The 72,089-nt window shown below is 36.0% G+C and overlaps 4 protein-coding genes and 1 long non-coding RNA gene across 5 annotated transcripts; 2 read left to right on the top strand and 3 right to left on the bottom strand.

Annotated features, from left to right (window-relative positions):
- Window positions 1-6,705: 6,705 nt before the first annotated feature.
- On the bottom strand, window positions 6,706-10,462 carry LOC142530877 (pectinesterase-like). The gene is made up of 3 exons (XM_075636771.1): window positions 9,845-10,462; window positions 9,237-9,747; window positions 6,706-7,555 (listed from the first exon to the last, which is right to left on the bottom strand). The coding sequence occupies exons 1-3, from the start codon at window positions 10,400-10,402 to the stop codon at window positions 6,864-6,866; spliced, it is 1,761 nt and encodes a 586-aa protein (XP_075492886.1). The 5' UTR covers window positions 10,403-10,462; the 3' UTR covers window positions 6,706-6,863.
- A 33,130-nt stretch (window positions 10,463-43,592) lies between these two features.
- Window positions 43,593-47,988, bottom strand: LOC142530288 (uncharacterized). Its single transcript, XR_012816113.1, has 3 exons — window positions 47,691-47,988; window positions 45,884-47,552; window positions 43,593-43,687 (listed from the first exon to the last, which is right to left on the bottom strand). It is a non-coding gene; the product is annotated as an uncharacterized LOC142530288 (long non-coding RNA).
- Window positions 47,989-53,390: 5,402 nt separating this feature from the next.
- Window positions 53,391-56,790, top strand: LOC142531891 (uncharacterized protein C23H3.12c). The gene is made up of 8 exons (XM_075638162.1): window positions 53,391-53,848; window positions 54,216-54,280; window positions 54,447-54,545; window positions 55,037-55,084; window positions 55,672-55,741; window positions 55,865-55,936; window positions 56,218-56,331; window positions 56,554-56,790. Exons 1-8 carry the CDS (start codon window positions 53,627-53,629, stop codon window positions 56,698-56,700), a joined length of 837 nt encoding a protein of 278 aa, XP_075494277.1. The 5' UTR covers window positions 53,391-53,626; the 3' UTR covers window positions 56,701-56,790.
- Window positions 56,791-57,231: 441 nt separating this feature from the next.
- Window positions 57,232-61,685, top strand: LOC142530914 (26S proteasome regulatory subunit 7A). The gene is made up of 10 exons (XM_075636835.1): window positions 57,232-57,422; window positions 58,265-58,346; window positions 58,575-58,666; window positions 58,750-58,827; window positions 59,054-59,115; window positions 59,561-59,705; window positions 59,845-60,063; window positions 60,149-60,330; window positions 60,920-61,095; window positions 61,289-61,685. Exons 1-10 carry the CDS (start codon window positions 57,336-57,338, stop codon window positions 61,444-61,446), a joined length of 1,281 nt encoding a protein of 426 aa, XP_075492950.1. The 5' UTR covers window positions 57,232-57,335; the 3' UTR covers window positions 61,447-61,685.
- Window positions 61,686-61,896: 211 nt separating this feature from the next.
- On the bottom strand, window positions 61,897-66,845 carry LOC142531171 (protein STRUBBELIG-RECEPTOR FAMILY 6-like). Its single transcript, XM_075637236.1, has 16 exons — window positions 66,391-66,845; window positions 65,603-65,735; window positions 65,445-65,516; window positions 65,298-65,363; window positions 65,140-65,211; window positions 64,971-65,042; window positions 64,736-64,807; window positions 64,598-64,663; window positions 64,425-64,487; window positions 64,016-64,326; window positions 63,634-63,917; window positions 63,116-63,381; window positions 62,849-62,981; window positions 62,613-62,731; window positions 62,391-62,547; window positions 61,897-62,312 (listed from the first exon to the last, which is right to left on the bottom strand). The coding sequence occupies exons 1-16, from the start codon at window positions 66,464-66,466 to the stop codon at window positions 62,163-62,165; spliced, it is 2,112 nt and encodes a 703-aa protein (XP_075493351.1). The 5' UTR covers window positions 66,467-66,845; the 3' UTR covers window positions 61,897-62,162.
- Between the last annotated feature and the right edge of the window lie 5,244 nt (window positions 66,846-72,089).

Here is a 72,089-nt window from a genome sequence, read left to right as displayed (position 1 = left end):
ACATGTTAACATTAGAGATGTTTCTTGGGATTTGTCTTCATGTACTTGTATTTTTGTCATGTCACATTTATAAGGGAAATTCTATCCAAATTTTCTTAAAAACTAAAAAATGGCTAAAAAGCCTGTTTTTTTCAACATTATATACAAACATGTCAATCAACACAACTTGTTATAGATCACCTGATTTTTCTTATCAAACCAACAATTAAACAACTCGTGTTTAACAACAATCACCAATGTTTCAAGGTGTTCAACAACTGACTCCACCTTACCATTAACTTGGCCAATAAAACCAACAAACACTCCCCCAAGAATACAGTAAACTACATAAAGTTCATGAACAAGTATTTTTTTTATTCACAAGTGTTCTATCACTATTTATAAATATGTTTGGCAATCAATGACTTGTAAGCATATTCTCCACATCTTTACAGAATTTCTTCATAAACGTTATAAATAAAATAGAGCAAAACTAATAAAAGTGACCATACATCGTACTTTCCATCAAAACATTACATAGAATGGATGATAAAGATCAAGGAATATCGAAATTTCATAGATTATTATATGAATCAGAAAAATCAGAAATCATATGTCGTTCATTCCAAGTATCTACTGAGCGCATTTTCTTTTAGTGGTGCATAAACCTACTATATTTTATAGCATTTTTTTGTCATTCTCAGTGTTTTCTTTCTTTTTTGACAACATGGTCCCATTGGTGTGACAAATTTTTTATTACGGCGTACCAGACATGAAATCATGCAAAATGTGAAATCTGACTTTTAAACCAAATGATGTGAACCCTGGATAGGTCGTTAGTTGTGACTCCCTCGATAAAGCGTCAAGACTAGAAACTAATTTAGAAAACAAAAGAAATTGAAATAAATATCCATAAATAAAAACAAAAAAATTATGCTTTTATGAATGGACATTTTTAAAACTAGAAATTGAAAATAAAAGCTGAAGGAATATGATAAAATTAAGGAAAACTAAAATTATAGAAACTGAAAATGAGTAACGAAAATAAACTAGAACTAACGGAATTTGCAGATCATTTTTGATGTTGTCTGTTGATAAATTTGTTGTTAGTCTTTTCTGATGACTCGTATTTTTTTTTGTTCCATTCGTCCCTGCAGTTTAGCCATCTTCCACGGTCGTCTATCATGGATCATGGGTCAACTTTCTCACTCAGACGCCTTCTCGAAACAACTGCAGCTCTAGTAGACTTTGACTATATTTGAGTTTTCGCATCTGATGGGCTTTTGTTATCGATAGTCTTTTTTGCATAATTCGGGTCCAACAGTAACGATCCAATTAGATTCTGAATTTATTTATTGCAGGTTTGAGCTCAAACATACATAACTATAATCTCAAGGCTTCGTTTGGTACGTGTGATGTGATAAGTAAATGAATAGTAATTAGAGTGATTGAAAAATGAGAGATATGAGTTAATAGTATGGTGGGATAAATAACATGATCTTTGGTATGATTTTAAAATTATGGATTAATTTTGTAAATTTTATTGTAATGACCAAAATGCCCAAAGTGTTAATTAAATATATATTCTTAAAATAATTTGATAGATAATTAAATATTTATAATTATAATTTATATTTATAAAATACATTTATTAAAATTAATTTTAATATATTTATTAAAAATAAATTTGTAAATAAGCATTTATTGTAAAAAATTAAAATAGTAGTAATATTTTGAATATTAATTTTAATGTTAAATAAAGTTTAGTGATATTACAATATTATTGTTTTTTTAAATAATTATAAATATTTTTAAAATAATTGAATAGATAATTAAATATTTATAATTATAATTTATATTTATTAAAATTAATTCAAATATATTTATTATAAATATATTTGAAAATATTACGATAATTATTAATGGGTTGATTTGATTTTAAAATTTTCATTGTTTGGTTTTGTTTGAAATTTTATAAAATCGAAAATATGGTTTTGTTTGATTTTTAATATGGTTTTGTTTGATTTTTTTTTTAAAAATCGAACCATATCGTAGTTAAACACCAGTAATGTCACTCACCAATCAATACCTGAAAATAGTTATCCAAGTTATATTTTATGTTTTGCATTTAAGTAGTCAATAAATTTAACTTATTTTGAAATGTCAAAAAAAAAAAAATGACATGAATGCCAAGAATTTCAATATATGACGATGGTAATTAGCAAATCTGGATTATATATTCGTTTTTACATTACGCTTGCACGTTAGAAACTAGGTGTGAAACAGTGGCAAGTGGCAACAATAATCAAATAGCAATACATTTCGGTGGGATATTATATATATTGCATTGGGATCATATAAATTTTTAAGTTTTATATAATAAATATGTATATAATATGAATAGATGTTTTTAGACAAAATTAATTTTTCGTCCCGTAACTTGCACATTTTTCAGTTTTGGTCATCCTCTTATCAGACAATTTGAAGTTTTAATATTCGAACTCATATTTTTTTCGATTTCAATCATTTTTTTTAGACCCTAGCCGACCATGTCGTGAAAATGCTTATTTAGGAACCATGCGTTGACATGAGCTAATAAATTGGGTATTTTAGGTGTTAAGAGGAACAATTGCATATGTGGGATATTAACTTGCACCTAGAGATATAAAAAATCATCAATGAATAAATAAAACCTACGAACAATTTTTATTTTTTTTTGTTCACATGCAATATTAAATACTAATTTTATTAAATTTTAATGTGCAAAAATGAGGTAGCTTTTGTGGAATTAGGAATTTTTGTTTTTTAATTTATGTCTAGACGTAAATTAGTATAATGTCACATAAAATGTTCAATTTATTGTGTAGTTTCCAAATAAGAATTTTCCGATCATGGGCTCGAGTTCTAGTTAAAAAAAAAAAAAAGAAGATTGAAATCGGAAAAAAAATTGAGTTGGTATAGTAAAACTGTAAATTAATTTATAAAATTATCAAAAGTAGAAAATTTACCGGTAATTTTTATCCTTCTTTATACTTTTTCGACCTCCCAATAAAGTTTGTTTTTTGTTTTTAATTATTTTGTGGAGCGAGAAATTATTTAAGGGATATTTTGAAAATCTTTTAGAAGGGCAAATATGATTTCAATTCATTACTTTTTAATTTAATTATATCGATCGATAAAAAAAAAATAGTGTCGTTGAACCGATATAATTGTCTCTACTAGATAGATTAATTGAAATATTATGTATTTATTGTTGTACGATTTACAAATTTTGAATTACGCTGTTATCATCGGTTACAATTTTTTTTTCTATTCAATTGTTAAATTTAAGTATATTAAATGTAAAATTCGCTGTTATTTTATATAGGAAAGGACGATTCTTTCTACTAGACATAAACCGAATCCATGCCTATTGGACCTTGTCTTTATGTTCATGTTTTCACCTCCTTTATTTATTTTTAAAAATATTTTTTCTATTTATTTAAGTTATTTTTTAATTGATTGTTTCGTTCCGATGAATAGGTCTGCTAGTTCTCGGACATGGGGACCATGATAAGGACTTAAAAGTGGCAATATTTATTGACACTTGGTCAATAAATCTCTTTTTTTTTTCTTCAAATAAATAAATAAATTAGGGTTAAAGACTATAAATAACTGAGAAGTTCGTTCTTGAAGATGTTAGAAAAGTTAATGAAAAACAACGGCCAGTACCAAACAAGCTCAATCAGTTATTCAATAAGTTGTGATTTACTTTCAAATTTCTATTCAGTTTGAAAATCTCTCTAGCTCACACTTCATTGATTTATTCCTAGCATTCAGCCTACTTATTTGAGTTATTCGGTTATCAACTGATAAGTTAAAATAAATGCTAAGAGTTTCAGTTTGGCATTGTTTAAGTCCAACTGAAGTGAGTTAGTACATTCCATTGTAATTATTCAAAGTCTTTTAGTAATTCATATCCTTGAGATAGAAGGGCTGACGTAGGAGCGTTTGAAGTCTCTGAACATCCATAAAAAATCCCCGTGTCCATCATTTTTATTCATTCAGTTATCACGATATCCTAGTAAAAATATTCAATTTATCTTTCAGTTTATTTCCACAATATTGTTATTAGTTAACTGATCGATATAGACATGCAAGATTTCAAGATCATTTCCTCAAAGAACTTATTCATTTTTGAAAAAGACATCAAAAAACCGGACTATTTAATCAACCCCTTTTTAAACGCTTCACTTATATTAGCCGATCCTAAAACATATTATTACATGTATGCCAGCATTCTTAGTTTCGTTCTTCTCACACTTTTCGAGCCTTCATAGTGTTTTTGGAGAATTTTCCAAGCATCCTTAGCTGATACACAGTTTGTAATCAGGCTGAACATGTTCAGATCGGATGAGGTGAAAATGGCATTTAGTGCCTTCGAGTTGTGGTTTGAGATCTGTACTTTCTCAACAGTCCACTCATTTTCAGGCTTTATCAGGGTATCACCATCTTCTTCTATCATTTTTGGTGGACTACAACTTTTGACTCCAAACACTGACAACACGCTGCCAGGCTTGTTCATCTATCGATTTAATATATATTCTAATCTTCACCTTCCATAAAATGTAGTTAAATCCATCAAAAACAGGTGGTCGAAGTGCTGAGTTTACGAGTGACATGTCCATCAAAGAGACATGTTAAACAAAATAATCATGATCAGCACTTAGTATATCAAGATAGGCTCTGATACCACTTGTTGATATGGGGTAGATTTTGTTTAACATAAATTATGAAGAGTATATGAGAATTTGTGTGTTTCATATTTAAATGTTGTTCCAAATGTCATAACACTTGGCACAACACTCAGCGGAATAATATAACACAAATAAATGGCTTAACCTAAAATAACTCAGAAATAATTGTGCACAAATATAAATACTTGTTCGGTGTCTCAGGGCAAATTAATCACTAGAAAATAACTTTCAGTTTACAAAAAACCAATCAGTAGTGATTTTAACGAAAATCAATTTTCTCAACACTTTGGGAAAATAACATGCTTTCTAAAATAACTAACAATTCTAAAACGTATTCAAGAAAGCAAAAATGTGATGCCAAAAATTGGAGCAGCAAAACTTGATCTACAGCCAACACTAACACGCGTGTTGTCTGCAAATGTCTCCAACAATCACGGAAACACGTGCAACAACACTCTTCAAACCGACAGCGTCCTTGTGAATTGTTTTTCTCTGAAAGATCACGACGTTCAAAAGTGCACTAGTAAGCAGTCACAAAAACTTCCAAGCGAAGAGTCAAAAGTCACGAGAGCGATAAATCGAAGAAGACGTCTATTTCCTTGGCTTGTTTATCTTATTTATAATTCTTCTCATCTCACAAGAAAATCTACAAGATATGAAAATTAAGAGTTTTATTAGAAGCAACCTCTTTTTAAATCAATAATACCATATCATAAAAATCTTTATCATAAATATAATATCTAGAAAGGCAAAACCATTAATTCAATATCCCATGCAATCTTATCAATAAAGAAGTTAAAGTTAAAGAAGGATTATTTCAAGGAACAAAGTGTATCTTAGACTTCAAGATTATTTTTCCTTTCAGATGCAATGAATGTAATTGTGTCGTTCAGCTGTTTTTGTGATTACTCTCAGACACTTGTGGCATGCGTCATACCATGGGGTCGATTTGTTTTAAATTTTAGAAATAATCCCTTCAAGACAATATTAGTGATTATGCAGATGTAACAATACTACTAGTTAAGTTTTCTAAACTTGATAGAATTGGGCTTTCAAGATACAAAACGATGTCACACATGTTCATTTTCCATAGCCTCTAATAGATGACCATCGTATCACAAGGTTATTGTAATTGTATCCTAGATAAGCAGAAAACAGCAGTGAAAATTAATATTGGATTAAACTGCAAGTATTAACTTGTTAAGAACTTACATCGGATCGATCAATATGACCTCTCTTCTATATTCAATAGTATTTTTTTGGCGTTTGAAACTGACCAAGTGCTTAACTATCGTTATGATTCCTATGCCTTTCAAGACAGAAAATTCGAGCCACAAATATTACTTCGATAAGAATCTAAAAATGTATAAAAAAACAATTATCAAGAGAATGAACAAATTATACTGACAATGATCCATCCATAGCTTGTTTTACGACAAAATAAAGATCGAGTTCCATGTGCTTAGTTCTTGAGTGTAAAACTGGATTGGCACTAAGATAAATGACACTACTATTATCACACCATAACACTGGAGTAGCAGCATGATGTGATTTGATTTTCCGACTTCAAATCTTTTTTACAACGTGACGTACCGTTAAAGCTAATCTCTTATCTCATACATCCAACATTATTTACCAAAACTTTTGTTATTTGCATGTGGATCAATGGATTCATGCTCAAGAATTTCAAATTCATAAAACTCAATTTATTGAGTTTGTTTGTATAAATTCAATATATAATGAATTTTTATCATAAGTTATCGTTTTAAAGTTGTTTGTTTATGAGTCGTACGTAGTAGATTTCATACTCATTATACATCCAATTATTTGAAATCTGTACTTCGGTTTCTCTGTTCGAATGGAAATTTTATAATCCCATAAGGCAATTCAAATGATTCTATCCTAATCGACAAAAGTTTTACTGTATATGAAAATCGACAAATTAATTTTCCACAGGAAAATACAAAAATTCAAATTCATGAGTTCTTGCTTGGATAAAAAGAATTTATTTATTCATTATTTAATTATATAAATTTGAGATACAATCCGGACAATAAATTTTATTTGGCCATTAAATCAACACACCACTCGCTAGCCATAATTTTATAGTGGCAAAGATTAAAATCATCCATCGAGGAAAAAGCAGGCCTATAATCCAAGGGCAAACGGGAATCCAGTAGAATTCAACCAAGCCCCACCGGCGATGAAACTCTCCGCCGTGTAACTTTCGGCCTCAGTCGCACTGGTGATAACTTTAAACCCTTTCCATTTCACCCTCCCACTCGTCCCCGCCCCAGCTCCCGTATTCTTATACTCGCCGTAGAACAATGTATCAAGCCCGAAATCGCCATCCCACTCATGCCACCCGACCGCCTGGATCACATCAGATATCTGCGATTGCATGATCACAGTCCTCGAGTACAATTTCCATGGCCTCCCAAGAAATGTAGGGAACTTGTTTTGAACGGGCTGTAGGTCAGAGGTGGCACCAATCTTACAATTTTGAATGACGATCCCCGTGTTCTGGTTCGGGTCGGTTCGACCCTGAGCCGTGACCATGTTTTTTTGTCCGGAATCAGGGAGCCGCGAGCGGATGTCGGAGTTCTGGATCACGACAGCAGCGTTGCCGAAGATGAAATCTACTGTGCCTGTTATTAGACACTGGACGAAGAATTGACGGTTGGAGTGGACGTAAAGGGTGTCTTGATAGGCTAGAATATCACAGTTGTGAAAGGCTGAGAGATCTGAGCCCACTCGGAGAGCTACTGCCTGGTGCTTCGACGGCCCGGCGGTGTTCTGAAAGGTTATATCTCGTGCCAAAAACTTTTCCCCCACCGCAGCTGCAATCAGCATCGGAAAAAGGTCACAAATTTCGCTCAAGAAAATCAAATCGAAATCGAAGTTCGACATTCTTAAGAATATATATTAAAAGAAGTAAAAATTTATTAAAAAAAAAAAAAACTAAAGAAACACTATTTTAACCTCCTAAATAAAATAATCAGTGTAAAAAATCATTGGACTCCTTACAAAGAACTATTATTGTTCGATGGTTCGTCTACAATCAAAATAGTACAAGTATTTGTCCAAATCCGCTAATTTTACTTTAGGTGGTGAGATTGTCCCAAGAAAAAACATATTGTACTCCATCAAAAAGCCAATTTCCATCTAATTATTGAGTAGGTTGGTAAGACGATATCACGAATCTTTACATATTAGACGAATCAATCATGTCGATATTCACAATAAGAAGTAATACTCTTATAATAAAAAGTAATATTTTTTATGAATAATCCAAATAAGATATATGTGTCATAAAATATGACCCGTGAAACTATCTCAGGCAGATTTTTTTTTTCTAATTATTAGAGAAGAGCACATGGCCAACATACGAAAAGAAAATGGGATGACATGATAGATATCCTCATTTGGCACCAACCTAATATGATACAATTGAAAAGAATAAATAATGGCAGACATGAGTCGCACTGGACAGTTGGGTAATGAGCACGAATTACCGAGAACTGTGTCATTTCCATACTCTCTCCAATTTTGTGCTCAATCAACGCCGCAGGGCATAATCTGGTCAAATATTGATTTTTCCTTTTCTTATTTTTTTTAGCAAAAATTAATTTAAGTACACGGCCACACGGGTAATGTATGGCCACCGAACCTATACATGTGAAAATCTTTTTTTTTTTTTTTCCATTTTATATGTGACATTTATATACATACTTATTGGTGGAATAATTAAAGATCAAATGATCAAAATATATCATCGTCTCAATAATTAGATATTTGTTCAGTTCTCTCTTACTAGCCAAAAAGAAAGCTTCTGCGTTCACTAGGCTATCACGTTGGTTTTTTCGGATGAAATTTGATACAAAATATTGAAAATTAAAACAAATATATGATTTTTCATAACTAAATATTTTATATCTAATATTAATATATGATTTTTGAGTATTCAAAGATGTATAAAAAAATTTGATATCAAACACATCTTTTTCAAACAAAAATTTGATAGAAAACCTTGAAAATCGGTATTAATATACGATTTTTTTTAGTACTAATATTGTTTCAAATCTGACACTAAAATACCCGAACATGTAAAACAAATTTTAGAATTAGTGACACATATTTTTTGGATGAAAATTGGTAAGAAAAATTAAATATGCAGCAATAATATATGATATTTCAACATAACATCTTTCAGGTAGGATATTAATATATGATATTTGAGCACGTAAACATGTGTAGTTAGTTGATATTAATATAATTGTTCTAATTTTATTTTCAAAACATTATTTTTTGTATCAGATCTAAAATAAAAAATAATTTGTTTTGCACGTTCTATATTTTTTATGTTTTATATCTAATTTCATCTGAGCAATAATTTTAGGCTCAAGAAGTACATGAACAATTATTTTTTTTAAATTTCAGTCTCTCAAAAAACTAAACGTAAATTTAACTAGGTTGTAATTAACATAACATAAGACATTAAGATAAATAATAATTGCTTACCGACTGTAGCAGATTTGAAAGTGGTGCTTCCATCGACGACATTCCTGCTTCCGGTGATAATGGTGGAAGTCCTTCCATCTCCCATGAACATTATGTTTGTTTTCTTCTTCGTCACCTCCACATTTTCCCTGTACACTCCAGCTTTGATCCTAATCACGTACCTCTTGCTACTCTTCTCCGGCGCCGCGGCAACCGCCGCCGTAACGGTCTTGTAGTCTCCACTTCCATCCGCAGCCACCACCACGTTCGGCGTTACTGAAGAAGATTGCAGCAACCTCCTGTCACCGGCGGACAACCAACCCGGCCAAGAGTTGCTACGTCTCTCCGGTGCTGAAAGCTTCCTACCGCCGCTTAGTTTCCTCTCGTTCTGAATGTCCGTGTGGGTCATGTTTGTGATCATGGCGAGTAAATTGCTGCAGAGTTTCTCCACTCGCAGCACTTTACCACCGACCAGCACGTCCCTCTGGTGTCTCTCGTCCTTTCCGTGCGAGAAACCGTCCAGGCAGGTTTCCTAATGATCGGAAACCCAAGAGAAATTAGAAACAAGAACTACTCGAATTGAGCTTGGTTTCTGTAGCTTCACTACAGGTAATCGCATCAAAAGTTACCTGATTGGTCATGGCAGAAGAAAGCAGGGTTCGGAGATCATCCGCGTGTTTTTCAAGCGATTTCTTCCTAGGGTACTCCTCCAATGCCCTGAGGGCGGCCCGGAGCTCATCCACCGTTTCATCAATAGTAACCAAACAGTCATGCAACGCCGTCTTCTCCCGCTCCGTCAAGTTACTTGCCCCATGAGCAATAAATTTCTTTATAGCAGCGTAGTTTCGCCGCGCGTTATCGATGGTAATGTTCAATGACAAAAGAATGAAGTCTTTAGTGTTTCTAATCGATATCTCGTTGCCGTTTAGAGAATCTGCCATGGAAGAGTAACAAAGTTCAGGGTACAATGTGTTGCTGCAAGAAGATTTCGCTATGGCGTGAGCCGGAGAGATGTCCATGCTTAGAAAATTTTGACCGGTAGAATCTTCTCTTCTAGATTTTACTGTTCCGGCGACTTCTCCGATAACAAGGGAAACAATTAGGATTGAAGATAACAACAAAACGACGGATTTCTCACCGGAAAAAAATGGATTCCCGGTAAAGAATTGTTGGCTGCTCGAGGTCATTGTTTCGATTTAGTGAAAGCATAAAGGCAGCAAGTATGGATTTCTTCCACTACTAGACACACACACACATATATATATACATATACATTGTATATAGTAACATGTAGTTGCGTACGTGAAATTATGTATCCCATGTGAAATAATGGGGACCTTTTCTTTTTCTTTTTCCTCGACTTTGGCCTTTATTACCTTGTTATTTTTATCAAGCTTCTGAAAAACGTGAAGCTTCCCGAAACATGCCTATCGAGTTCCAAGCTTTTCAAGTTTAAACGAGATTAGCATAAGTTTAAGTGTGAAAAAGTTTTTTTTTTAATTTTTAGTGTAATTGTAATTATCTCAAACCAATAAATAGATAAAATAATACATAAATATGATAAATTTAAGTCTGATCATTAATTATCATATTTATAAAAACATAAAAATCTCAAAATTACATTTTTTTATTTTTTTTTACAACTATATCACATTAGAAAATGCTAAATATTTGTCAAATCATTATCAGACATGCTTAATCATAATTAAAATTTAAAAATAAACATCTAAATTATAAACATAATTTATTATTTTAAAATAAAAATACATAAGTTCAAAATAAAAAATTTAAAATTAAATAGGTGTGATTAATTTTGTTTAAGCACACTTAATTAAACAACTTAATTATGTTTAATTCGGTTAAATTACAGTTTAACCACTTTTTCTGTTTTTTCTTCGGGACATTTTTATCGAAATTCAAACTTAAACGGAACTTAAACGAATTTTTTAGAACAGTGATTTTTATACGAAATTAATGTGAAAGGAGTGAAATAAACATGAAGCAATTGTTAATAGATATTTTATGGAACTCGTTGAATATAGATTGCTTAAATTCAATGAAGTACAACGTTTGTCACCTTGTCCGCGGCACGCGGTGCGTAGGAGTATAATATTTTTTTAAATTACTTTTATTTATATTCAATGATAATATCATAATATAATATTTTTTTAAATACTTTTATTTATATTTAAATAAAAATAATATCATGATTATAAAAATGAATGAAAAATCATAAGATCAGTTGAATTGATTATATTTATTTGAGAATCATATCATGATCTTAAAATTTACCCAGTGATTGAAATGTAATTTTTTATTGTTTAGATAAAAAAAAAGGTGTAATATGCATGTCATATAAGGCCAATTTTGAAAAGAATTTATTTATATATATATCTCTTCTATTTTATTAAAGTTGAAGACACGATAATTACCACATAGAAAAAACACCAATTTTTTATTCCAGCTTACCTTTATATGATATTAATATTACACTTTTGTTTTTGTTTTTAAATTTCAACACACTTTTATTTTTATTTTTTTTATTTCAATGATTCAAATATCAATTTAGTCACTCCATAATTTGTCAGATTTCACTTTAGTCCATCGATAATGATAAAAAAAATTGTATACACACGCATCACCTGTGCAGAGTAACTTGTACAAATAAAATATGCACAAGTGTTGCATATATTATTATTAATTTTAAGTTGAATGATATTAAATAATTGACACAAAATTGTTTTCAATTTAAAAAAATTGTTCGGTTTAAAATAGAAATTTTGCTTATAAATGTTTTTGAGTTTTAACTGAATAATGGGTAATTAATATTATCAAATTAGGTCTCTTATGAGACGGTCTCACGAATCTTTATCTGTGAGACGGGTCAACCCTACCGATATTCACAATAGGAAGTAATACTCTTAACATAAAAAATAATATTTTTCATAGATGACCTAAATAAGATATCTGTCTTACAAAATACGACCCGTAAGATCGTCTCATACAAATTTTTACCATATTATAATGACTTTCTGTCATATGATTAATTTATATCTTCCTGTGTTGCGTTACTTCCATGATACATTCATTCGCAGTCGGTGCCTTCCTTCACATGGTTCTTAATTAATGAATATTCTAAAAATAGGATGCATTCTACTAGATATTATTTAATAATTGCGATAGTTGTATTTTGATTATATATATTTACTTTTTTACGAATTTGGATATTTATATTTCATATTTTAGTTTTAATTCGCTATTTTAATTTTTTTTTTCCAGTTTCAATCTTTTTTTCCACGTTCATAATGCGGCGATGACACATCAGTATCTCAAATAAAAAATGATTAAAATTATCAAAATAAAAAATACATGACTACTATAGAAATTTGATAGAGTAGATATGACTGAAAATGAAATTTTTTCTTAATAATTTGTGGTCTCCCACCTAGATTTGCTTAATTTAACCATTTATCCTATGCTTATATTTTTATGTTTACCTATATTTTGTCTGATAAAAGGTCCTCCTCAAGCCTTATCAAGGTTTTCTTTCAAACAGGAATTCAAATTAGCCCAAGGACGGATGAAATAGGAATTTTGAAATTATGAAACTTGAATTTAAGGGGAAACAAACTTTGATTAAAAATTTAACGTTTGTAAGATCGGGAGAGATTGATCGTAGGCCGGTGCATGTTTTTTTCACCAGAAATATAATTTCTCATATTTCTGTAACTCAAATATATTTTGAATAATACAGTAATTAAATTATCATGTTTCGATTATTCTATCAATATAAAGAATATGTAACTTGTGAGACGATTTTCACGAATCTGTATCTGTGAAACGTGCAATCTTACCGATATTCACAATAAAAAGTAATATTTTTTCATGGATGACCCAAATAAAAGGTCCGTCTTACAAAATATGACTCGTGAAACCGTCTCACACAAATTTTTGTCAAATATTAATAATTTGCAACAATTAAATCATTATGTTTATATTACTCTACCGACATAATTAATTAATTGATATCATACAAAATCTAACAACTCGAGTGAAAATTGATAACGTGACTCTGGTTATATAACAATTGTAAGATTATCATTTGCAGGTAATTCAAATCTATAGAATCCGACAAGGACAGAGGTTGTTCCCATATGGACACGTGAATAGATACAGATATTATTATCTTAAAAACATATAAATATTTATTTATTATTTAAAATATCTTTCAGATTTATTTTATTTTTGTTTAAAGTGTCTTTTCATTTCATCGATCGCGTTGCACACATTTTAATCCGTATTTTTTTCCCATTAAACAATTTAAAAATTTTGGGCCACACCAATTACTATTTTTTTTAAAATTAATTCAATTCTTGAAGGAAAACAAATTTGTTTTTGGAAATCAATCCAAAACGTGCACAGAAAGAGAGGAAAAAGTTCATATATAAAAGAAATAAAAGGGTGATAATTAAATTCTGAAAGCTTATTTCATCACCGACGAATTAATGCCTCGGCTTACATGTTCTAATTTAGCTATTGATGATGTTTAGATAAATTGGGTGACTGGTGTTGGTAATTTATCAGGTCGGATTATGTTATTTTCTAGCAAACACGGATGACCGAGCAAAAGATCTCCCGAGATGTGTAATTTGTACACCGGAAGAGCAAAGAATGTTAGTGGGGTGCCAGAAGGGTTTCCAGTGTAGTCACTACGACGCTCAAGTCAATCGATTATTCAGACAAAAGAAAATATTGTATAAAAAATATATAGTCAGTGTTTGTGAAAATGTTACGTGCATCTCCCCTTGTAATGATAGAGTAAACCTAAATATTTATACGAGGAAAGTAATGATGACAATGTTTTCAGTGTTCGGCCACCTCTCATGATCAGACAGCTGCCCACGCCACGGACACTATTACGACTAACAACCTATACTGCTCTTAATCTTGTCAAATCATTCCTATGTGCGTTGATTGATATACAAATGATTTCTCGGTATGATGATCCATACTTGTGGACCCAGAGTCGATATTTGTCTCGAGATGCTCGGGTAGTGGTCATGATGAAAGGGCACAGAAAGTGTCCCTGATCTATCATCTTGGCCCTAGCTTGTATGAGTATACGTTGGTCTAATCCTCTTCCCTAGTTGTTGCATACCCAAGGATGATCTATATAAGATTACTTTCTTTACCCAAGCTGGTTTTCCCCCGGTAGCCCCTAGCTCCCCATCTCTTACTCTGCTCGAGTCCGAGGATGATCGTGGCTCTTTCGGGACATCACCACTCCCTCCTTAAATAGTCGTGCCAAAGTCCTACTTGTTGTCCCGAATGGTCATATTGGATATGAGAGGGCGATCAATTATATTTTGAATTTAGGTGGGCTAGGGTCGATGGAAACATGACATAAGCCTTACCAGTTGAAAATACAGAAAATCTAAAAGACATCGCTTCTCCTATCCCACCCAACTTTTCGTCTTTTCAGGTGACCGGTTCAACTTCCAAGGTAAATCATGATCGTTCGCTCATTCTACGCTCAACGTCCGCGATTAACCCTGATGACCCTTTAAGTATTTGACCTCCCTCATCATTTCTCACTTTAGCAAACTGTTATCTTCCGTGCATACCGATATCCATCTCAGCTTCTCAGACGCACTACTCTTGTCCGGCGAGCTCTTTCTGTTTTTCCGACTACCCCCACCACATTTTCTCTACTCCTTGTAATTTTTTTGGTCCTTGTTTTTTTCAAAATTTCTGACTCTACATGTTCTACTTCCAGAGCAAATATGTGTGGCTCATCTGGGTATGAGTCTGTGACGGTGCTCTCTAACTCTGCCTAGTTTCTCCTCTTCTCTGTTCTACTGCCACCTCCAAAAAACCCTCCTTGTCCCTTCTGTCACAATCTTAAGCCAAAACCCCAAAAAATCCGAACAATATAAAATCCCCCACCCGCCTACCGGACCTTCAAGTGCCCGGGGAAAGGGCAAGTGAAAACTCGAAATGGCTCCTGAAATTGGGGCTGAGAATCTGGGTGCTTCCTAGTTTTCTACCATAGCCAGCACCTTGAGACTCGGGTCTCATGATGATATCCGAGTTCTTGGATCCATCGCTTCAACCTTCACTCTTATTGTTCTCGGTCCCTTGGATCGTGTTGATCAGCCCCCTGATGGCTTCTACACTTTATTTCGAGACCAAGTTAAAAGTGATCTCCGATTCCCCATCCCCCATTTCTATAACGAAGTGACCCGTTTTCTCGTGGTCCCCTTAAACAAAATCCATCACAATTTCTTCCGCATAATGTCCTTCCCCTTTGTGCTAATCAAGATGAACAACCTCTTGATCAAATCTCTTATCCTTCATTACTACTTTGCTTGTCTGTTAGGATCGCGAAAGAGTTTAGAGGGGGTGAATGAACTCTTTCAAACTTTTGCTTTTAAAATTGGTTTTCAACCATTTTGAGGCGGTTTAAAATTCTTCTCAAACTTGTTGGAAAGGTGAACCACTGTAAAATGCGGAAAACGGTTCAATATTTCTAATGATAGCTTAAGACCGTTGGCGAATTATCAACAAAATGTAGCATGAAAAGTAAGTGTTTGCAAGAAGTAAAGACAGAGTTTTTTATGGATGTTAGGAGATGAAAACTCCTACGTCACCCTTTCTTCCACTTCAGGAAAGATTCCATCAAAAGACTTTGGCTTTACAAAAACTCTTTGCAACAACCCACTCCAATCAGGACTTATCACACTGCCTGTTTTAGAACTCTTAGTGATCACTTTACAATTCTGGATTTTAAGAACACTTAGTTCACCAGACACCACAACTTAATCAAATAACCAAAATGTTACTGACGTAAATAAACAATTTGATTTTGGTAGCATGAAGATGATCATTGGATGATCAGGTATCTTTCTGTTCAGTGTGTACTGATGAGCGATGAAGTATGCAATCTTTTGAGTGCTCTCCGAATCTTTAAGGTATGCAAGCTTGTGATGATTTCACTGCTGTGAATTTGATAATGTATCGCGTTGTGTCACTGTTTAGCTTGCATACTACCTTCTCTGTTAATATAGGTGATCATTCCTACGGTCGGAAGGAATAAGTAACGTTCACTTGTAACAGAGGGATGTTGCGTCACTATCAGCTGCAACCGCATTAAATGTTCTCCAGATATGCATTAAATGTTCTCTTTGCTGGCACGGCCTTGAGTCCCGTTCTTTGAAGAGTTGCTTCAGAGTTACCATTTATGGCAACTGCTTTTATCCTCATACCCTTGTAAGATATAAATGAACTTTCCTTTCTGGGATAGTGATATAAATGCAGATCATTCTCGGGACTGATGTAGAAACTAGTTGAATTTGAAGTGGTGTAAACCATCGAATGTCCTGAACTGATCAGAGAATGTCTTTCATTAAGTAAGCAATAAATAGCCCTTTTTAATGACATCTTCGAATCAGCCGATTTGGGAAGTTCGTCAAAGTTCGAGCTTCTTTTACTTCAAACGGTTGAATTATCAGCGATCTGTAATTCAAGCGGTCATGCTTCTTTAGTATTACATGGTTGATCCTTTGTTTAAGCGGTTGAACTCTTTTTGCTTTAACCGGTTGAGAAGCAGTCTGGTTGCTAAGCTGAGCGGTTGAGCTGATACCCGTTACACAGAAAATATGCAGCTGTTTCCTGAAACAGTGAAGTGCTGTCTTGGTTTTGTCGATCACAAAAACTCTTGGATAATAATAATTTATTAACATTTCCGTTTCAACAAGAACGATTTCTCTTACTGCCCGGACCCGCCACAAACTTCTTGATATTCGTTTTTCTTTAAATGGATGAAAAAGTCGATATTTCTTCATCAATCTTCCTTTCACCAAAAATGCTCGACCAAGTCCTTATTTGTCCTTCCCTCTTAGCCCGAACTTCCACGGATATACAAGTTCGAAGAACCCTATATCCAGAGCCAAGAACTCGTGTATGGGAAAATGTTTAAATCTCATGCTCTTATTTTAGAGGAGAATTTGATTGCTTACGGGTTGAGTGTCCGGGCGGAGGATCCCCTGGACCGAGTAATTGATGATTTTTTTGCCTTGGTTGTTGTTCAAAATATATGGAAAAACAGGACAGATATGCAGTAAACCAAACAAGCGTGCTATTCACAGTAGAGTATGACTAATGTATAAAATCAGCAAATCAGTATCTTGAAGAAAACAATAGAATAATGCTTAATTAAATCAAACCGAGGCATGTAGCTTGTACAGTTTCCTTCAAACAGATTCGCCCCCTCCGGTATGTGCTCCGAGGATTCAGCGGACGTCTGTTTCCCAGGATACAACGGGCAAACCAGCAGAGTTGCAGCACAAAGCACTATGCTAGCGAACTAAAGCAGTACCTGAACTTTATCAGTGAACGGAGCAGAAGCAGAAAACGCAGAAGTAGTACTGTAGCATCAGAAGCACCAGAACAGAAGCACTGTAGCAGAGCAGAAGCACTGTAGCAGAATTTCTACTGTAGCAGAGCAGAAGCACTGTAGAAGAATTTCTACTGTAGCAGAATAAGCAGAGGAACTGTAGTAGTAGGAAAAAGTGGATTTTTCGGTCTCTCTTTCTAGGCTAGGCACATCCCCTATTTATACATGTCAATACCATCCATATGAAAGGTCACAGGTTGCCTTAAATATGCCTTAAAGATGGTAGATGAAACACCAACAGTTGGGGAGATGAAGCCCCAACAGTTATGCCATGCGAAAGATCTCAAGGGCATGTGAAGGTCTCAACTGAAAAAAATAACAAAAGATGGCATAGACTGCTAGGCAAATTTTGCCTTGATCGGTCCGACATTTGACGCGCCCAGGTCGCGCTCGTACGCTTGCACACAAGTAAAGCCTTTTTTTCACTGCAAATCTGGCCCATGATTTGCACCCCCTGCGCCTGTGTGCGCGAGAGAGAGTCTCTTGACCAATCATAGTTACACCTCCATAAAGTATAACACAATATAACTTATCTATACCACTTCATTTTTCCAATGTGGGACAAACCCACCTTTCCAAATTTCCATTCACTCACATGGAAAGCCCATAAGCCTAAAAGCCCACCTTTAATCCCACAATCCCCCACATGAATGGGAATTTAACGTTATATGAAAGGATTCCACTGATAAAGTTCGACAGTTGAGTCTTGCATATGATAGGTAGGTGTTACCCTTTGAACCTTACTTTGTGAAAGCATATTAATTCACTGGTTGACAGTAGACGTGATGTCTTTGAACTGTACATCCGTTTGTGTGAATGGTGACATACTTCACACAAGACTCTCCCTGATACTATTAAGTTCTCATGATTGTGTTCTTTTTGGCCATGAACACACGCCTGGTTCTGCAAGAGGGTCTAGAATTGAGCCCTGCAATTCCTTCGAAGCGGCCCCACTTCTCTCTCACATAGGTGATTCTATATTGCTTCTTATCAGAATCATTAAAAGCCGTAAGCTTATCCTCAATATTCACTGTTTCATAATAGGAATGGACTAGGGATAACCCCCACAGTGATTTTCCAAATTAGTGCGATTAGGTTTTCCCATTGAACCTAGTTCTTGGGATCTCCAGTCAGCGTAGGTTGGATTTTCCTTTGCACCAATTTATTCTATAGGCTTGAGCCCCATTCCCCTTGACGATTTCGCAACTAACTCTCTGTTTAACCCCTTGGTCAGTGGATCCGCTATATTATCCTTTGACTTTACATAGTCAACATAGATAACTCAAGTTGAGAGTAGTTGTCTAATGGTATTATGTCTACGACGTATATGCCTAGACTTACCATTATACATTTTATTCTGTGCCCTTCTAATCGCAGATTGGCTATCACAATGTATGCAAATAGCCGGCACAGGTTTTTCCCATCCTGGAACATCTTCTAAAAAATGACGCAGCCATTCAGCCTCTTCACCACACTTGTCAAGAGCTATAAACTCAGATTCCATCGTGGATCTGGCTATTACAGTTTGTTTGGAAGATTTCCACGCAATTGCAGTACCTCCTAAAGTGAATACAAATCCACTTGTAAATTTTGAGTCTTTCATATCAGATATCCAATTTGCATCACTGTATCCTTCAATAACAGCAGGATATCTGGTATAGTGCAGCCCATGATCACGAGTGTACCTTAAGTATCTTAGCAATCTGAAAATTGCTTTCCAGTGTTCAACTCCTAGATTACTCGTGAATCTACTCAATTTGCTTACTGCATAGGCTATGTCTGGTCTTGTACAACTCATTAACTACATCAGACTTCCAATGACTCGAGAGTATTCTAATTGAGACATACTCTCACCTCGATTCTTTGATAGATGTTGACTGGTATCTATCGGGGCTCTAGCCGGGTTCTAGCCAATGCAGAGTCATCGTTATTGAATTTCTCAAGTATTTTTTCAACATAATGTGATTGACTTAGGACTAGCCCTTCTGATGTTTTATGGATTTTAATTCCAAGGATTACATCGGCTAAGCCCAAATCTTTCATGTCAAATCTTGAGTTAAATAACTTCTTGGTGGATTTGATCATCTTATCATTACTACCAATGATAAGTATGTCATCTACGTAAAGACATAAAATGACATATCCCATTTCAGTGTTCTTTATGTATACACATTTGTCACATTCACTGAATTTAAATCCACTTTCCATCATGGCCTTATCAAATTTTTCGTGTCATTGCTTTGGTGCTTGTTTTAAGCCATACAGAGACTTCACCAGTTTACATACCTTATTTTCTTGCCCAGTCGCAGAAAATCCCTCAGGTTGTTCCATGTAAATTTTCTCTTCTAAATCTCCATTTAGAAAAACTGTCTTTACGTCCATTTGGTGTACTTCAAGATTCCGCAAGGCGGCAATCGCAAGTATCACACGAATAGATGTTATTCTCGATACAGGAGAATATGTGTCAAAGTAATCAAGCCCTTCACGTTGATGGTAACCTTTAATTACCAATCTGGCTTTATACTTATCTATGGTTCCATCTGATTTCATTTTTCTTTTGAAAACCCATTTAAAGCCTAGTGGTTTGCTTCTCGGAGGAAGATTTACTAATTCCCACGTATGGTTTTGTAAAATGGATTCCATTTCGGAATTGATAGCCTCTTTCCATAGAGGTCCCTTCGATGAACTCATTGCTTCCTTGAAGCTTTGAGGTTCACTTTCCATCATGAAAGTGATGAAATCCGGACCAAAGGATTTCTCAGTCCTAGCTCTCTTGCTACGTCTAGGTTCTGTGTCTTGATCAAGCTCTTGTTCTTCATCATTTTTTTCATATAATCTTTTGGATGAACTTGGTTCTTCCTTAGATTTGCATGGAAACATGTGTTCAAAGAACGAAGCATTTCTTGATTCCATTATCGTATTCTTGTGAATATCAGGTATTTGAGATTCATGTACAAGAAAACGATATGCACTACTGTTTTGAGCATATCCAATGAAAATGCAATCCACAGTTTTTGGTCCTATCTTTACTTTCTTTGGAGTGGGTACTGCTACCTTGGCAAGACACCCCCACACTCGCAAGTATTGGTAAGAAGGACTTCTACCTTTCCATAACTCATATGGACTTTTATCTTGCTTCTTTTGGGGCACCTTATTTAAAAGGTAATTTGCTGTTAGAACAGCTTCCCCCCACATGTTCTGTGGTAAACCAGAACTTAATAACAACGGATTCATCATTTCTTTCAATGTGCGATTCTTTCTCTCTGCAATGCCATTTTGCTGAGGAGAATAAGGTGCAGTTCTTTCGTGTTTGATACCGTGTTGAGCACAAAACTCAGCAAATGGTGATTCATATTCACCTCCACGATCACTTCTAGCACCTTAATTTTCTTGCTAAGTCGGTTTTCAACTTCACTCTTATATTGGACAAATTTGTCAATAGCTTCATCCTTACTTTTGAGGAGATACACATAACAAAATTTTGTGCTATCGTCAACAAAAGTGATGAAGTATTTATTTCCACCACGAGTTTGTACACCTTTTAGATCACATATATCACTGTGAATTAGATCAAGTGGTTCACTATTTCTTTTAATAGTTCGAAAAGATGAGCTTGTTAGTTTTGCCTCAACACAAGTTTCACATTTGTGTTGTTTATCAATTTGGAATGCAGGAATGCTTTTCATGTTAATTAGTCTACGAATTGTATCGTAATTAACGTGTCCAAGTCTACCATGCCATAAACAAGAAGACTCAAGCAAGTAAGCAAAAGTATTAACTTTATTCATCACAGGCTTAACAGCCATAACATTGAGTTTGAATAACCCATTACAAACATAACCTTTGCCAACAAACATTCCACTTTTCGACAAAACCACCTTATCTGACTCGAATACAATGCGGAAACCATGCTTGTTCAGAAGCGACCCTGCCACCAAGTTCTTGCGGATGTCAGGCACATATAGCACATTGTTCAAAGTCAGTTCTTTTCCAGATGTCATCTTTAGGACAACTTTCGCTTGTCCCTTGATCTCGGAAGTGGCGGAATTTCCCATGAATAGTTTTTCACCATTCATAGATTCTTCAAGAGTAGCAAACATCTCCTTGTCGGAGCAAACATAGCGAGTGGCACCAGTGTCGATCCACCACTCCCTTGGGTTAGAACCCACCAGATTAACTTCTGATATTACAGCACAGAGATTCATGTTCGAAACCTCTTGAGATATGTTCTCCACCATATTCACCTCTCGGTTTCTCTTTGACTTCTTACATTCAGATCCCTTGTGATCCATGCTATCACAGTTATAGCATTTTCCAGAGAACTTCTTCTTTGAAACACCTCCTTTGGTTCTGAGGTTCAACTTCTTGTTGGAGGGAGAGAAGTTTCTCTTTTTCGAGCTTTGGCCATGCTCGACAACATTTGCCTTAGCGGCAACAGGAGAAAACAATCGTCTTTCCGAACTCTTGTTGTCTTCCTCGATGCGAAGTCTAACAATGAGCTCTTCAACGTTCATCTCCTTTCGCTTGTGTTTCAGGTAGTTTTTGAAATCCTTTCAAGCTGGTGGTAGTTTCTCAACTATAGCAGCCACTTGGAAAGATTCGCTCAACGTCATCCCCTCGGCGTGAATCTCGTGAAGAATCACTTGGATTTCTTGAACTTGACTGATAACCGGCTTAGAATCCACCATTTTAAAATCCAGAAAGCGGCCTACAAGAAACTTCTTGGCCCCGGCATCCTCGGTTTTGTACTTTCTGTCAAGGGATTCCCATAGCTCTTTGGCTGTCTTCTTTTCGCAGTACACATTGTACAGCGAGTCTGCCAATCCATTCAGCACATAATTTCGGCATAGGAAATCAGAACGATTCCAAGCCTCCAGTGCACTGACGGATTCAACATCTCCCTCATCCTCTTTCAGGTTAGGAGCATCCTCGAATAGGAATCTATCCATGTTCAGTGTTGTCAAGTAAAACAACATTTTCTGCTGCCACCTCTTGAAATCCACACCAGTGAACTTCTCAGGCTTTTCACCGTGGCTAGCTGGGACAGTAACCGCAGCAGCACATGGGACAACTTTAGTAGGCACAGTAGGGACAACATGACTAGTTTCCCTTTGCACGCTTGATTCAGTAGCCATATCTGAACTTTATCACGTAATGAGTAAAATCTGTTTTAAGTTTGTTGTTCAAAATATATGGAAAAACAGGACAGATATCCAGTAAACCAAACAAGCGTGCTGTTCACAGTAGAGTATGACTAATGTATAAAACCAGCAAATCAGTATCTTGAAGAAAACAATAGAATAATGCTTAATTAAATCAAACCGAGGCCTGTAGCTTGTACAGTTTTCTTAAAACAGATTCGCCCCCTCCGGTATGTGCTCCGAGGATTCAGCGGACGTCTGTTTCCCAGGATACAACGAGCAAACCAGCAGAGTTGCAGCACAAAGCACTATGCTAGCGAACTAAAGCAGTACCTGAACTTTATCAGTGAACGGAGCAGAAGCAGAAAACGCAGAAGCAGTACTGTAGCAGCAGAAGTAGCAGAACAGAAGCACTGTAGCAGAACAGAAGCACTGTAGCAGAAGTTCAACTGTAGCAGAGCAGAAGCACTGTGGCAGAATTTCTACTCTAGCAGAATAAGCAGAGGAACTGTAGTAGTAGGAGAAAGTGGATTTTCCGGTCTCTCTTTCTAGGCTAGGCACATCCCCTATTTATACATGTCAATACCATCCATATGAAAGGTCACAAGTTGCCTTAAATATGCCTTAAAGATGGTAGATGAAGCACCAACAGTTTGGGAGATGAAGCCCCAACAGTTATGCCATGCGAAAGGTCTCAAGGGCATGTGAAAGGTCTCAACTGAAAAAAATAACAAAAGATGGCATAGACTGCTAGGCAAATTTTGCCTTGATCGGTCCGACATTTGACGCGCCCAGGTCGCGCTCGTACGTTTGCACACAAGTAAAGCCTTTTTTTCACTGCAAATCTGGCCCATGATTTGCACCCCCTGCGCCTGTGTGCGCGAGAGAGAGCCTCTTGACCAATCATATTTACACCTCCATAAAGTGTAACACAATATAACTTATCTATACCACTTCATTTTTCCAATGTGGGACAAACCCACCTTTCCAAATTTTCATTCACTCACATGGAAAGCCCATAAACCTGAAAGCCCACCTTTAATCCAACATTGGCTACTCAACCCGATACATTCCATGATCATCTAACTTTATTTTATTAATATTTATGTCATCTGACCTTGGTTTGTTTGGCTATTGCAGAAGCTCTTGAAATAAACAAGCCTTTGCTAAGAAACGGGTCGCTGAGAAGGTAGCAGAGCTTGAGAAGGCAGCCACCTGGAAAGCTGCCCTCAAGAAGAAAGCTCGGGCCAAGCAACTAGCTCAGGAAGCTAAGAAAGCTGCCAAGGTCCAGGAGGCCAATGAGAGAGGAACTGTGGATGCCCGAGAGGCCGATAAGAGATTGGCTGCTGATGCCCAGGAGAGGGCGGTGTTAAGGAAATGGCAGGCGGAGTATTGACTAGTACTTGAGTCGAGGGACATGACCCCGAGCTTCAATATCTCCCTGATGAATTATAAGACGACGTCCCTCTTAATCACCGAAAAAAGAAGGCTAGTGTTGATCCCAACCTAGTCTATATAAGTGACACTAAAGAGGGTGCTCAAGATTATCTCCAGGCAACCGGTCCGAGTTCCTCCTCCTCCCCGTATATTATTGAACTGAACCCATCTAGCCGTCGTAGATAAAAGGAAATCTTTTCCTAAACGAGGTTTCCTCAGCCATAGTCTGATTGATAAAGAGTTCAATGTCCCCTGCCAAGAAGGCCCATCTTCATAGACTGGGCTCCAATCACAATCTCTTCAAAGGTGCTATCCGAAATCTTCCAGTAAGTGTCTCTGTCTTGCGTTTTGTCCATCTTTTTAATAATAATTTTTTAACTCCCTTCTTATTATGCAAGGTCTTCAAATGCTAGTAGCTTCTTACGAGAATGTTTCTGCCTTGGCCAAAAGGAAGGAAGGTCGGGCCCGAGTTGCTATCGGACTCCATGGCAGCCAAATTAAAGATTAACTAGATTGGGCCTAATAGGTGCATGTTGAAGAGGAGGCCGTGATGAGAACTGTTGTCAAGGTAGCCCACCAACAGATGGATAAGGCCCGAATGGAGCTAAGGTGGACTCAAGTGAAGGCTGAGGTCTCCTGAAATAGATTGGAGGAGGTAGGGGTGTTCAAACTTCGGATAAAACCGAAAAAACCGAAAATCCAAACCGAAAAATCCGAACACCAAACCGAACCGAAATCCGAATTTTGTAATTCGGATATAAATGTTAAAACCGAAGTTTATTAGGTTCGGTTTCGGATTATATATGTTAAAACCGAAAAAACCGAAATTTCATTAAATTTATAATTTTTTATATTTTTATTTATATTATATATTTTGTTATGATATTTAGTGAATGAAAAACCATTTTAAACAATTTTTAGTTGATTGTTGTTTGTTTAACTAATTTAGACCTTATGTTTAAATATTTTACTAAGGAAAAGTTAACATATTATATTTTATAATATATTTATATTATTAATTTAAATAATTATACCAAAACCGAATTAACCGACCGAAATAACCGAACCGTTTTGGTAGAAAACCGAACCGAACCGAAGAAAAATGGTTCGGATATCGGATTATATATTTCCAAAACCGAAAACCGAAATAAAAAACCGAAAACCGAACCGACCCGACCGATGAACACCCCTAGGAGGAGGAGCTTGATGCTTCGCTAGTTCCGGCTCGCATAGCGACAGAGGAAGCAAATGCTTCCTTAATCAAGGCCAATGAGGCAGAGGCTGCCCTGAGGACCTGACAGCTGTCCCTAGAGGAATGGTGGACTTAATTTATCCTGTCTAAGGAGTTCAAATTGGCAATTGAATATAAAGCTTATTCTTCCTTCTAGACCGGCTTCAACAAGTGCAAGGATCAGTTTGAGGAGGCTAGCCTTCTTTCGACTGCTAGGGAGGACTTTCTGCATTTCGACCAGGCCATCAACTCGTTCCCGAACAAAGATGATGGAAGGGAAGGAGGGAAGGACAATGATGCTGCTGCGTCTGAGAGCCCGAACCACATAGAATGGGTCTTGTAATTTCGTAATTTCCCGGCCTCAAGCCGTTTTGGTGTACTTAACTATTTTGATGAAAACATCTTTCTCTACAAACTATTTTCGTGTATTTTGATGCTTAATTCTTTTAAGTAGATCGGGTTGACCGATAGGTCTTTTAATAATATGGAAAAAAATATTTGAAGTCCCCGGAAGTAACCATGTCCTTCGTACTGACGAACCCGAGACACATGGTCCCTCACACGAAACTTACAGATCATAAAGCTTCCTAAGTTTTGCGGGGTGGTCAGAACTTTTAGGCTGGAGTGATACGGTTCGAAACATTCTGATTAAAAACTGTGTCTTCAAAATTTGTAAAAACTTTCTAAGTATTTTAGAAAATAATTGGGTTACTTCTGAACACTTGGCAAGTACACAAGGCAAACATTTGTGTGAGACGGTCTCACGGATCGTATTTTGTGAGACGGATCTCTTATTTTGGTCATCCTTGAAAAAGTATTACTTTTTATGCTAAGAGTATTACTTTTTATTTTTAATATCGGTAGGATTGATCCGTTTCACAGATAAATATTCGTGAGAACGTCTCACAAGAGACCTACTTTACTCACAAATCCTTACGAGATGTGTTATCTTCCGGATTTAGATAAGATAATAATTGTGTCTTCAAAATTTGTAAAAACTTTCCAAGTATTTTAGGGAAAAAAAAAATTATACGTGCCATCTTCATAAATTTAATTTAATTTTATTTTTGGGAGGCCATCATTTACTGCAGACCTCACATGGATGGGTAAAATTAACATATGTTGTTAGGCCTACATCATATTTTATTTTGTATATCATCTCCGGCCATCATTTTACTTACCTCACTTGTTTTTTTAATTCAATTTGTAGGCCCTTTCAAAATTCCACCAATCACGCCACATTGCCTTGCATATTCAACTTAACCACATGTTGTAAACTAATATCGTGCTGCCTCTAGCAAATATATATTATATATGAAATTTTGTTTCTTTTAAAAATATTTAAAAATAAATATTTTTGTTTTCTTGTAATCATATATAATTATTAAAAATATTAGGATTATGAGAGAATAATTGAACATTCGGAAAATATGTTTAATATCATCTTAATATAAGGAGAAATTATTTCAAAATTACACGATATTTTAATTAAATTTTGGTGACCTAATTAAAAAGTACAACATAAAGTTAAAAGCACATAGTTCTTACAATTTTTAGGCATGTAATGATAAAGACAACACAACGGAAAAAAACAAAAAAGAAAAAAGTGAATTATTTCAATTCCAGAATTCATTTGTCTATATTCTCTGCACTTGGAAGTCTTTCTTTATCTTTTTCTCAAGATTCTTTTTATGTGGTGAATGGGTGATTGCTGGTATTTACAGATCGGTACAAGCGTGATGTTACGTCTCACGTTTATTTGAATTATTATTATTTTATTTGTATATATAAACTTTAATAATATTTCGAGTTAGTTTTTGGTATTTTAGATTGTTCAAATTCATATACACAAATTTTAAAAATTTAATCCAACCGATGTGAAAACATAAATCGTCTCTAAAATACAACAATTTCGAATGGATAGAGTGCATCACAATAATCTATTGATATCAGCGAACAGTAATATACAGAAGCTTTCAAGTATTTATATGAACCAAAAAATGGAGAAAAATTAGCTAGTGCAGATGAATTCAGATAAAGGGATAATTTGTAGTGTACTCATTTGGTTGCGGAGAAGGAACACAACTTTTTGTGATAAGTAAGGGGACACAATGTTTGGTCCGAATGTTGGACGCAAAGTTTGGTTCGAATAGATGCAAAATTTCCGGGGAAAATTTGCATAATAACCTCGGTTAAATATTTAGTTAAGAAAATGACATTCTCGTGTGTATTTGAAAAACATATGAGGAGGTCATTTTCTTAATTATATAGTTGACCGAGGTTAAAAAATAAAATACCCCAAATTTCCGACATAATTTTCAAAAAATAATAAATATTATTTTTAAAAATAAATTTTGTTCAAAAAAGACAATACGGTCAATAGACCTAATGTAAGGACCGTGTATCGTATTATCGTAAATCCTGTGTGATTATCGATAATTCATGAATTTGATATGTGATTACACATTTGATATATATTATGACAATGAAATTGAGAAATGAATATTGAATATGAATTGACGTTGTAAGAGCTCGATTGGAGAGGCCGGACGCCAATATAATACCAAAACCAACATTTGGTACAGTACATGTGGCGCCCGGCGGTCAGTGTGGAATATGGTGTGTTCTCGGACAGAACATGCCGCGCCCGAGCGGTAATTTGTGACCGCTCGAGCGCGGTATATATTTGACTCGGGGGCAGAACCTCTCGCGCTCGGGCGCGATAATTCTACCGCCCGAGCGCCGAAGCGGTGATGATAAGATTAAGTTCTTTCCTTCTTCTTATCATTTTGTATTCGATAATCGAGAGAGAGAAACGAGAGATCTTCATTTTCTTTCGTCCAAATCGACTTCGAAACGCTGTCTAAACGCGAAACAAATTATATATTTGTGATCTTCACGTCGAGGGCTTCTGACTGAGGTAATTTTCTTCTAGTTCCAGCTGCTCTAAATATCAAAGTGCTGGAATAGCATGTATTTGAAGTTGAATTTTCTATATGTAGTAGAATAACCGACAATAAACTCATAATTGAAGTCGGAATCGAATTATGATCTGATTTGGATTTGATATGGATTTTCGAAGTTTCAAATGATATTTGAAACCCATATTAATGATTTGGAGTATGTTATTGATGTAGATAAAGTGTAATATCAATATCTTCAGGCTACATCAACTGGAAACGAAGAATTGAGGTATGTTGCGACCGGGTAACATACGACAGGTATCTGTATTATATGATATATGTCGGATTGATTTGATTGATTGGAATGAGATTATGTGTCTATATGCCTTATTTGTTGATTGATGTGGCATACATGACATTGAGATTGAGATATCGATGTATAAAATAAATGTTTTGTTAACACACATCATTTTATGCATACATTGATACATGACATGCACGTTGAGCTATGATCCTTGGATACCTTGATATGATTGGATTGGATTCCGGGGTTTGTGAACACAATCGCTATGCCGGTATTATATGACCCGTAAAACATAGACAATTGCGGCCCCATATGATTGGATATGAGATTTGGGATTTGATGGCGCTTTGCCGACGCTATCATACGAGTATCCCATATTGGCCGGTGTGCCAGCTCGAGCATTGATTTGATAGCGATTCGATTGATTCTGACATGTGCTCAGTGGATGGGCATTTGACCTGATACCTCCACGACATACATGCATTGCATACCATATATCATTGTTTAGATACTTGTGGTATATATGATTGGTTGTTCCATACGGAGCTTTGCTCACCCCAAGGGGGGCTGTTGTTGTCTTTGTGTGTGGACAATGGCAGGTACTCCAGGATATCAGGAGACCGGAGAGGGTACTTCTGGAGGGAGCCACAGCTTGGGCTGAGGTTTATGTTTATATCTTGTTCCCATTATATATGTATATGTATCTATATACCGGGGCATGTCCCGAGGATATGAGTTGTTTGTATATGATTAGTTTTAATTACGTGTGAGCATGTTTATGACGTGAGATGAAATACTATTTTTAGTATTCAAATAAAATGATTTGGGCTCATTGTAAAGAAAATTTAAACTCGTTTTTCGCTGTAATTAATTAACTCCTAATCAGATTGCATTGTAATAACGATTAGGAGCTAAGGGCCCCACAACAGATGGTATCAGAGCATAGCTGGGAATGCTCAATTGAGTTTTGTGTACACTTGAATAGACACAAATGAATTGTGCGCTTGTGTTTGATTTATTTGTATTACTTGCTCCTACTTGATTTGATTCGAGTAAGTATCTGATGAGATTGATGATATGAGATGATGAGATTATGAGATTGATATTGATTTGTGATATTCATCATTTGATTTGTAGATGGATCCCACAAATGAAACTGCGAGTAGCAGTACTGAGAGGATAGTTGGACAATTTGAAGGATTGTCCATGGATGTAGTGATGGCTCGATTCCAGGATCTAAAACCACCGAGGTTCTTTGGCACTGAGAGTGCTGAAACAGCTGAGGCCTGGCTAAAGGATATCGAGCACTTGTTTAATATTGTGGAATATTCTAAGGCTCGGAGACTGAAACTTGTTCTTTATCAGTTAAAAGACCGAGCTAAATCTTGGTAGGAAGCCGCTGAGATTGGATTGAAAGAAGCCGGGATTGAAGTCACCTGGGATGTCTTCAAGGCCCAGTTTTTGGAGCAGTATTCCCCTCCATCTTATTATACTGCTCAGGAGAATGAATTCAATAATCTGCAGCAGGGAACGATGTATGTTGCAGAGTATGCTTCGAAATTTTCTACTCTGTTGAAGTATGCACCTCATGTAGCTGGTAATGCGAGGGCAAAATATAACAGGTTTGTAAATGGATTACATCCTGCTTTATATACTTATGTTGTTTCTGGATTGCCTACCAGCTACGCAGAGGCAGTTGAACGAGCCAAGGCAGCCGAGGCTGGACTTAGGAGAGGAGGTCCACAGTATACTCCTCCACCCCCAGTGTCAGCTCAGCAGCCTACTTTGCGACCGAGAGGTAAGAAGTTCAAGAAGACTGGTTCTGTTTCTTCGTCTTCTTCGAGCTCTAGTGGATCACAGAGAGGGAGTCCTGTGATTGCTCTCTATTGTAGCCATTGTGGAGGCAAACATACTATCGAACAGTGTCGAGGTATGTTTGGTACTTGTTATCAATGTGGGCAGGAAGGTCATTTCTCTCGAGTATGTCCGAACAGGGGTACGACTTCTGCTCAACCCCAGCCAGGATTTAGAGGTGGCCCTGGTATGACGAGACCTACTGTTCCTGTTCCATCGTTTCAGCAGTCGAGTGTCCCACGATATCGAGGACCGGGTGGTCAGAGTGCCCAAGTTCCTCCTCAAGTGAGAGTGTGCCATGACTGAGGATCAGGCGAGAGAAGCTCCTGGAGGCGTGATTGCAGGTATTTGCACGCTTTGCGATTATCCTGCACGTGTTTTATTTGATACAGGAGCATCTCATTCATTCATATCTCATGCATTTGTTGCATCTCACGATATTGAGTGTACCCCGTTGTATGATACTTTGTCGATAGCCACGCCAGCGGGAAGATTATTTTGTCTGAAAGAGTTGTGCATAATTGTGTATTGATATATGAGGATAATGTGGTATTTCTGAATTTGATTGTCCTCCCAATGCACGACTTTAGTTGTATTGTTGGCATGGATATCTTGATGACAAATCGAGCTACTGTTGAAATCGAACGATTGATGGACCCAAGTGGAATTTTTATGGCAAGGGATCCCAAGCCGAAATTCCATTGGTATCTTCCTTGGAAATGTCCCGATTGTTGACTAGCGGAGATGAAGGTTATCTTATCTACGCTATTGATATCTCTAAAAAGGAATCTTCTTTATCTGAGATTCCTGTTGCAAAAGAATTCCCGTTTGTATTTCCCGATGAGATTCCTGATTTTCCTCCTCATCGAGAAGTTAAGTTTAGTATTGATCTTGTGCCGGGGACTGCGCCTATTTCTAAAGCTCCCTATCGCATGGCACCTCTGGAATTGAAAGAATTGAAAGAACAATTACAGGATCTTCTCGATAAGGGATATATTCGACTGAGTGTATCACCTTGGGGAGCTCCAGTTTTATTTGTTTGGAAGAAAGATGGTACTATGCGAATGTGTATTGACTATAGGCAACTGAATCGGACTACTGTGAAAAACAAGTACCCACTTCCTCGTAGTGATGATTTATTTGATCGGCTTCAGGGTACTTCTGTATACTCGAAGATTGATCTTCGTTCTGGGTATCATCAAATACGAGTTCGAGACGAAGATGTGCCCAAAACTGCTTTTCGTACGAGGTATGACCACTATGAATTCTTGGTTATGCCTTTTGATCTTACGAATGCTTCTGCTATCTTTATGGATTTAATGAATAGGGTCTTCCGAGATTATCTAGACCGATTCGTTATTGTTTTTATTGATGATATTCTTGTCTATTCGAAATCGAAAAAGGAGCATGCTGAACATCTGAGACTAGGTACTTCAAACTCTTCGTACTAGTCATTTATATGCCAAATTGTCCAAATGTGAATTCTGGATGGACAAAGTGGTATTTCTGGGCCACGTCATTTCGAGACATGACATATCTGTTGATCCTGCGAAGGTCGAAGCTGTATTGAATTGGCCGAGACCTACGAATGTTCCTGAGATCCGTAGTTTCATGGGTTTAGCGGGATATTATCGACGTTTTATCGAGGGATTTTCGAAAATAGCTAAACCTATTACTCAACTGACACAGAAGAATCAGCGATTCATTTGGTCAGATGAATGTGAAGCTAGTTTTCTTGAATTGAAGACGAGATTGACCACAGCACCTGTGCTTACTATTCCTTCAGGTACCGGAGGATTTGTGGTGTGTACAGATGCGTCTGGTAAAGGTTTGGGCTGTGTTCTGATGCAACATGGCAAAGTGGTCGCTTATGCATCTCGTCAATTGAAATCTCATGAAACACGTTATCCTATTCATGATCTCGAATTGGCTGCCATTGTGTTTGCTTTGAAGATTTGGCGCCATTACTTGTACGGAGAAAAGTTTGTTATCTATTCGGACCATAAGAGTCTGAAATATCTCTTTTCTCAATCTGATTTGAATATGAGGCAACGCAGGTGGATGGATCTCCTGAAGGATTTTGATTGTGAGATTCAATATCATCACCCTGGATCGGTGAATGTTACTGCGGATGCCCTGAGTCGTAAAGTTCATGATTCTGTGTTAGCTTCTGTCAATGTCACCAAAGTACACGAGGATATTTGTACTTCTGGTTGGACTTTTCACTCGAATTGGAATTCTGTCACTGTCTCAGCATTGTAAATTGAGCCGAACTTGATATCTAAAATACGAAAGGCCCAACGAAGCGATGCTCAGATCCAAAAGTCGAAAGAACTGGTATCTACTGGACATCAGTCTGGATTTCAGATTTCTTCTGATGGTTCTTTACGACTTAATGGTCGGCTGGTAGTTCCTGATGATTCTGATTTGAAATCTGCCCTTCTTCGTGAAGCACATTGTAGCAAATACAGTATTCACCCTGGAGGTCGAAAGATGTATTTGACATTGAGACCTCGATTCTGGTGGAAACGTATGAAGAAGGACATTGCTGAGTTTATTTCGAAATGTCTTGTCTGCCAGCAAGTGAAAGCCGAGAGAATGAAACCGGGAGGATTGCTTCATAGTCTCGAAATCCCAAAGTGGAATTGGGAACATATTGCTATGGACTTCGTGACTCATTTACCTCGTTCGCCCAAGGGCTGTGATGCTATTTGGGTTATTATCGATCGGCTTTCGTAATCTGCACATTTTATTCCGTATGAGCGGACTTATCCCTATAAGAAAATGGCCCGTTTATACATCGAGAATTTAGTGAGACTGCATGGTGTGCCAGTCTCAATTGTATCTGATCGTGATCCCAGATTTGCTTCTAAATTCTGGGGTAGTTTTCAGGAAGCAATGGGTACGCGTTTGGCTATGAGTACTGCTTATCATCCTCAAACTGATGGTCAGACTGAGCGTACGATTCAAACTTTAGAGGATATGTTGCGTGCGATTGTGATGGACTTCAGAATGGGATGGCAAGATGCCTTACCATTGGTTGAATTTTCTTATAATAATAGCTTTCAGACGAGTATCGGTATGGCACCGTTTGAAGCTCTATATGGGAGACGATGTAGATCACCGTTATTCTGGGATGAAATTGGTGAGAGACAATTGACTGGACCTGAAATGATACAGGAAATGAACGATAAGGTTCAGTTGATTCGGCAGCGTATGAAAGCTGCTCAGGATCATCAAACGAGTTATGCGAACAAACGAAGACGGCCCTTGGAATTCCAGAAAGGTGACAGAGTGTTTCTGAAAATATCTCCCTTTAGAGGCACTGTTCGATTTGGCATGCGAGGGAAATTATCTCCTAGTTATGTTGGTCCATACGAGATTCTTGATCGAGTTGGTGATCTTGCGTATCGATTGGCATTGCCACCAGCTCTATCTGCCATTCATGATGTGTTTCATGTTTCTATGCTGAGGAAATATGAACCAGATCCATCACATGTGCTTGCACCTGATGAGGTTGAACTGGATCCTTTTTTTTCCTATGTCGAACAACCTGTACGTATTATGGATCGAAAGGAAAAGATATTGCGTAATAAATCGATTCCTCTAGTACGAGTGCAATGGGCACGGCATGGTGTGGAAGAGTCGACGTGGGAATTGGAGAGCAAAATGCGAGACGTATCCGCATTTATTTGATGCTAGTCCATCTGTTCCATTGTATTCGATGTATTCTGATCCTTTTACTGATTTTAGCTTTGATATGTACTATAACATGTGACATATGTATGTTTGCCAATGTTATGTATATAGAAATGTTTGAGATTTCGAGGACGAAATCTTTTAAGAGGGGGAGAAATGTAAGGACCGTGTATCGTATTATCGTAAATCCTGTGTGATTATCGATAATTCATGAATTTGATATGTGATTATACATTTGATGTATATTATGACAATGAAATTGAGAAATGAATATTGAATATGAATTGACGTTGTAAGAGCTCGATTGGAGAGGCCGACGCTAATATAATACCAAAACCAACATTTGGTACAGTACATGTGGCGCCCGGGCGGTAGAAAATGACCGTCCGAGTGCCAGTGTGGAATATGATGTGTTCTAGGACAGAACATGTCGCGCCCGAGCGGTAATTTGTGACCGCTCGAGCGCGGTATATATTTGACTCGGGGGCAGAACCTCTCGCGCTCGGGCGCGAGAATTCTACCGCCCGAGCGCCGAAGCGGTGATGATAAGATTAAGTTCTTTCCTTCTTCATATCATTTTGTATTCGATAATCGAGAGAGAGAAACGAGAGATCTTCATTTTCTTTCGTCCAAATCGACTTCGAAACGCTGTCTAAACGCGAAACAAATTATATATTTGTGATCTTTGCGTCGAGGGCTTCTGACTGAGGTAATTTTCCTCTAGTTCCAGCAGCTCTAAATATCAAAGCGCTGGAATAGCATGTATTTGAAGTTGAATTTCCTATATGTAGTAGAATAACCGACAATAAACTCATAATTGAAGTCGGAATTGAATTATGATCTGATTTGGATTTGATATGGATTTTCGAAGTTTCAAATGATATTTGAAACCCATATTAATGATTTGGAGTATGTTATTGATTGGAATGAGTATGTTATTGAAGTAGATAAAGTGTAATATCAATATCTTCAGGCTACATCAACTGGAAACGAAGAATTGAGGTATGTTGCGATCGGATAACATACGACAGGTATCTGTATTATATGATATATGTCGGATTGATTTGATTGATTGGAATGAGATTATGTGTCTATATGCCTTATTTGTTGATTGATGTGGCATACATGACATTGAGATTGAGATATCGATGTATAAAATAAATTTTTTGTTAACACACATCATTTTATGCATACATCGATACATGACATGCACGTTGAGCTATGATCCTTGGATACCTTGATATGATTGGATTAGATTCCGGGGTTTGTGAACACAATCGCTATGCCGGTATTATATGACCCGTAAAGCATAGACAATTGTGGCCCCATATGATTGGATATGAGATTTGGGATTTGATGGCGCTTTGCCGACGCTATACAAAAGCATATAACAGTTATCATTAACATGTAGCAAATCAACAAACATGAATGATATAAAGCTGTAAATCAACTAGTCATCACAGACTCGACTCAAACAACGCGTCGTCTCAGACTCGACTTAACTCTAACCTAGGGATCCCAATGTCTGGATATTGATAATTATATCGAATCTCAGTCGATAGGAATGAATCAACCCTAAACGGCATCGATATAATTCATATATCCAGTGTCTGGGCGAAACAGCCGCAGAATTGACGAATCAGTCAAGAATTAAGCGAATCAGCCATTAACTAGAAGAATCAGCAAGTAATTAAACGAATCAGCCAAAGTTTAGACGAATCAGTCGATAACTAGACGAATCAGCCAATAACCAGACGAATCAGCCAAAGTTTAGACGAATCAGTCGATAACTAGACGAATCAGCCAATAACCAGACGAATCAGCCGGTGACTAGGCGAATCAGCCAATGACTAAACAATCAGTAGTCAATACATGCAGTGACTATAAATCAATAGACTACAAACATCAATCTCATCAATTACAAATATCAATGCAATAAACTAAGTATGTGATTTAGGGAAACTCGAGTCAAACCTTACTTGAGTTGTGCAATCCCAACTCAACATTAATTTATACCTTTCTTTCTGACACTCTGACTCTGTTGAAGTCTCAAACCCCAAGCCTGCCTATACTCAATCTGACAATAACGATATCGAGGGTACGGTATCAATACACCACTCAATCAATACTGGATATAATCAGAATTTAATCAAATTCTGTTTCAACAACATAACGTCATAATTTCAATATATCCAGCACTACCATATCAGTCAGATATCAATTCTAACATCTCATATTTGATAACAATTCAATTCTGATATCAAATCTCAATCAACTCAACTCTGAAAATCATAACAATTCCATATGGTATCTATTATTCAGTCCGGTTTCGATTATACGATGTCTAACATGTCCAGAACATCATATATGAATCATATCAGATTCTGACAATACCATAATTTCAAATCATATTTAAATGTAGCAAAACTTACGTCCAGTTGAAGCTTGCGTCGATAGGAACACAGTACCGAAGTCGGATTCAAAATCAGACGGGCGGATCAAAATATAAAGGCGTAAGGATTTTCAGAAGCCTTCCTCGTTCCTTTTCTTTGTTTTCCGTCTGATAATTCTGAAGGATTTGTATATATATATATTCACACGTGGCATGTCCAAGCAACGTGTTAGCTTTTCCTCAATTCTGGTTGGCGCTCGGGCGGTTATAAATTCCCGCCCGGGCGCTTGCTCGGCGCTCGGGCGGTTAATCTTTACCGCTTGGGCGCGGAAGTTTCTGTCGAGATACTCGGCTGAACATCTCCTGGCGCTCGGGCGGTAATATTCTACCGCTCGGGCGCCAAACATTCTGTCCAAACTCATGGTGCATTGGCGCTTGGGCGGTTCTTTTCTACCACTCAGGCGCGAGATGTTCGGTCCAACATCTTGGCTTATATGTAACGATGCCCTGCTTTTTCATTTGAGTTCCTATAACCTCAATTCTGTCAATTAATCAACGTCTGATTACAACAATTAAATCTCGGGCATTACATTTCTCCCCCCCTTATATATGATTTCGTCCTCGAAATCCCAGACAATCAGATCATATCATAGGGAGTCATATCAAACCAGGAAGAAATGTATACAAAGGCTAATAGAAAACTTACCTCAATAAAACAATTTTAGAATCTTTATCTCATCTCGGATTTTGTTTTACAAATAGTTTCTTCAGTATCATAACGATCCCATTGAAATTTCACAAACGGAATAGTCTTCATTCTGAGGTGTTTTTCCTTCCGATCAAGAATCTGAGTCGGCTTTTCGAAATAACTCAATGTCTCATCCAACTCAGCCTCATTTGGTTGGATGACATGTGAAGCATCAGACAGGTATTTTCGCAAGAACAAACATGAAAAACGTCATGTATCCCATATAATGAAGGCAATTAAAAGCGAGTCGATAGGCACGATCTCCTATCTTCTCAAAAATCTCGTACGGCCCAATATATCATGGAGATAGTTTCCCTTTTTTGCCAAATCTGACAACTCCTCTGAAAGGTGAACAACTCTTCTGAAAGGTGAAATTTTCAAAAATAATCAGTCACCAGCCTCAAATACCAACGGTCGTCGGCGGACATTGGCATAATTGGCTTGTCTGTCTTGGGCTGCCTTTATTCTCTTTTGAATTAGCTTCACTTTTTCAATCATATCTCTAGTCATGCCACGTCCGATCTCAGGAACCTCAGAGATATCATCCTAATAAAGAGGGGATCGACACCTCTTTCCGTACAACGCTTCGAAAGGAGCCATCTCAATACTCGTTTGATAGCTATTGTTGTACAAAACTCACCAAGTGGCAATATATCTTGCCAGCTAGTGCTAAAATCAAGCACTGCTGCTCTCAGTATATCTTCCAATGTTTGGATCGTCTGCTCAGACTATCTATCGGTCTATGGATGATATGCAGTACTAACATATAACTTCGTATCCAAAATCTGCTGTAAATTTTGCCAGAAGTGCGATGTAAACCGAGGATCATGGTCTGCTACAATCGACTTGGCACTCTATGCAGTTTGACTACCTCTCTGACATAAATTTCAGTCATCTAGTCATGTCTGTACGTCATCTTGTACGGAATAAAGCATGCGGATTTGGTCAATCTGTCAATCACAACCCAAATCGCATCGCAACCTCTGTAGGAACATGGTAACTGCGTCACAAAATCCATGGAAATGTGATCCCATTTCCATTCAGGAATGGACAAACTCTGTAACAATCCTCCGGGTTTCTTTCTCTCAGCCTTTACCTGTTGGCAATTCAGACATTTGGCTACAAATTTAGCAATATCAGCTTCCATTTGTTTCCACCAAAACTGTCCTTTTCAAATCATTATATATATATTTTCTTGCCACCAGGCTGAATACTGAATCGAATGTTGTGCGCTTCTGATAGTATCTAACGTTTCAACTCCGAAACATTTGGCACAACAATACAATTATTTACATACAGAACATTGTCACGAACCTGGTATTCGGATCAATGTCTTGCTCTAACCCTCGCTATCTAGTTCTGTACATTCTGATCAACTTTCTGAGCTGCTTATATTTCAAAATCAGCTCTGGGTCGGACTGTACAATATAAATTCCCCCACTGTCTACTATCTGATTCGAACACGGATTCAGAATAACATCAATATTCAATTAGATTCAAAACATCACTCATCGGTACTGATCTACTAACTCATAAAACCGCAAATATCTAACATTGATATCCACTAGAGCTCGAAGAAGACGAAGAAACAGAACCAGTCTTCTTGAACTTCTTACCTCTCGGTCGCAAAGTAGGCTGCTTAGCTGACACTGGGGGTGGAGGAGTATACTGTGGACCTCCTATCCTAAGTCCAGCCTCGGCTGCCTTGGCTCGTTCAACTGCCTCTGCGTAGCTGGTAGGCAATCCAGAAACAACATAAGTATATAAAGCAGGATGTAATCCATTTACAAACCTGTTATATTTTGCCCTCGCATTACCAGCTACGTGAGGTGCATACTTCAACAGAGTAGAAAATTTCGAAGCATACTCTGCAACATACATCGTTCCCTGCTGCAGATTATTGAATTCATTCTCCTGAGCAGTATAATAAGATGGAGGGGAATACTGCTCCAAAAACTGGGCCTTGAAGACATCCCAGGTGACTTCAATCCCGGCTTCTTTCAATCCAATCTCAGCGGCTTCCCACCAAGATTTAGCTCGGTCTTTTAACTGATAAAGAACAAGTTTCAGTCTCCGAGCCTTAGAATATTCCACAATATTAAACAAGTGCTCGATATCCTTTAGCCAGGCCTCAGCTGTTTCAGCACTCTCAGTGCCAAAGAACCTCGGTGGTTTTAGATCCTGGAATCGAGCCATCACTACATCCATGGACAATCCTTCAAATTGTCCAACTATCCTCTCAGTACTGCTACTCGCAGTTTCATTTGTGGGATCCATCTACAAATCAAATGATGAATATCACAAATCAATATCAATCTCATAATCTCATCATCTCATATCATCAATCTCATCAGATACTTACTCGAATCAAATCAAGTAGGAGCAAGTAATACAAATAAATCAAACACAAGCGCACAATTCATTTGTGCCTATTCAAGTGTACACAAAACTCAATCGAACATTCCCAGCTATGCTCTGATACCATCTGTTGTGGGGCCCTTAGCTCCTAATCGTTATTACAATGCAATCTGATTAGGGTTAATTAATTACAGCGAAAAACGAGTTTAAATTTTCTTTACAATGAGCCCAAATCATTTTATTTGAATACTAAAAATAGTATTTCATCTCACGTCATAAACATGCCCACACGTAATCAAAACTAATCATATACAAACAACTCATATCCTCGGGACATGCCCCGGTATATAGATACATATACATATATATACTGGGAACAAGATATAAACATAAACATCAGCCCAAGCTGTGGCTCCCTCCAGAAGTACCCTCTCCGGTCTCCTGATATCCTGGAGTACCTGCCATTGTCCACACACAAAGACAACAACAGCCCCCCTTGGGGGTGAGCAAAGCTCCGTATGGAACAACCAATCATATATACCACAAGTATCTAAACAATGATATATGGTATGCAATGCATGTATGTCGTGGAGGTATCAGGTCAAATGCCCATCCACTGAGCACATGTCAGAATCAATCGAATCGCTATCAAATCAATGCTCGAGCTGGCACACCGGCCAATATGGGATACTCGTATGATAGCATCGACAAAGCGCCATCAAATCCCAAATCTCATATCCAATCATATGGGGCCGCAATTGTCTATGCTTTACGGGTCATATAATACCGGCATAGCGATTGTGTTCACAAACCCCGGAATCCAATCCAATCATATCAAGGTATCCAAGGATCATAGCTCAACGTGCATGTCATGTATCAATGTATGCATAAAATGTTGTGTGTTAACAAAACATTTATTTTATACATCGATATCTCAATCTCAATGTCATGTATGCCACATCAATCAACAAATAAGGCATATAGACACATAATCTCATTCCAATCAATCAAATCAATCCGACATATATCATATAATACAGATACCTGTCGTATGTTACCCGATCGCAACATACCTCAATTCTTCGTTTCCAGTTGATGTAGCCTGAAGATATTGATATTACACTTTATCTAAATCAATAACATACTCATTCCAATCAATAACATACTCATTCCAATCAATAACATACTCCAAATCATTAATATGTGTTTCAAATATCATTTGAAACTTCGAAAATCCATATCAAATCCAAATCAGATCATAATTCAATTCCGACTTCAATTATGAGTTTATTGTCGGTTATTCTACTACATATAGGAAATTCAACTTCAAATACATGCTATTCCAGCACTTTGATATTTAGAGCTGCTGGAACTAGAAGAAAATTACCTCAGTCAGAAGCCCTCGACGCGAAGATCACAAATATATAATTTGTTTCGCGTTTAGACAGCGTTTCGAAGTTGATTTGGACGAAAGAAAATGAAGATCTCTCGTTTCTCTCTCTCGATTATCGAATACAAAATGATAAGAAGAAGGAAAGAATTTAATCTTATTATCACCGCTTCGGCGCTCGGGCGGTAGAATTCTCGCGCCCGAGCGCGAGAGGTTCTGTCCCCGAGTCAAATATATACCGCGCTCGAGCGGTCACAAATTACCTGCTCGGACGCGGCATGTTCTGTCCGAGAACACACCATTTTCCACACTGGTGCTCGGACGGTCATTTTCTACCGTCCGGGCGCCACATGTACTGTACCAAATGTTGGTTTTGGTATTATATTGGCGTCCGACCTCTCCAATCGAGCTCTTACAACGTCAATTCATATTCAATATTCATTTCTCAATTTCATTGTCATAATATACATCAAATGTATAATCACATATCAAATTCATGAATTATCGATAATCACACAGGATTTACGATAATACGATACACAGCCCTTACACCTAACCTCTCCTTACCACACATCACATCAAGCCAAGCCAACAGACCACGCACACGTGCATGTTTATTTAAATGAGACCCAGCCTATTAACATCTTCCCTCAGTCCAAAAACTTCTATTGCCCCTAAGAGTTCAATCACATTGTTCAAACTTGGAACTAATAAAGAAATTAAGCTTGGCTTGACTTCCAATGTGAGACAACTTCATATCACATTTCATTAAATATTCCAACAACCTCACACATGAATGAAATTAATGCATGTATGCAGACTCTCTTGAAAATATTTGTGAATTGTTATTGAATCAAGATAGGTAGTTTGAAACTTTGAACCTTCCTTAGTAATATACTATCGGATTTACTAGTTGCTTAATGACGTGATGTCTTGAACTAGTCAACCATTTACGTAAACCCAGCCAACATTATTTACACAACAATAATTCTAACATATTTTGTTCTTATGTTGTGTTCATTTCGGCCATGGACCATATTTTAGATTCATAAGTGTTCTTTTTGAAGCGGTCATTACTTCGAACTTACATAGGCAATCTCCTATCAAGAGTATCATATCATACTCTACCTCTTAAGTATAGAGATCATTAAAAGAAAACTTAACATCACCACAGGTCTTTTCTACTTAAATGCTTGTAGGCATGAGCCGGTGCATATTATAAGTTCTCAAATTAATACTTATAACTTAGTTTTTCATTGGACCAATGTCTTGGGACCTCCAACTCACAAAGTTAGATTACCGCTATAAACATTTTAATTTGTTGGTTTTAAGCTCATTCCTCTTATTAATTTGTACATTTGAGCTGGATTTATTCTTTTAATAAATGGATGCGTCAAATTTTCCTTTGACTTTCACATATTCATCATAAATAACATCATTTTAGATTAATTGTCTTATTGTATTATGTCTTCGTCGAATATGTTGAAACTTACCATTCTACATACTACTCTGTGTACTTCCTATTGATGATAGATTATCACAGTGAATAATAATCGAATGCACTGGTTTATTCCAACAAGGAATGCCTTTTAAGAAATTTCTTAGCCTACTCGGCTTCTTCTACAGCTTTATCCAAAGTAATGACTCGGATTCCATCTTGGATCGAGCCAACTATACATATTTACCTAGAAGATTTTCACAACACCGCACCTATACCTATCGTGAACACATATCCGCTAGTGAACTTAAGAGTCTTGTGTTAAATATCCAATTTACGTCACACTATTCTTCCAAAAATACTGGATATTTTGTATATATCAATCCATAATTCAGTTTGTATTTAAATATCAGAGCACTCTCGTTAAGGCTTTTAAATGAATCATACTTGGATTACTTGTGAACATACATAAACTTGTTTAATGTATATGCAATGTGTCGACTGGTTCAGTTAGTTAAGTACATTATACTATCTATTATCCTATCATATTCCAGTAGTGAAATAGGTTCTCCTTGATTTTTGGCCAAATGAACGTCTAAATCTATAGATTTTCTAGCTAAAGGAGTGTTTATAACATTAAATCTTTCAAGAACATTTTCAATATAATGAGTTTGTGATCATACAATTCCATCAGATGTTATGAAAATTTTAATCCCTAATATAATATTACATAACCCCAAATCTTTCATGCCAAAATTTTTTTTCAACATTTTCTTAGTATTCACGATCAACTCATGATTATTTACTATAATTAACATTTCATCTACATAAAGACATACGATTACAAAGGCATTTGTAGTACCTTTAATGCAGACGCACTTGTCACATTTGTTGATTTTAAAACCATTTGACATCATATAGTGTCAAAATTTTCTAGTAATTGCTCAAGTTCTTATTCGAGTCTATAAAATGGCTTGAAAAGTTCACACCTTTTTCTCTTGTCTGAGTATGACAAACCCCTCGAATTGTTTCATATATATTTCCTCTTCCAATTCTCCATTCAAGAAAGTTGTTTTTACATCCATTTGATGAATCTCAAGGTTATACAACGCAATGTGATGACTATGAAACATTAATAAATGTAATCCTAATAACTTGAGAATACGTGTCAAAGAAATCATATATTTCTTTTTGTTTAAACATTTATCTACCAATCGGGCTTTGTATTTATCTACAGATCGATCTTCTTTGTATTTTCTTTTAAGAATCCACTTGCATCCTAAAAGTTTACAACCCTAGAGGGAGATCAATCAACTCCCAAATATAATTAGGTCTGATGTAATCTATTTCATTTTTTATTGTTTTTTTTTCAAGAAAGAGGCTTCTGGATTGGATAAGTCTTCTTAAATAGTTCTTAGTTCATTATGTAACATATACATTAGAAATCAGGACCAAATGACTTATCAACTCTGACTAGTCTTACTACGCGTTGTTTCCTCTTTACTTTGAGTGGAAACAATTGTAGGTTCATGAGATCTTTTATTTGAACTTATTTCTTTCTTTTCTTTACAAGGAAAACTATTCTCAAATAATACATCATTCCTTGATTCAATGATTGTCCCTTCGTTTATATCAAAAAATGTTGACTTGTACATTAAGAAGCGATTTGCACTACTATTATATGCATAACTAATAAAAATACGGTCAACTGTTTTAAGACCAATTTTAATTAGTGACGTATCTTATTAAGATTGTGATTTACAAATAAAATCGCTTTTCCTCACAGGTTTTGAGGTAAGCCATAATTTATTAACAACATGTACTTCATTTCATTAAGAGTACGATATTTTGTGTTCTGCAACTCCATTGAATTGAGGTGACTATGAGACTGTATTTTTAGGAATTATGCCAAAATTTGAGTAAAATTCTTCAAATGGAGTGATGTACTCTACAGCTCGATCACTTCGAATCAATATGACTTTTGAACTAAGTTGATTCTCGACCTCATTCTTATACTATTCGAAAACTTCTAAGACTTATCTTTGCTTTCAATAAATATACATAACATAACCTTGTACAGTCATCAATAAACGTTGTGAAGTACGTTTTCCCACCTCCAGTTTGCACAATTTTTAAATTGCATACATCAGTCTGGATTAACTCAAGTGGCATAGTACTTCTTGTCACATAATGGAACGGAGCTTTCGCCATCTTTACTTCAACATAGATATCATAATTATCTTATGGATTTCTTTTAAATGTATGTATTATTTTTATATTTGCAAGTTTTTGTAAGATGTTGAAGTTAACAAGTATTAATATTTCATGTCATAAATTAGGACTTTCAATCAAGTAAGCAGAATTAATAATTTTATTCTTCACTTCTTGACGGATTACATTCATTATATTCATCTTAAAGAGACCACTATCTCAGTACCATTTGCCTATAAATACGTTATTTTTGGTTAGAACAAACTTGGCTTATTCAAACACAAGCCTAAATTCGACTTTACTCGATAGGAATCCAGATACTAAATTCTGTCGAATTTCTGGCACATGCAATACATTCTTGTGCCTTATTTCTTTGCCAAAGTCATCTTTAGCACCACTTTTCCAAGTTCTACGACATCGGAAGTGTAGAGTTTCCCGTAAATAGTTTCCTTTCACTGATGGAATTGTAGGATGAAACCGCGAGAAATTTTACCCATATCTTACCATTTCTTCGGAATTATCCACTCATAGCACGATGGAATTGTCCGATTATAGCCCGACGCGGCCTGAATTTGGCTAGTGGAGCCCGTATCTATCCACCATTCTCTTGGATTATCCATCAAGTTGGTTTCAAACACAATAACAGATAGATCAAGTTCCAAAAAGTCTTATCAGTACATAATTTTCTTCGACGATGTTGGATTGACTTTGTTTTTGTTTCTTATTTTCTCTCTTTGAAATACGACAATCCTTGGCCGTGTAGTTTGGTTTGCCACAATTGTAGCAATCTCCTTTGAATTTCTTGGTCTTCCCTGGTCTCTTATCATTGTAGGGGCACTTTCTCTTGTGACTAATGCTTAATTCCACTAGATTGACTTTGGATTCGGCCTCTACTACCTTTGTTGTTTTGGTTGTCTTCCTCAATTCGAAGTCTCACGATCAGGTCCTTGATTTTTAACTCCTTGCACTTGTTTTTCAGATAGTTCTTGAAGTCTTTCCACATATACGACAATTTTTCACTGATTGTTGCGACTTAAAAATGTTCATTCACTTCCATTCCTTCATCCAGTAAGTCATGAAGAGTGATGTGAATTTCTTACACCTAACTCATTATTGTTTTGGTGTCAACCATCTTGAAGTCCAAAAAATTTCCAACGAACTTTTAAATTACCGCGTCCTCTGTCTTGTATTTATTTTCCAAAAAGTCCCACAATTCCTTGGTAGTCTTGACAGAACAATAGACGATGTATTGTGTCATTGAGTCCATTCGGTATATAATTGATGAGGAAATCACTGTAGTTCCAAGCATCAACAGCAGTTTTTCGTTGGGTGTCAATCTCGTCTTATGTGACAACATGGGGATCCTCCTTCATGAATCAAGACAAGCTTAGTGTTGTGAGATAGAAGAGAATTTTATGCTGCCAACGCTTGAAGTGAGCACCAAAAAATTTGGACGTCTTTTCACCGTGAGCGTGTGAGCGAGAGTAGTAGCCAATCGAGTGAATGACACGGTCGACATATCCAGAATGTATACAAATTTCATCTTGCAATTGTTATTTGTCCTGATTTATGATTCTGGAACAAGACCACAATACAATACTGTAAAGTTGAGTCAAAAATGAATCATTTATCCGCAAAACGAAATTGTCTGTATAACAGTGTTTTACGATGATAACAATCATCCATATGATACAATGACTTGAAATCGAGAAAGTGCAGCACAACAATTTCTCAATATCAACGAATGATAATATGTAGAAGCTTTAGGTATATGTACGAACGAAAAAAAATGCAGCAAAATTAGCAAGTGCAGATTAATGCAGATAGCTATCATTTGTAGCGCATTCATTGGTTGCGGAAAAAGAACACAACTTCTGGATCAAAACGTAACCTTCTGTGATAGCCAGGGGACACAATGTTTGGTCCGAATGCAGACTGGTCCGAACGCAACCTTTTGTGATAAACCAAGGGACGCAAAGTTTGTTCGAATGTGTGCAAATTCCAGATAATTTTCGAAAAATAATAAATAATATTAAATATTATTTTTCAAATAAATTTTGTCCAAAAAAATAATACGGTCAAGAGACTTCACCACATCGAGCCGGGACAACAGGCCATGCGCGCTCTCGTGTGTGTTTATTTCACCGAAACCCGGTCTATTAGCGTCTTCCTTTCTAAAAAATCCTGGTGTCACTAAGGACCAAATAACATAGTTCAAACTTAGAACTATTGAACAAGAAAAGATTTAGTTTGGTTTCCGATATCAGACAATTTCATACCCCATTTTCCTCAATATTCCAACAAAAACTAGTTATGATTTGTCTGAAAAATATTTCTATCATAATTTTCATTAACGGGTATGCAATAAGAAATTGGAAGCTTTTCACAAATCTTGGTATATGATGTACCACATGAAACCACCCACTTGACTAACTTCGTCACAAACAAAGTAGCATATGAAGAATGGTTGCACGTAAAAAATATATTTAAATTGAAAGAAAATTACACTAAATTCAAGCATTAACTGCTACACATATCAACCAGATATACTTGTTATATCGTTTTTGACAAAGATTTCTTAATTAATTTGGCCCTCTGATATAACAAGTTAGGAAATAAACTTGCTGCAATAAAATAATTACCGGGAACTGATGATTTTTTCAACATACAACACACGCCAATTCTTGAGATGGGAATCCACAGCCTCTTCGATTTCCCTTCGTTTCCTGTCCTTCTCCTCTATACCCCTCTTCAAATCACTCGTCAATTCCTCCTTCTGTTGTTTATAATTATTTTTTTAGGAAAAAAAGGGATATTGAAAAAATAAATATATATTATACTGTCATTTATGAATAAATTTAGAAAGAGTTTGTAATTTCAAAAAAAAATGTTATTATGGACAGATTAAACATACGGGTATAGTCTCGGAAACGGGTAGTTTTAAACCATGCACCGCGGCCCTGGTTGGTGGTTTGCCGACCATGCTTCGCCGCAGCTCCCGTCGAAAGTACTCGGGAAGTACTTCCACTTGATTTTTCCCCAGAATTCCAGCGAGTCTTCCGTTCATTTTCAGACAATTTCTGTTAGTCAAGAATTCGAATTACCTTTTGGTTTCTAAGTTGCACGATTTATCAAGGTTTTACGAGGGCCACTGGAATGTTGGAGAAGCAGCTGCGTGGCCTTTCCAACAAGTAACGTGGCGTCTTCTCAACGGGGGCTGATCCCACTTTTTCATAAATCAGTCTATTCTCTTCTATATATTATTAAATAATTCAATCGAGTTTTAAATAATTTAATTACGAGCATTCTTCAATCTTCATAACTAAATTGAATCGAATTGATTATGAAAAAAATTAAGCTTTGAATTCGATTCAAAATAAATATATTTGAATTTGAAAGTCGAAAATTAAATATTTTTTATTTGAATTTAGTTCGAAACAAACATTATCTTTAATAAAAAATAATTTTGATAAAATAATCATTCTTAGTACAAACACATATAAAATTCAAATCCCTGAAATGGGTGAACGAAAAAATAAAATTAAATAAAATAGAGTGCAAAAATTTAATATTATGCATCATATATTAACTAATGACTTAATTTTCTAGGTTATATCTCGTAATAAATTTGTTTTGGTTTGCTTTAGATATTTTTTTTAAATGTAAAATATTAAATGGAAATAAAAAATAAGAATTTATTAGTTTTGAAAATAAATAATAATAATTTTTTTATCAGTCCCTTCCTACTTTTATTTTATATCATTCAAAGGTTTAATTATATACGTAGTAAACATCTAAAAAATAGTTCCGATAATAAATTTAACTCAAATAGAAAAATAAGTCATCTTAAAAATATTATTGGTGTAAAAATATTGTTAGGAAAATAAAAATCATAATTATTTAAATTTTTCACCAATTTAATATATACAGCTAGAATTATTTTTTTCTGAAAAATCCTAATTTTTAAATTTAACCAAATAAAATATCAAGCAAATTACAAAAATCAATATTAAAAATTGTGTATCAATCGAATAAAATAATTTGGGTTCGAGTTCGGCTTAAATTCAATAATTTCTAATACGAATCAAATATTTTTCAATCTGACTCGATTCGTTTACACCCTTAACTTTAATTAATGGACATCCTTGTTCATCTAAGATTTAACTCAAATTTTACAAAAAATAAAAATAAAAAAATTAGAGTTGTAAATCATTGCACTGAGATCGGAAATGAGTTTAAGAGTGTGAATAAACACTTCAGAATATTTTGAGATTAAAAAGAGCCACACAACATTGAGAAATTATATTGAATTTGGTTCTAAATTGAGTGGAAGAAATTCAACACAGTCCTCTAAAAACCGTTTAAATATTTTATAAATTATTTGAAAATAATGCAAATTGAATGCATAAAACAGTTCCGTAGAATCATTATATCAAATAATTTATATGCAATATTTTGGTATTTGAAATAACATATAAAATGTTACAAAAATGCCTATCAAAACAACAACAATAAATAAATGTGATTGAGTAAAGATATATAAATTTGTTTATAAATGTTCGAATATTAACAACCTCTATGTCACCTCTTCTTCCACTAAAGAAGATATCTACTAGACGATATTGATTAATATAACTCTTTATATAAACTCACTTGGACTTAGGACTTATCAATTTTCCTAATCAAAACTCCTAGAACACTTTATATGTAGGTCACAACCTCACAATCTGCATAATATTTAATGTATCATATACCAAGAATACAAACACAATATTTAATTTCTTTGTGTAAACGCCATCACTCATCTATTATGTGAAATACATTTCTTTTGTGTGAGTGAGCTCTCTTCAAATTTTGTATTCTTCAATACTTGAACATGACAGAGTGTTCTACAAACTTGATTTGATGTAAAAGTTTTATCTTAGAACATTTCTCTTTTTGTTCCTCACATCTCACTTTGTTTGGTCTGCTCTCATTCTAGATTTTTGTCTTATATATTCTTCACCTGCTTTTAATCTCAATCAAAATCTCATGTTTCGATTTTCTAAAATGTTATATTTATTACCTCCAAGAATGATATGAACATCATAAACAAGAATAAGATGTTTGGAAATGTTCTGCACGGTTTCTGACATTTAAACGGTCATATTCACGTTGTTGGACACTTTATGATATCGAGCTGGTTCTATCGTGGATGCGGCTGGAGATGTCTAGCTAGAATAAGTCTAGCTATACTAAATCGAGCTGGTATCTTATCTTGATTATAACTCTTGATTCGTTGATTTTTGGGTAAAGTGATTAACGTAAAATTATAATCCTTTTTCTTAGCTTTCCATAGAATCAAAAATCATTCGATTTGGAAGTTTTTATGATAAATATATGCTCGAAACACTAGACTATATGCAAGTTGGAATTTGTTCTTCATTCAATGCAGAATCAGTGGAAAACCAACAACTTCATCACGGTTTTTCACCATTTAAATTCAAATATGGGCGTCTACTTTGGAAGATGATTTGTACATCATTATGTTATATTTGTACACATACTAAATCATTTCTTGTAAATAATCGACCTGAGAGATATGAACAAAATATTATAACTTTAATTAATCGACATCCTTGTTTATCTAATATATTTCTCCCATTTTTAGATAACAAAAAAGACTGTTTTTTTTAAAACACATTAAGCAAAAAATTTTTTTCTCTTCGAGATTAAAATTAAATATCTCTCTTAAAATTATAATTAGCTATCCCATGTAATTTTGAAAGCTTGAAAATTGACAAAAATAGAAAGATAACTAAAATAATGCACAATAATAACATAAATATTAAATTTTCAACTCAATCTAAATATATGATATCTATGAAATATTCAACAGATAGATACATAAATGAGTAATTAAGTTTTAATAAGAATAGATAATTTAAATCCAAAATTTTCAAGCGATACAAAATAAAGATAAATTTGCCAACTCAAATATTCATTAAACATTGAAAAGATTCTATTATTAGTCACTATGCACAATCACAAATGTAAAGGAATTACAAAGCATGCCAACACAAAAAGAAACGCTTGGCCAAAAGCTATAACTGTTAGCTAAGATGCAATTTTATTTTCTTATACTCGTGGCATCGTAGAACGCACCTATATGATTGCTAGTTGGGCTGTCAGGCTAATGAGTCCAGAGAGACGCATGTCTATGTGTTGGTACTGTCTCATATCATTTAAAGATCAATCTTACTCTTTGCCTATCATCAGTCCTATCCCAGAAGATATTAATACCCATTAAGATCTGACGTCACTTTTTATTACCTAACTAGCCAACCAGATCAAATGACGCAATGTCAGCAGCTTGACACACTAGAACTTCCCAATATTACTCTTATTCATGCATGTTTAACCCACCATTTTTCCTTCAAGAAGTATAGGAATATGCTTCTTAGAAGATCAAAATCGAGTAGAAGAAACTTAACATAACCTTTTAAAAATCATTAAACTTTTTTTATTTATTTGAAAATAATGCAAGTTGAACGTATAAAACAATTTGGTTGAAGTATTTTATCAAACACTAAAAGAACATATAAAATTCATCAACAATGCTTATCAAAACAACAATAATAAATAATTACAATAAAGTAAGATGGACAAATTTGTTTATAGATATTCAGATATTTAAAACTCCTATATCACCATTTATTCTACTAAGGAATGTATATACTAGAAGACTTTGATTGATACATATTTTTGTACAAACCTACTTCGACTTAAAATCTATCCATGGTCAAATCAAAACTCCTAGAACACTCTAGATTATAAGTCGCAATCTCACAATCCATATAATGTTTGATGTATCTTATACCAAGACTACAAACATAATATTTAACATCTTTATGTAAAGACTATCACTAATCTATTCTTTGAAACACATCATTCTTTTGTGTGAGTGAGCTCTTCTCTAATGATCTATTCTTCAATACTTGAACATGGAAGAATGTTCTGCAAATTTGATTTGATGTAGATGATTTATCTTTTAAAACTTATCTCTCTTTTTGTTCCTCATATCTCACTTTTTTGGGCTTGCTATCATTCTAGTTTTTTTTGTATAATCTGCCCATGCTTTTAATACCCATCAAAAGCTCTTGTTTGTTCTTCTAAAATGTTGCATTTATGGCATCCGATAATGATATAAACGTTAAAAACAATAATATGACCGTTTTGAAATTTTCTGTACGATTTCTGAAATTTTAATGGCCATACTCAAGTTGTTAGCCACTTTTTGATATCAAGCTAGATTTATGCTAGATGCGGCTGGAGATGTCTAGCTGGACCAAGTCGAGTTGGTTTATTTATATGATTATAATTTTTGATTCGTCAATTTCTAAACAAAGTGATGAACATAAAAGTTGTAGTCATTTCTCTTAACTTTTCATAGATCAAGAATAACTCAATTTCGAGCTTGTGTGAGAAAGATATGCTTTGAAATACTATATATGCATGCAAACTAGAACTTATTCTTCATTCAATGCAAAATCAACAATTTTATCGCGGTTTTTCACCTGATATCATATATAGGCGTCGACTTTGGAAAATAATTTGTAGATCATATTACCTTCGTAATCATAATGAAAAATTCAATTTCGATACTATAGCTTAGATATATGGCCAAAATACCAGAACTGTTCATGTAAAGTCGGATGTTGTATTCGTGTCATCTAGCTGGACATTACGAGATCCGGTTAGCATAGATAACATCTGAACTCGTCGAGTCATATTGATATATGACTCGTAGAAAATTAAGTTTGTTTTCCAACTATTTTGACTACTTGTCATTTGGATAACTGGGTTGTAAGATATGCACAAAAAATTAGCTACACATTATTTCCAGCTTGATAATTTAAGTTCCTGCTTCTCGAAACTTCTAATTTGACATATATCTATACATTTGAGTAAATATGTTAAAAAAACAATAACAAATTTTGTTATCATCAAAATCAAGATTACGAGCGATTTTCAATCCAACATTAATTATCCATATATGTGAATTTATAATGAAGTATTATACATCATTCAAATCAAACAGTGTCAATCCCGCAATGTGAAAGAATACTTTGTTATTACAAAATATATGATAATTTTATTTTACTGGTTTTTTCTAAATCAAATCAACTCATTATCCATTATTACACTTACATAAAGTTTAAAGAGTATGTCTCTTGTGAGATGGTCTCACGGATCTTTATCTGTGAGACGGGTTAATCCTACCGATATTCACAAAAAAAAGTAATACTCTTAGTATAAAAAAGTAATATCTTTTCATGGATGATCCAAATAAGATATCCGTCTCACAAATACAACTCGTGATACCGTCTCACATAAGTTTTTGTCAAGTTTAAAACTTAATGTTGGAATGTAAAGTGTTTCGTTAAAAAATAGAGGAAATTACAAACTGATGTTTCCTTTGGAAGGATCGAAACCCAAAGAAATAAGAAACATATTCAAATAATACTTGGAATTAGAAGCCCATCTATTAGCTGGGCCTAAGTTCCTTGTCGGGCCTGTCAAATGGCCCATTCAAATGGCACTTCTACTTCACACAGATATGGGTAGCGGTTAAAGCTGAGTCGTCCTTGCTATAGAAATTTCACCGTAAAACGCTCTAAACCTCGGACCCCGCCGCAGCATAATCTTGGAAACTATGCTCTCGCGACGGGCCTTGACACTGTCACATTCTGAAGCGATCAAGAACCCCCCCACCTTCTTGATTTTTCATCCCCAGTTTTCTTGAAATTGATCTCTCCGAAGATATATAGAAGAAATCAGTCGATATCATTGATTTGAGGTTGTTCAAAGATGAGGGCTAAACTTGTGGTGTTTCCGATCAGAGGAAGAAGCTGGTGCTTCAGCCGAATGATTGACCCTTCAGCGCCCGGCGCTCAGTCTCCCAACACTCCTTCCACGTTCAGAGAACTCTACAGCATGCTTTTTTCCTCGAAACCATCTCCTGTAAACGGCTTTCATGCCTCCGAGGCGTCGTCTAAAGTTGAACTTGTGGTTGATTTTGTCGCGAACAAGGTGACGACTTTTTCATCAATGTATGCATTTTCTCTTGCTTATTGCTGTTAAATCTGGGTCAGGCCCTCGTTAAGTTTTTGTAGTATTTATTTTCAATGGCGTTGATCAGCAGGGCAGTCACCCCGCCCATGAATCGACAACATTTTTTTCTGCTCTCAAATGAAAATGTCTTTTCCTATTTATTCCTGAGTAGTGCCTGAAGGTTGGTGCTGATTATGGAGTCTGAACGAGTATTCAAAAATATTTTTGTTTAGATTTGTGTAGGAGTTTGTGTGTGTGTGTGTACATATATATGATGTTGCTGCTATGGGATCGATGTGTATCTATGTTGTGTATGTATTTAAGTAATTTTATGTTTTTTCTTTAGATGAATGTTGCTTGGATTAATCTGGAGAAGGCACCTCAAGGGACTATAAAGAACAAGATTCATGGGTATTTACATATTCCTCATGTTTATGACATTTTTATTAGATATTTAACTGTTTGCGTGAAGATTGTCAACATCTTCTTTTGAGATAATTATAAAATAATAGTGAAGAAAACAAATGTGCTGGACTTGTATTGTTTCCACGTGTTGATTGATGGTGCTTATGCCTAGATTTGGATTAATGCTGCTGTCACGTGTGAAGCCATCAGAAATCTTCTTCAAATCTATTCCAAAGGAGATTGACAGTGTGGAAATCACATACCCATCAAGGTGCTGTTATCTCTTCTATTATACTATATTAATACTAAATGAACCAATATATATTGCAAATCAAGTAAGAACGAAAATTTGAATAATACCCATCCATAAATGAAGTTATTGTTAGATTGTGTTGGCTTGATGGATTATAAGTTGTTAGTATGACTAGATTTTCTTGTTTTTTTTGAAATACTTATTTATAAGATTTGGCCATATGTGAAACACTAAATAGTAAAATATAAAAGAGGTTTAACTTGGCTCATTTTTGAAACTAGCGAGCTGTTAATCTTAGTGAATTATTGAATGCCTGATGTTAAAGGGAATTATGGAAGTTCTGAAACTTTAGGGATGTAAATTGATGAAAAAAATTCTTGAATTGAAATAAACGAAAAAGTCTTGGCTTGGAATAAATGATTCCAAATAACAATATGGGCAGGATGGATGTTTGTTTTTTTCCTCAAGGCAGGTCTTTAAATCATTTTTCTCTCTTTGAAATATCACAGTTTGAATTCGCGACTTGTCCGCCGAAGATTACGGCACATAGCCTTCAGGTGATATTTTATTACTTCATTTCATTGATATTCCTTGTATCATCTGTGTAATATCTACTATTTGTTACTGAGTCTGAACTTCATGGTCTATCTCTGCTTGCATCAACTACTTTGATCACATTTATTGGGATGAAGTGGCCACGTAGGGAGGTTAGTTTAACAAGGGCGGTCCACGCTTTTAATTTCCATCACCTCACTGTGACAGCTCGACAAATTTCAATTTCGGCTAGGTAATATTGTCTCACTCATAGCTCGGGAAAAGGTGCAAGAGAGCTCATTTTGCTATAGCATGCCTAGGTCAGTGGCGTACGGTTTTATGATAATAAATTTGGACCTAAATGAAATTTATGATCAAATTCTTCTACGACTGGATCGGGTCATATCATGGTTTAAGACAAGCTTTACAGCATCTCAAAGGATCGAGTATTATTTTTTGATACCTTTTTAGATTACATTATATTTTATTTTTATGCATCAATCCCTCTTTAATGTAAGCTTGTAATGGTATTCCACGCTTTGTTTAATATTAAATAATATTTGTTTATTTATGGACCAATCCTTATATAATGTAACGTGAACATTCCCAGGGGATCAGTTATTCATAAGCAGTACTTTTACAAATCGGCCATCTTGCTGCCTTTGACATCAGTTTTCATGGTATGCACATAATTTTTTCGTCAAAGGATTCCGAATCTTCATATTCTCACATATGCATTCTTTAAGTTTGGATTACTCCGTTTTATTTTATCTGATACTTGAACTCACTGAAATATTATGCAGGTTCTTCCTTTGCCAAACGTCCCATTCTTTTGGATCTTGTTCCGGACTTACTCCCATTGGAGAGCTTCACAGGTTAAAAACAAACTTCTAAAAATCAATAGGTTGTTTGAGTTTGATGAAGTATTTTAGAGGAAGATTTGAAATGACTCCGGGATGGATTTGAAATCAGTCGTTATGATTCAAAAAATAATTATTTGAGATTTGAAACCAATGAATTTGTTATTATGCATTTGAGATATCTGCCTTCAAATCTATCAATCAAAATGCAACATTAACCTGGAATTTGAATATAAATTAACAAATGGAAAAGAACCGACCTGGAATGTATTTCATTTTTACTGGCATGAATTCAGGGAAGTGAGAAGCTTCTGCACTTGGTCACCGATTCCGTTGAGAAGGTGAAAGTGAGGGAGAGTTCAACACCAATTTCCGTCAAAGAAAGCAAAGATTCAATTGTTTCTTCATGGGTAATTAAGATTCCCAACTCATTATTGTTAACTTTATTTGTTTTACGTATTTTCGTCGGCACTAGTTACGTTAGTTAAATAGGGTTGTCTGCTAGAGCTCACTGAGCTATTCTAATCCTGAACTTCATGATCTATCATGTATACTTTTACATATTTTCCCAGTTATTTTTTTCATCATATTTGATACTTTTGCCTGAAGCACCTATTGTATTGTGTGATCAGGTTTTTCAACCATCGGCGGAACTTGAAAAGCTTCTTGATCATAAAGATGGCGCCGATGAAGGTCTGGATGACAGCACCATATCAAAAATTTGCCAGAAATTTTATTTGAACAATGCAGATGTTGTCAAATATCGAAATTTGATGTAGCTTCTTTAGAATGAACCCACTTTCTGATTGATATACATTTTTGACAATTTGGTGGTGAGGAATTGCCCATTGAATAAGTAACTTTGCATATTTGATTTCTTTTGTTAAAACTCAAATCTTGTGGGATTGGGAGTCTTTTCTTTTTATTTATTCATGTCTCTATTCCAGCTGGACCAATGAAAAAGATTAAGGTTTATAAATTTAATAGCGATGTTGACAAATGTACTAAATTAATCAACTAAGTTATTATGTACTTAATAAGTAAATAGGTATCCAGTAAGCTATTGCCATTTTTTTTGTTTTTTAGGGAGGATCGAACTCGTGAAACCGGCTAATCTTGCATGAGATGAAACCATTGGTCTACAAGCCCGGTTTTGCTGTTGCCATTGACTATTAAGGTTCAAGTCATAAAAGTTACGTGTCCCTATCAATATTTTTTATCCTGGGCCTGGGCCTGGGCCTGAAAAATGATTCAACTACTGGGCCCATTTGTGGATATTGGGCTGGCACGTATGACCTAGCACCAATAACTAATAAGCAGATGCAGAGCGCGTCCGACCGCATTTTCGTATATATCTAACCTCTTCTTCAAGAAAGGTTAGTTTTCCTCAAGAAAGGGAAAAGAATCATTGGCGATGGCACCGGAGCCTGAAGATGAGATCAAGGACGAGAAGAACCCCAGGCCACTCGATGAAGATGATATTGCCCTCCTCAAAACATATGTATTTTTTATCTCTCTATTTTTTTTTTTGTTTGACCCTTAATTTGAGCTGTTTTCCCCCTTTTTTGGAACTTGTTACATGGGAATTGGGCGGATTAAGAGTTCTAATCTGTGGGGGTGATGGATTTAGTAGCCGGGTCGGGTTTTTATTTTGCCCAAGGGATGAAAATTAGATCTTGGATTTTAATGATGTGTGGAATTTAGTCGTCCTAATTTTTGAACAAGGATACACTGAATTGTGGATTCGAAAATCTGTAGTTCGGTTGCGAATGCCATATTGTTGTGTAGCATAAAGTTTCCGTAGTTCATTTACTGTGGATTTGAGCCAAGAAAAATTAGGTCCGTAGTGGAACTACGATTTGAACGGGGATCAGGTGCTTGGCGAGTACATGTGGGAGGAAGGCGGTCGGGCACCCTACTGGTTCTCCTCCCTCTCGCTGCCATTTGTTGTCTCTAATTAGTCTTTATTGCCTGCTGAATTTTACATGCTCCCTATTAGGACCTAGGATGCTCAGCGAGATCCAAAAATGTAAAAAGCCAAAGCATTACTTCTTTGGAAACGAAGGGAGCATGTAGGGTCTGAGAAACTGCCAGTCTTTGGCATAAAAGTTTCTTTATATTTGGTTTCTGGCTCTGATTGTTTGAATTTGTATTCGCGGGTTCTTCTTGTGAAAATATTAGGCGTTCCCTGTTTAGCCAAACGCCAAGTTTGGTTTAAATGGCCACTTAATTGAACAACTATTCTAATATCATAATATTAGATGGAAATTCAAGGTGTTTGAGAGTTGATCTTTAGGGTTTGTGAAATATGCTTCAATTGTAATAATCAGCTGATGGATGCAGGGCTTGGGACCTTATTCTACAAGCATAAAGAAAGCTGAAAAGGAAATCAAGGACATGGCAAAGAAGATTAATGATTTATGCGGTATGTTAAGTGTACTGCGTAAATTTCTCTTCAACAAAGAAAAACACTTATTTTATTAGTTCAGCAATAATTAGCCTGGATTCCGAGAAAATACTGTAGAAACATACTGCTAATTTAATTTTATGGATTGACAAATGATATCATTATTTTATCTAACATGGTAGGTGTGCTCCATTCATGTTCCTTCATGTCTTTCTACGTTAAAATTTTAAATATTGACTATTTTAGGTATCAAGGAATCTGACACTGGTTTAGCTGCTCCCAGCCAATGGGATCTTGTGTCTGATAAGCAAATGATGCAAGAGGAACAACCGCTTCAGGTGTTTTTTACAATACTCTCTAAATTTATTTTCTCTCCATCTTATTCTTATCACACAAATATATCAATGGTTTTTTCGACTAGGTTGCAAGATGCACAAAGATAATCAGTCCAAATACTGATGATGCAAAGTATGTTATAAATGTCAAGCAAATTGCAAAAGTAAGTTGGTTTCTCTTTCTTCTTGACAGCTTTATAAGAACATGTGAACATGGTTACTCCACATCATTAAACTTTCGGACACGAAAAAAGCAAGTAGTGATATTCAGGGATACATGCACATGTACACACGCATATGACATGACTGTCAGTAGATTCATACAATTTGGATATCTTGGATTTGGCAGTATATTATTTTAAACTCTTGGGCATGTTACACATGGCGCAGTTTGTTGTTGGCTTGGGCGATAAGGTTTCACCTACTGATATTGAAGAAGGGATGCGTGTCGGGTAAGCTTTTTTGTCTTGATTTATCATCGAGCCAGCAAAAAATTCTTGTTTTCCAAATGGTATAGATATGATGATTTAGCTGTAACTGTGCACTTATTTTTTGTCTTATCCTACTAAATGTGTTACTTTTTTATGTTTTAATTAATTGTACTTATCCTAAAGAAATGATTATGTTGAGCAACTTGGAAAATTACTTTTAATTTTTTCTTTATATAATCTATAATGTACAAAAGAGAATCTGTTTGGGTAGCCCCACGCTTCATTTATTTGCCTGATTCAACATGAAGCATTTTATTAACTAACCTGTTTATCTGTTTTCCATTATCAAATAATATCAGATTGCACAAGCTGTGTAAATCATGATATAGGAGGCTTTAGCTTCTTGTTGCAAATATTTATCTGTTCTTATTATGATATGTAGTTTGATATTTTGTTGTTGTTGCAGCGTTGACAGAAATAAATACCAAATTCAGATTCCTTTGCCTCCAAAAATTGACCCAAGTGTTACAATGATGACAGTTGAAGAAAAACCTGATGTTACATATAATGATGTTGGAGGATGTAAAGAGCAGATTGAAAAGATGCGAGAGGTTTATTATATTTGTGTCTTTGCATACTAATGCGCAATTTGTTGCTCTGTGTTTTTCATTCCCCCGGCTCTTTCCAATTTTTTTTAATTTTCCAATATTTTAACTGGAATTTCTACTTATGCATTATGGATCTTGCTAGGTGGTTGAGCTACCCATGCTTCATCCTGAAAAATTTGTTAAGCTGGGGATTGATCCTCCAAAAGGCGTTCTGTGCTATGGTCCTCCTGGTACAGGTAAAACTCTGCTAGCCAGAGCCGTGGCTAACAGAACCGATGCATGTTTTATTCGTGTAATTGGGAGTGAGCTTGTCCAGAAATATGTTGGTGAGGGGGCTCGGATGGTTCGTGAACTCTTTCAGGTTCAATTCTCCTCTGTGTACTAGCTTTCAACTAATCCTGTCGGAATGTGAATCTGCTAAAAATTCACTTTCTTTACACTGGCAGATGGCTCGCTCTAAAAAAGCTTGCATCGTGTTTTTTGATGAAGTGGATGCCATCGGGGGTGCACGGTTCGATGATGGAGTCGGTGGAGATAATGAGGTTCAGCGCACCATGCTTGAAATTGTGAATCAGCTCGATGGATTTGATGCCCGTGGCAATATTAAAGTTCTAATGGCGACCAATAGGTGAGTTTTCCTTTTGTTTTTTGCACCCTTTTTCTGTACAAATGTTTATTGATGATATTTGCTTTAGGCACATAAGATGATTCATCAGGTAGAACAAGTTCTTATTTGGAGGCTCATCTTGCACATGTTATATTTTTATCAGTTAAATGACCTAATTTCTAGGTGGTTACTCACACGTGATGTTTTTTTCCCAGTTGAATGCATGAATCAGTATATCCATGAACAACACATTTTTAGTTTTACCTCGTCAAATTATTTGTTCCATTATATTTCTCTTTTAATTTTGCTACTATATATGTTGGGAGCTGGGACACTACCGGTCCAGTCTATGAATTGATTGCTTACAGACCCCTTGTACGTATTTTCTTTACACTATGTCCATGGTTGACTTGTTTAAGGAGGATTTTTTTGTATGCACTATACCCGGTGTGGGGAGGGTGAGTTTTTTAGTTATCAAACTCAGAATTGTACTTTTCCTCGTTTTTTTGAATTTTTTTAAAATATTTGCTGATAAAACCTTTATTACCAAAGCTTCGTGGTTGCTAACAAAGTTTGTGTGTGATATTAATGGTTCGCTTCTACTGTCTAGACCTGATACACTTGATCCTGCGCTATTACGTCCCGGGCGGCTAGATCGCAAAGTAGAGTTTGGACTGCCTGATCTGGAAAGTAGGACTCAAATATTCAAGATTCATACCCGCACAATGAACTGTGAGAGGGACATTCGGTTTGAACTTCTTGCACGACTTTGCCCAAATTCCACTGGTAATTTACCTGTTTTGCTATGTAATTAGATGTGATGATTATGCATAAAGTTTCGTCTTCACTTGTTCTTTTAATTTCTGTTATCATATACCCTCGGTTAAGCCTGTGGAATACTAGAAAAAAAGAAACTCCATATCTAACTCCATATTTTACCTTGAAAATCTTCCTTATTGTCTATTACTTTAATTATCAGGAGCCGACATTAGAAGTGTGTGCACTGAAGCGGGAATGTATGCTATTAGAGCAAGAAGGAAGACTGTCACAGAAAAAGATTTCTTGGATGCTGTTAACAAAGTCATCAAAGGCTATCAGAAATTTAGTGCCACACCAAAGTACATGGTTTACAATTGAGTGCTTTATCAGCGTCAAATTTTAGGATGGTGTCAAATGCAGCAGCAGGAATTGGGACTTTATCTTCTCTTTCGTTCTTGTTTCATACGCTGGAACTTTTTGCACTGCAGACCAATTGTATCCATGGCTGTGGTTACATCTATTTTACTTAAACATTCTGACAAACATTGAGTGTTTTGCTATTCTGTAATGAATATCTTTACTTTGATGATAAGTTTGGCATCACATTTTATAATTTATTTTCCACTTGATTGAATCTATAGCATGGAGCTGTTAAAATCAGATTCAATGCTATTATTATCAATTATTATTTTGACCTAAGGTTCATGCTATTTTGAGAAAGAATGGCAGTTAAGCTGGTCTATTCTCACAAGTTAGATATCTGGTTAACAGATCTAAATTGGCCACTAACTTCAAAATTTGGCAGTTTTTGTAGACAAGACACGATCATTGCAGGGAAACTCTTGTTTGCACGGCAGGAGTTTTGAGAAATTATTGTCTGAAACGTTACAACAAGGCTCGAATACGAATTAACACAGATCCAAGGAAAATCTGTCAAATCACTCTCGACTACGATGCAAGGAGGATGTGACCAAAAAAAGAAAAAAAAATGGTAGCCGAAGAATGGGTTGATTTGATAAAGCCGAACAATCTTCAATTTCAAGCTCAGCGTGTAGATGCCGGATATTGAACTGGAACTTAAATATTCGCAGAAGCTAAGAATTATTGTCATCGCTATCTTCACCTCTTTCATCCCGAACTGCATCTTCTTTTCCTGTAGTCCTTCTACTCATGTTTGCTCGTTGTACTAAACGTACCAATGCCTGAACAACTTCTGACATTGGTGGTCTGAACTCTGGTTCCGGCTGGACAAAGGTAAATGAACACAGTTAGGTGATAATCAAGCTCAAGGTAATTGATCTCTTTTTACACGTGACAAATACCTGAACACAAAGGGCAATTACATCCGCAAAACGTGAGAGAGATTTGACAGGATAAAGCCCTCTTAGAAGGGGATCAACCATCTTGGACAGGGCGTCAATATCATGAAGCTGAGGTGTTGCCCATCGAACTAAAGATTGCTCTGATCTTGCCCTTGAGCTATGCACAAACAAAAAGGGCATTAGTTCCTATTACATAGTATCATGCAGAGATGAAACATATACCTGTCAAAAGGTTTACGACCACTGAGAAGTTCCAACATCACAACCCCAAAACTGTGTATGTCACTCTTTAAGGTATATTTGCCACACAAGGCAACCTCTGGTGCACTGTAGCCAGATGCCTGCAAATGGTAAGTATTGAATATGGTGGTCATGATGAAACATTTTCTTCAATCACTATTTATGTCAGGTAAATAATAAGATGAAAAAAGGCCGTAACAAGACGTTCAAAGAGATACCTGATCTGGTTCTCGGACAAGGCTAGCTAAACCACAATCAGAAAGGTGAGGATTGAACTCCAAGTCGAGTATGATGTTTGCCGATTTAAAATTTTTATGGATAACTGAAGGTGAGCAAACTTCGTGTAGGTACCTACAGATGACAGCAAGGTGAACCCGTATGCAAAATCATGCTAAACTTTATGGGAAAAAAGAAAAACTGAATTGATTTCTGTTTAACTAGTGGAAATCGATATGTTGTTTTCCTGAACTACTTATAAAACTTACTCCAATGCTCGCGCAGTCCCTAACGCAATCTTGACTCGAGTGTTCCATGTTAATGGCTTGCTATATTCATCAGAGAGGTGCAGAAATTCATATAGGGATCCATTTTTATGGAACTCGTAAACTAGCAGGTGCTGTCCGTGCTCTGAGCAATACCCTACCAACTCGGTTATATTTGGATGATGCAAATGTGAGATATCTGATACGATGCTCAGAAATTCTTCAGAATTGGACAAAGCAGATGAATTTATTTTCTTCACAGCAAGAGCCTATATGTTACCAAACACCATGCATAGCAGATTATTAGACAGCGAAAATCACTTGAATAGGGAAACAACAAATGCTCCAAGTATCCAATTTGTATGTGATTTATGTCAGCTCTAATAAACCAAAATGTAAGTAGTTCCAGATAAACAAAAAAGAAAAACAAAACAAAAAACAAATGGACAATCAGAAACTCCACAGTTATTAAATTCAGAAGTAGATTTAGCCACAACACAGTTACGAAAGACACGTAGTACCTTTCCATCATTAGATTGAGCTCGATAAACACGCCCAACGGTTCCCTCGCCAAGAAGGTTTTCCACACTGAAACTATTTGTAACTACCTGTAAGTCCGCTATTGAATACGGTTTAGCATTTAATGGAACAGTAGGAACTTTCTTTGGCGGACTAATAGGCTTCAATGAGACAATATCTTCCTCAGTCTTGTGAAGATCAACAGGAGGAGGTTTGAGATTTATCATGGGAAGAGTTTCAAAATATTTTGTGTTGGCTTTTGCTGAATTTTCAACATACTTCTCATCTGCAGTAAAAAAAAAGAAGTAAAACACACAAAATTAATAGGGTTGCATGACAGCATAAATATTTCATAATACATATGAAAATAAGACTTATAACTACCTCGCACTTCTTGTGAAGTAAGAGGAGCGAACGGTTGATTGTTGAGCTTTTCAATGTCGGTAATTGACTTTCTGGATAGTCTTTTCATAATAACAAATATTACTATTGCTGCTACAACAAAAATGGATATTATAATTCCAGCCACAGCTCCAGCTCCTACACCAGATTTATGTCCGCCAGTTCCACTACCACCCCCATTAGATGAGTCACTATTCCCTCCAGATTTGTGATTTGGGTTGAGCGTGCTGGCAGGAGGAGTGCTTGGTGGAGGTGGAGGCGCAGGTCCAGAGTCAAATGAGTTGCCATTTGATCTGTTAATTGCATCACGTCAAAATGGCAAAAGCCTTTCAAGATCACTATACGGTAAAACATAATGCTTGTTAATGTATATATATCATGAGATGCTTACTGCAGATTTATGCTTTTCAATTGTTGTGGGATCCATCCACTAAAATGGTTGTTTTCTATATTTCTAGCAAAGAGAAGTATAGATCAATATAAACTGAATAGCAGCCCATAAATAGTGTATATGTCGAGTGAGCAAGTGCGTGAGTGGGGAAGCAAATTTGAAATAGCACTCACAGATTCGTAAGTGGAAGATTAGCAAGCACATCGATGGTTCCCGTAAACTGATTATTCTGCAAATACCTGATTGCTTAAACTGGTCATTAAGAATTCATTTGAGAGAATCAAATAAATAAATTTAGTTTATTCCCTCACATATTAGATATACTCGTCAGCGACTGCATACTTTGAGGAAGATTGCCAGTCAGGGCATTAAAAGATAAGTCCCTGAAGCATGAGTGTCAATTAAATAGGTGGCACTTCAACCAAAATAAGAACCCAAAAAAAAAAAAAAAACAGAAAGATTGTAGCCTAAGTCAAGGAGAAAGCAGAAGCATGGAAATTTAGCTTATTGAACTAGGTACGGGTTGTATGATGAGATGAGTCTTACAATGTTGACAGATTGGTAAGTGAGCTGAACATGAGATTCACTTCGCCCTGAATGTGATTGTGACTCACGTCACTGAAGTTACAAAGACACGTCAAATATTTGCAAGTATGAAGAACATTAAAAAATTATCGAGGTTTATGGGAGGTTTTCAGTTCGAGGGATGACTAACAGGTATTTTAGATAAGTCATCAGTGACATGGAATAGGGAAGGCCATCAGTGAAGCCATTACCAGCAAGGTTTCTGCAACATAAGGGAACAGTGAGAGATGAGATAAAATCAAGAAAATTTGGAATGTCATCTCCTATTTAATGCTAAATGAAGCATACAGGCTTTCCATGTTCGGAGGAAGTTGATAAGGAATCTGGTTTCCAAGATTATTGTTACTTATATCACTGCAAAATGCACAGGTCATATCATGAAAAAATACTCGACACAAGAAATAGACCAAACAAACTCGGAAGCTATTAACTTACAAATCAGTAACAGAGGTCAATTTATCTAGCTGGTATCCCATATTTCCAGAGAGCCCTAACCCGGATATCTTTCTGACAAATACATGCCAGAGTCTGGTCAGCATTTAAGGTAATGAGCAAACATGATAAAGAATTTTCAAGTGTTTGTATGAAATCACATTTTAGTCACTCTTGAGCCTGCACAGGTAATACCCATCCAGGAATCTCCGCAAGGATCCCCAGCATTCGAGCTCCATTTGGTAAGTTGTGGTGGTGAATTCAAACTGATGTATAACGCATTGAGAATAGAAGCTGTCTCCAAATGATGATAAGTCAATATCACAAATGCAATAACAAGATAATAACTTGTTTATATGCCCGAGTAGCAACTAGCATGCTGCATGCAACACATGATTAAAAAGTAAGCAGAAAAATCGTAAGAACGAAAATTCTCACACAAGTTGAATTTAGGTAGTTCCCAATCGTTTGATCATTCATAAAAAAATGTTTTGCCATATTCCCCTCACTACTGTGCAAACAAAACTATGACAGAAGCATTAATCAAGACATCATATTGCAAAATGACTAAATCAAATCTGTAAAACTTTACCTAATCAAACTCAACCTAGCTAAAAAGAAGTATAAATATAATCTATTCTTGAAATAAATCGACCAAAAAGATTTAATTTGCACCTAGCTAGTTTAAACGACTGACAACACAGAAGCAGAAGATGCCCAAATGCAAATAGACAATTTGGCGGTTGTAGATTCACCTAAACGGAATAAAGATTTCTTCTTTTACACCACAAGAGCTAAAATTTGAAGCCCTACCCCACCAAATTATATCCAACACATCTAAATATATTAGATAACTTTGTTAATCCAAATCTAATACAAGCAAGGTGCCATTCAAATAAGTCAAGAGCCCACAACATGCACAAAGTTATATTCTAAAAGAAACGCTGACCATCAGATGGATCTGTTTCTGCATCTGCACAACTCAGAATGCTAACAAGCAACACCACCGCTGTCAACGTTTTCATCCCTTTCTTGCTTCTATATCAACCCCAACTCTTTTAAAAGGAAAAATAAAAGCCAAAAGCCCGGATCAAAAAGGCTTTGTCTTTATCAATATGAAGACAAACGACCCTTTCCTTCACCTCTCATTTAAGGTTTTCTTAAAACATTTTCTCTGTCAATCTCATCGGCAATAATAATATTAAGGAGAAGAAGAATTCTTTAAGAATCTTGTGCCCATTTCTGAATATTTATTGTGTACCCGTTCTCACAAAAAGTTGGCAGCACGATCTACAAGAATAATAATACAAAAGCCACCGAATTCTTGTTTCTTCTTCTTCTCTCTCTCTTTCCTACACGTCTTGAAATAATATTTACACACAGATGTCTCGCAAGGTGCTGCTTTCCCATTGATTGATTATTTTATATAGTGCTATTTATAGCTTATAACATTGAGTTTCTTATGAAACAAAATATTTAAAAACAAACTTTAATCCTAATAAAAATACACTTCCATATGAAATCTTGACCAAAATAAAATAAATTTGATGGGCATTTAAATTTCCTTCCTTTTTTCACAATACACCAGATTTTGTTTGTTGTTCTTCGAGCCGTTGTGGAAGACACTCACGGGCTCACATTGGAAAAGTTATGCTCTTGTACCTCCTATGTAAATTTTGGTAGTCACGTGAAGTTTTACACGCTATTTTACATTTTTTTCCCTGAAAATTTTATCTTATAGAATTCATCGATTACAAGAAAAGAGAGTATGTTATCTCATATATTTTAATCAAATTTAAACTAAATATAGAAGATACAAGCAATATATTTTTTGAGTAGGCCTCTTGTGAGACGATCTCACGAATCTTTATCTGTGAGACGGGTGATATTCACAATAAAAAGTAGTACTCTTGGCATAAAAAGTAATATTTTTTCATGGATGACCCAAATAAGAGATCTGTCTCACAAAATACGACCGGTGACACCGTCTCACACAAATTTTTGTCATATTCTTAATGGTGCAATTAAATGCCAAATTTTGAGAAGATTAAATTGAGATGCTTTTCTTTTCTTTTGTTTTTAATTAATTTCAGTTGAGTTGAGTACATCAAGCCAGCTGCATTGTATATTTTGCCGTTGCTTATACTGCACTATTTTTGACCATTTCATTATAATTATCTTCCTTGAAAGATATCAAAAACAAATATTTGAAGCGAAATAATGGAGATGAGTTTTTTCATCCTGTTAGGACGCTAAATGGGTCGGATTGACTCGTACTTGGGGTTGTCCGATTCGACAAAAATTAAGTTGAGTCTAACTGGTTTTAAATATTTGTCTTGATTAAAATCTATCCATTGTTAGAAAATTGATATTTTTTGGAAAACTATTTTTTTCATTTTAGAAAATTGATATTTTTTGGAAATTTTTTTTTATTATTATAGAAAATTGTTAATATTTAATGGGTGGAGGACGTGGTGGGGATTTATAGAAATATACAAGGCTATTTTAGAAAAGTAAAATGTTAAAATATGATTTTTTTTAAAAAAAAAATTAGTGCCGCCTCAGCTTTTTCTTTTTAAAAAATAACATATAAGCTATCAAACAACTTATTTGACAAATTGTGTGACTAGATAGTTGTGGGGACCCGGACGCTAATCATGTTCTTAATCATCATTGGGACTATTTAATCAATTATAATAACAGGGTCTAAAATTTTTTTCTTTTTTTTAATAATAATGCGGAACGTAGTGACATAAAAACATATATACATCTCAGTATATAAAAGTACCAATTCTGTACCACATACATTTGTTTAATTAAGGTTTAACAGCTAATATCAAGTGTTCAACCCTATCTCTAATCCAAGTCCGGAGCCGCCACTCTAATCACGATCTCTCTCTTTATCTTCGAGACCCTGAGCCTGTCCCACCTGTTGTCATGTACACATACAGACAAGACAACAGCCGGATAATTCCGGTGAGAATATAATCCCAGTATAAATCAACGAAACATGCAATCATATAAATAAATATAAAGCATGTAACAGGTAACAACAATATGTATCAAAATCTGAAACATAACTAATATCAAACTGTCGACAATACTCGTAGCTACACAATTTAGACTAGACTCAATCCTAGTCTAGGGATCCCGGTTTCCAGAAGTTGGCATTCCTATATCGACCAACAGTAATAGAAAAGACTCCAGTTCTATCCACGTCGATAAGGTATCGATCACCAGAAATAGAAAAAGGTCTGATTCTATCCACACCGATATGGTATCGATCACCAGTAATAGAAGGAACTCTAATTCTATCCACACCGATATAATATCGATCACCAGTAATAGAAGAAGCTCCAATTCTATCCACACCGATACGACATCGATCAACAGTAATAGAAGAAACCCAAATTCTATCCACATCGATAGCCAATCATCCGGTGACAGACTTTGGCACTATCGCCAATACACTATCTTGTGACATCGTGCAATGTGCCCGTGGCGATCCCGCCACTATCAGGCACTTCTGTCACAAGATTACTCGTCTAATACCTGTTATCTATTAATCAAGAAAACAAGTACATCAATCAAATCAATGCAAATATCAATGCAATAAAGTAAAGTATGTGATTTAGGAGAAAACTCAAGTCTAAACCGACTTAAGTCGATCTCCCGATACCACATTGACTTATACCTTTCGTTTGTAGTTTCGGTCAGGAATTCAAACTCTGTCAATCCCTCGATCTGGCAATGGCAATATCAATGATATCATATCAATATACCGTTTAAATCGATACCAATCTTATCAATAATTCAAAATCAACGGTATAACCGCACAATCCCGATATCCCGGTCAATATAACATCACCAGATAATAATTCCCTCAACTAATAATCGATACCAATACAATCTGATATCATATCTCAGTCAATTAACTTCAGAAAATCATAACAATTCCATAATCAGTCCGTTTCTTAATCTGACTTCGATTCTATGATGTCTAACATGTCAAGAACATCATATATGAATTCCATTCAATTCTGACAACATCATCATTTCAAATCATATCAAAACGTAGTAAAACTTACGTCCAGTTGTAGCATGCGTTGATATGAACACAGTACTGCAGTCAGATTCAAAATCAGACGGACGGATTTTACACAATCGCGATCCTAAGATTCAAGGACAATTTTCTCCAAAGTTTCCTTCGACTTTTTCGTTTTTGAAGGATTAAACATTTGTGTATATATATATATATATACAATCATGCATGCATCAGGCAAATGGCGAACTCTACGCGCAACACGTCTCGCGCATATGCGCGACCCTTCTCGGCGCATATGCGCGAGATAATATGTCTCGGCGCGTGTCTTCCCAGCCGCTCGCGCATATGCGCGCCTCAATTCCGCGCATATGCGCGAGGCTCTCTGGACTCGACCTGTGCAGCTCGCGCATATGCGCGCCCTCATGTCGCACATATGCGCGAGGTCTTCTGCCCATTTGGCGCATGGGCGCGCATCACGTCGCGCACGTGCGCGAGAGGCACTGTCCTCGCACATAAATTATCACACGTTACTTCAAATCGTGTCTCGGTTAATCCTTTCATAATCATATCAAATTATAAATCCATAATTACAGATTACTAGGATTAAATTTCTGGGCATTACATTTCTCCCCCCCTAAGATATGATTTCGTCCCCGAAATCATAGGCAATCCATCATATCAATAAGAAGGTATGTAATAAAACTGAACATAAATTTACATCAGTGAAATAATGCTGGGAATTCTTGTCTCATATCTGATTCTGTCTCCCAAGTGGCTTCTTCAACGCCATGACGAGTCCATTGTACTTTCACCAACGGAATCATCTTCGTTCTAAGCTGTTTTTCTTTACGATCGATAATCCGAATCGGTTTCTCGACATAACTCAATGTCTCATCCAGCTCAGTCTCGTCGGGTTGAATAACATGTGAATCATCAGGGAGATACTTCCGCAGCATTGATACATGGAAGACATCATGTATTCCAGATAATGAAGGCGGCAATGCTAGTCGATAGGCACGATCTCCTATCTTTTCAAGAATTTCATAAGGACCAACATATCGTGGAGACAAATTTCCTTTCTTCCCAAATCTAACCACACCTCTGAATGGAGAAATCTTCAGGAATACTCGATCCCCTACCTCAAATACCAACGGTCTACGTCGAAGGTTGGCATATTTAGCTTGTCTGTCCTGGGCTGCCTTCATTTTCTTCTGAATCAATTTCACTTTTTCAGTCATATCTCTGATCATATCAGGTCCAGTCTCCGGAACTTCAGAGATATCATCCCAATAAAGAGGGGATCGACATTTCTTTCCGTACAACACTTCAAATGGTGCCATCTCAATACTCGTTTGATAGCTATTGTTGTACGAAAATTCGCAAAGAGGCAACGCATCTTGCCAATTAGTGCTAAAATCCAGCACTACAGCTCTCAGCATATCTTCCAATGTCTGGATCGTACGCTCTGACTGTCCGTCAGTCCGTGGATGATATGCGGTACTCAGATGTAACTTAGTACCGAGAGCTTGCTGCAAACTCTGCCAGAAGTGCGAAGTAAAACGAGGATCACGGTCTGACACAATCGACTTCGGCACTCCGTGCAGTCTGACTACTTCCTTGACGTAGATATCGGCCATCTGATCATATCTATAGGTCATCTTGTATGGAATAAAGCATGCGGATTTGGTCAATTGATCAATCACGACCCAAATCGCATCACAACCTCGGGAGGAACGGGGCAACTGTGTCACAAAATCCATGGAAATGTGCTCCCATTTCCATTCAGGAATCGACAAACTTTGCAACAATCCTCCGGGTTTCTTCCTCTCAGCTTTCACCTGTTGGCAATTCAGACACTTGGCTACAAATTCAGTAACATCAGATTTCATCTGTTTCCACCAATACTGTGTCTTCAAATCATTATACATTTTCCTGCCACCAGGATGAATGCTAAAACGACTGTTGTGCGCTTCTGTCAGTATTCGCTGTCTCAATTCTGAAACATTCGGCACAACAAGACAATTATTCACATACAAAACACTATCTCGAACCTGATATTCCGATTGATGACCAGCTTTGACCATTGCAATCGCATTCTGTACGTTCTGATCAACTTTTTGTGCCTCTTTGATTCTTAATATCAATTCTGGTTCAGCTCGAACTGCATATAATTTTAGAGGCCGACAGTCTGTTTCAAAGGCTAATCCAGACAAAAAGCAGTCTTCAATCAAATTCGAAACACCCATAGTCGATAAGGATAGAGAACATACCTTTCGACTCAGTGCATCAGCTGCTGCATTAGACTTTCTTGGATAGTATTTGATTTCACAATCAAAATCTTTTAGCAAATCAAGCCATCTTCGCTGCCTCATATTCAATTCGGATTGTGAAAACAGACATTTCAAGCTTTTATGATCAGAATAGATTTCGAATTTCTCACCATACAGATAATGTCGCCATATTTTCAATGCAAAGACGATGGCTGCCAATTCAATATCATGAATTGGATAACGAGATTCATGGGGTTTCAGCTGTCTCGAGGCATAAGCGATAACATGTCCTCGCTGCATCAACACACAGCCCAATCCTCGGTGAGATGCATC

This window comes from Primulina tabacum, chromosome 17 (assembly GCF_025594145.1).
Source record: "Primulina tabacum isolate GXHZ01 chromosome 17, ASM2559414v2, whole genome shotgun sequence".
In the NCBI taxonomy this organism is placed as follows: Eukaryota; Viridiplantae; Streptophyta; class Magnoliopsida; order Lamiales; family Gesneriaceae; genus Primulina; species Primulina tabacum.
Note: the sequence above shows the minus strand (reverse complement) of the source record. Positions and strands in the feature narration are given on the sequence as shown.

Excerpts from the sequence above, each read along its gene's own strand:
- LOC142530877 (XM_075636771.1), bottom strand. The coding sequence starts at position 10,402 with ATGACCTCGAGCAGCCAACAATTCTTTACCGGGAATCCATTTTTTTCC. Across the intron at positions 9,748-9,844 it reads CTTCTGCCATGACCAATCAG|GAAACCTGCCTGGACGGTTT; the intron begins GTAACTTTTGAT and ends TCCGATCATTAG. Across the intron at positions 7,556-9,236 it reads TTTCAAATCTGCTACAGTCG|CTGCGGTGGGGGAAAAGTTT; the intron begins GTAAGCAATTAT and ends TGCTGATTGCAG.
- LOC142531891 (XM_075638162.1), top strand. The coding sequence starts at position 53,627 with ATGAGGGCTAAACTTGTGGTGTTTCCGATCAGAGGAAGAAGCTGGTGC. Across the intron at positions 53,849-54,215 it reads TTGATTTTGTCGCGAACAAG|ATGAATGTTGCTTGGATTAA; the intron begins GTGACGACTTTT and ends TTTTTTCTTTAG. Across the intron at positions 56,332-56,553 it reads ATTCAATTGTTTCTTCATGG|GTTTTTCAACCATCGGCGGA; the intron begins GTAATTAAGATT and ends TTGTGTGATCAG.
- LOC142530914 (XM_075636835.1), top strand. The coding sequence starts at position 57,336 with ATGGCACCGGAGCCTGAAGATGAGATCAAGGACGAGAAGAACCCCAGG. Across the intron at positions 58,347-58,574 it reads GAAGATTAATGATTTATGCG|GTATCAAGGAATCTGACACT; the intron begins GTATGTTAAGTG and ends TGACTATTTTAG. Across the intron at positions 58,667-58,749 it reads AAGAGGAACAACCGCTTCAG|GTTGCAAGATGCACAAAGAT; the intron begins GTGTTTTTTACA and ends TTTTTCGACTAG.
- LOC142531171 (XM_075637236.1), bottom strand. The coding sequence starts at position 66,466 with ATGAAAACGTTGACAGCGGTGGTGTTGCTTGTTAGCATTCTGAGTTGT. Across the intron at positions 65,212-65,297 it reads CCTCCGAACATGGAAAGCCT|AAACCTTGCTGGTAATGGCT; the intron begins GTATGCTTCATT and ends CTTATGTTGCAG. Across the intron at positions 64,808-64,970 it reads CTTACCAATCTGTCAACATT|GGACTTATCTTTTAATGCCC; the intron begins GTAAGACTCATC and ends CTCATGCTTCAG.